Source organism: Physcomitrium patens, chromosome 9 (genome assembly GCF_059467195.1).
Source record: "Physcomitrium patens ecotype Gransden chromosome 9, ASM5946719v1, whole genome shotgun sequence".
Classification (NCBI taxonomy): domain Eukaryota; kingdom Viridiplantae; phylum Streptophyta; class Bryopsida; order Funariales; family Funariaceae; genus Physcomitrium; species Physcomitrium patens.
The window spans coordinates 6,946,011-7,016,226 of NC_143418.1; the positions used below are offsets into that span (position 1 = coordinate 6,946,011).

The 70,216-nt window shown below is 34.2% G+C and overlaps 8 protein-coding genes and 1 long non-coding RNA gene across 22 annotated transcripts in view; 2 read left to right on the top strand and 7 right to left on the bottom strand.

Annotated features, from left to right (window-relative positions):
• Positions 1-7,241: 7,241 nt before the first annotated feature.
• LOC112286555 (uncharacterized) lies at positions 7,242-14,565 on the bottom strand. The gene is made up of 16 exons (XM_024528519.3): positions 14,355-14,565; positions 14,064-14,226; positions 13,802-13,933; positions 13,340-13,564; positions 12,613-13,136; positions 12,099-12,285; positions 11,633-11,763; positions 11,419-11,470; positions 11,095-11,289; positions 10,569-10,820; positions 10,194-10,334; positions 9,811-9,957; positions 9,529-9,660; positions 9,204-9,303; positions 8,173-9,035; positions 7,242-8,007 (listed from the first exon to the last, which is right to left on the bottom strand). Exons 1-16 carry the CDS (start codon positions 14,456-14,458, stop codon positions 7,915-7,917), a joined length of 3,441 nt encoding a protein of 1,146 aa, XP_024384287.1. The 5' UTR covers positions 14,459-14,565; the 3' UTR covers positions 7,242-7,914.
• LOC112286291 (uncharacterized) lies at positions 14,519-16,624 on the bottom strand. Its single transcript, XM_024528045.3, has 2 exons — positions 15,288-16,624; positions 14,519-15,042 (listed from the first exon to the last, which is right to left on the bottom strand). The coding sequence occupies exons 1-2, from the start codon at positions 15,351-15,353 to the stop codon at positions 14,584-14,586; spliced, it is 525 nt and encodes a 174-aa protein (XP_024383813.1). The 5' UTR covers positions 15,354-16,624; the 3' UTR covers positions 14,519-14,583.
• Positions 16,625-17,164: 540 nt separating this feature from the next.
• On the bottom strand, positions 17,165-18,079 carry LOC112287118 (uncharacterized). Its single transcript, XM_024529826.3, has 2 exons — positions 18,022-18,079; positions 17,165-17,889 (listed from the first exon to the last, which is right to left on the bottom strand). The coding sequence occupies exons 1-2, from the start codon at positions 18,060-18,062 to the stop codon at positions 17,421-17,423; spliced, it is 510 nt and encodes a 169-aa protein (XP_024385594.2). The 5' UTR covers positions 18,063-18,079; the 3' UTR covers positions 17,165-17,420.
• A 1,006-nt stretch (positions 18,080-19,085) lies between these two features.
• Positions 19,086-22,116, bottom strand: LOC112287117 (chaperonin-like RbcX protein 2, chloroplastic). 8 transcript variants are annotated; one of them, XM_024529825.3, is made up of 6 exons: positions 22,076-22,116; positions 20,545-20,940; positions 20,140-20,231; positions 19,939-19,996; positions 19,763-19,786; positions 19,086-19,616 (listed from the first exon to the last, which is right to left on the bottom strand). In XM_024529825.3, exons 2-6 carry the CDS (start codon positions 20,863-20,865, stop codon positions 19,479-19,481), a joined length of 633 nt encoding a protein of 210 aa, XP_024385593.1. In that variant the 5' UTR covers positions 20,866-20,940; positions 22,076-22,116; the 3' UTR covers positions 19,086-19,478. The 8 variants fall into 8 exon arrangements, with proteins under 8 accessions (XP_024385593.1, XP_024385589.1, XP_024385591.1 ...); XM_024529821.3 differs by having other exon boundaries at positions 19,721-19,786; XM_024529823.3 differs by having other exon boundaries at positions 19,721-19,786; positions 22,018-22,116.
• Positions 22,117-23,512: 1,396 nt separating this feature from the next.
• LOC149988352 (uncharacterized) lies at positions 23,513-25,469 on the bottom strand. 3 transcript variants are annotated; one of them, XR_016504720.1, is made up of 3 exons: positions 25,050-25,271; positions 24,427-24,683; positions 23,513-24,150 (listed from the first exon to the last, which is right to left on the bottom strand). It is a non-coding gene; the product is annotated as an uncharacterized LOC149988352 (long non-coding RNA). The 3 variants fall into 3 exon arrangements; XR_016504721.1 differs by lacking the exon at positions 23,513-24,150 and having other exon boundaries at positions 24,401-24,683; positions 25,050-25,189; XR_016504719.1 differs by lacking the exon at positions 23,513-24,150 and having other exon boundaries at positions 24,543-24,683; positions 25,050-25,469.
• Positions 25,470-25,642: 173 nt separating this feature from the next.
• Positions 25,643-31,269, bottom strand: LOC112286757 (MLO-like protein 15). 2 transcript variants are annotated; one of them, XM_024528994.3, is made up of 16 exons: positions 30,960-31,269; positions 30,250-30,307; positions 29,824-30,017; positions 29,537-29,653; positions 29,243-29,306; positions 29,026-29,114; positions 28,691-28,765; positions 28,363-28,448; positions 28,130-28,179; positions 27,952-27,992; positions 27,602-27,817; positions 27,429-27,464; positions 27,113-27,180; positions 26,875-26,935; positions 26,231-26,552; positions 25,643-26,034 (listed from the first exon to the last, which is right to left on the bottom strand). In XM_024528994.3, the coding sequence occupies exons 1-16, from the start codon at positions 31,080-31,082 to the stop codon at positions 25,946-25,948; spliced, it is 1,689 nt and encodes a 562-aa protein (XP_024384762.1). In that variant the 5' UTR covers positions 31,083-31,269; the 3' UTR covers positions 25,643-25,945. The 2 variants fall into 2 exon arrangements, with proteins under 2 accessions (XP_024384762.1, XP_024384764.1); XM_024528996.3 differs by lacking the exons at positions 29,824-30,017; positions 30,250-30,307.
• Positions 31,270-44,327: 13,058 nt separating this feature from the next.
• LOC112286399 (uncharacterized) lies at positions 44,328-46,149 on the bottom strand. 2 transcript variants are annotated; one of them, XM_024528258.3, is made up of 4 exons: positions 46,019-46,149; positions 45,598-45,850; positions 45,108-45,229; positions 44,328-44,950 (listed from the first exon to the last, which is right to left on the bottom strand). In XM_024528258.3, the coding sequence occupies exons 2-4, from the start codon at positions 45,752-45,754 to the stop codon at positions 44,543-44,545; spliced, it is 687 nt and encodes a 228-aa protein (XP_024384026.1). In that variant the 5' UTR covers positions 45,755-45,850; positions 46,019-46,149; the 3' UTR covers positions 44,328-44,542. The 2 variants fall into 2 exon arrangements, with proteins under 2 accessions (XP_024384026.1, XP_024384029.1); XM_024528261.2 differs by having other exon boundaries at positions 45,598-45,801; positions 46,019-46,146.
• A 16,774-nt stretch (positions 46,150-62,923) lies between these two features.
• Positions 62,924-64,612, top strand: LOC141045791 (uncharacterized). The gene is made up of 3 exons (XM_073536362.2): positions 62,924-63,125; positions 63,271-63,363; positions 64,401-64,612. Exons 1-3 carry the CDS (start codon positions 63,091-63,093, stop codon positions 64,606-64,608), a joined length of 336 nt encoding a protein of 111 aa, XP_073392463.1. The 5' UTR covers positions 62,924-63,090; the 3' UTR covers positions 64,609-64,612.
• Positions 64,613-64,928: 316 nt separating this feature from the next.
• The window catches only part of LOC112286257 (uncharacterized), a 5,851-nt gene continuing 563 nt past the window's right edge, over positions 64,929-70,216 (top strand). The window contains exons 1-8 of one of the 3 annotated variants that reach the window (XM_024527979.2): positions 64,929-65,420; positions 65,548-65,870; positions 66,194-67,163; positions 67,406-67,747; positions 67,881-68,150; positions 68,327-69,575; positions 69,743-70,010; positions 70,144-70,216. The exon at positions 70,144-70,216 is cut by the window's right edge and continues 563 nt beyond it. In XM_024527979.2, the coding sequence (XP_024383747.1) occupies positions 64,929-65,420; positions 65,548-65,870; positions 66,194-67,163; positions 67,406-67,747; positions 67,881-68,150; positions 68,327-69,295 (3,366 nt within the window). In that variant the 3' untranslated portion in view covers positions 69,296-69,575; positions 69,743-70,010; positions 70,144-70,216. Of the gene's footprint in view, positions 65,421-65,547; positions 65,871-66,193; positions 67,164-67,405; positions 67,748-67,880; positions 68,151-68,326; positions 70,011-70,143 lie in introns of all 3 variants that reach the window. The other 2 variants (XM_024527982.2, XM_024527981.2) reach the window with 2 other exon arrangements.

The following is a 70,216-nucleotide window of genomic DNA, read 5'->3' on the forward strand; positions in this document are numbered from 1 at the left end:
AATCATGGATTCTTCTCAAAAATTACATCATTATTTAGAAGACACTTTTAATCTAATCGCCATATATAGAGATCAAAAGAACCTTCAGTACTTTATGTCAGCATATGTTTTGAATCGTTGCCAAACTTGTTGGAGCATGTCTTTATTAAGATTTGAGTTCAATATCACTTATCCGCCAAGAAAGCAACAAGGTTTATTTGATGTCCTTTCTAGACATTCTTATCTTGCATCAAAAGGAAGAGATGCAGCTTATCATCAACAAAGGATAATTTTGATGAAAAAAAAATAATTTCATCTTTAAGCAATGAAATCAATATTGACTATTGCTTCAATATTTTTCAAGGAAATTAATCAAGTATGTCTTCTAATCTTCTTTTTTATGATATCAAGAATATTTCTTCTAAGTTTCATATTACTTCTAAGTTTGAGTTCAAGAATAATCTACTTTATTTCAAAGATGCCTACATGTGCCAAAAAAAAAAGCATATTTATATGTTTTTCAAGCTTATCACAACTTTCTAGCAGCATGATATTTTGGATATAATAAGACTTTAAAGCTTATATCTAGAGATTATTGGTGGCAATAAATGTGGAAGGCTATAAAAGACTTTGTTCAATCATGTGATATTTATTCAAGATCAAAAATTCTTCATCATTGATCTTATGGACTTCTTAAGCCAATACCTATTCTAGAACAAGCATTGTCTTCTGTTTCTATGGATTTTATTATAGATCTTCCAATCTCATATTTGTGATAATAGATCATTGTCATGTTATAATATGATTATATGGTGAAAGATATTAATATGGATCTTATTATAAAAGAACCAAGTTAAAAGATAGAGTAGAAAAATATAGATAAAAGATAAGAAAGTAATAAAAATTTTAATAGTAATACTCTCTTTTTAAAACAGTGACTTCTACTTACTTTTTAGGGCCATAAATAAGGCAAAATAAGATAAATTAGAAAAATAAAAGATATAGGCATATGTAAATAGGATTTAGAAATTTTTTTTAGTAAAAATTACTTAAAAAAACTAGATATTGATATCTAAAGAAGGCTAGTTATGTACTTGAGTTGAAACAGACCCTAAGGCACAAAATTGAGTCCCAATATTAATTTAGAGGTTCTTTTAATAATTGAAGAGTGAGATTGGAGGGAAGACTTGATAGGATTTTATATGCATTGATTTTGGAGGATTTGAGTGATTAATGACTTTGTAAGAGCTTTACAAAGTCGATGTTATTTTTGGTGACTTTGATTTTTGAAAAATAAAATAAGATTGATATTTTAGACAATTTCAAGAGTTTGGTAATAGATCAATAAAAGAAATTTTTTGGCTTTGTGGATGTAGTTGTGTGAGATGTGTGCTATGAATTTGGATTTGATCGAATAATTAGATTGAAAAGCATGAAGGTTTTTGTTGGTTATAGTCTCAAAATTTAGAATTTTGAGGACTAGTGAGGTTTTCTTAGATATTTGTCAATCCACTAGTTAGATTAAAGCAAAAATTTTCACAAAGGTAATCAGCTTGATTTCTAATAAATGAATAAAATTTGAAAGCAAAGTAACAATTCAATCAGGAATAATTGGCTCTAGAAGATTGGTATCAAGGTCGGAGAAGGAGGCTAGTCAATACCTGAGCACATTTTTGAGATTATTGTCTATTTGATAATTCCGATCCTCTTCAATTTTTTTGTGCTTATTTTAAACTTAATTAGAGAATAATGTAAAAAATTTGAGTTGAAATTAATAGTTCAAATATCAGTTATTGAATTTAAAAATCTATTATAAGATTGTTAGAAATTTATTTGAAATTGAAAATTTGATTAAGATTTGATTAGGATTTGATTTAGGATCAGGATTAGGATTTGGTTTAATTAAGAATTTGATTAGGGCTAGGATTAGGATTTGGTTAGGATTAAGATTTGATTGGAATTTAGGATTTGATCTAAGATTTGATTAAGGTTCTTTAATTTTTTTTTGAATATTTAAAGATATATTTTTTATATTTTTAGAATTAATTTTATATACGTATATTTTTTTAAGATTAATTTATAATTTCTTCATGTTTCTTTTCCAATCTCTTTAAGATTTCTTTTGGATCTGATTAAAGCTTGATTAACATTGTTAAGATTTAATTAGAGTTTATTTAAAATTATATTAGATTTTTTAGAATCTTATTATTGCAATTTCTTTTTATCTTTTATAGCCAGGTTTTTAGTGCATTTTCAAGCAAGACTTCATGTAATATGATATCATTTTACCAAAATAGTATATTTTATATCATATACAAAATTTATCACAAGTGAAGAAACTAATAAGCTTTTCCTTGACAATATCAATTGATATGATGGATTGCCAAAAGATATTATATTGGATTAGGAGACTCAATTTGTATCAAGATTTTAGAAAAAAAAAAAATTAAGTTTTTAAAGATGGATTTAAAGCTTTCTTTGACCTTTCATCGTCAAACTAATTGATAGACACAGTACGTAAATCTAGTTTTGGAGTAATATTTAAGGTGTACTATCAATTATCAATAAGACAATTGGACAATTTTCTTGCCATTAGCAAAGTTTGCTTATAATAATACAATACATTCTTCTACACAACAAACACTTTTTTTTTTTGTCAATTATGGTTATCATCTACAACTTAATATTTTTGACTTTTCAAAAGTTGATAATCTTGTGACAAAAGATTTGGCAAAGTATTTGTTAGAGCTACATGCAATAATAAAGGTACAATTAAAAAAAGCTCAAGAATGATAAAAGATCAATATAGATGCCTATTAAAAGAAATAACCACAATTCAATGTAAGTGATAAATTATGATTACTTCATCATAATATCAAGACTATTCGTCTTTGTGATAAGTTGGACTACCACAAACTTACATCTTTTCCTATTGATGGAAAAATTAATCTTATTTTCTTTTTGATTATATCTACCAGAGTCAATAAAGATCCATCCTATATTCTATTATATCTCTTCTTGAACCATATAAGACTCTGAACATACAAAAAAGAAAGTAAGTCCCACCTCTTTTTATAGAAGTGGATAATAATGAAAAGTTTGAAACAGAAGAAGTTTTAGATTCAAGGTAGTACCGAAATAACTTGGAATGTCTTGTCCATTAGCACAGATATGATATTAGTGAACATTGTCATATGGCACGATTTACAATCTGGGAATATATTGGATACCTAGCTATAGAGATTTTAGCTTTGGCTTATATATGATATTTTATCTCTCAAAAATTCCTTAATCTTGCACAAAAGCTCAAATTATAATAAAATCCTTCAAAACATTTTCTTTCCACAAAAGATGTTTTTATCCTAAATTTTGGAAATTCATATTTCTTGATCCAACTATTCAATTTTTTAAAATTTCTATTTAACATAGATTCTATCCTTAAGCTTTACCACAAAAATAATGAACCATAAATCTATTACCAATCTTTTAGTATCTTCGAAATCCTAGCAAGTGCTCTAAACTCTAATCTACAAGCACTCAAAAAATATTTTCTTTACATATCAAAAATTAAAAATCCAAATGCCAAAAAAATTATACATAAAGTTTACTAACATGAATTCACATATTCTTGGAAATTTTGAACCAAAATTTGAAAGTGCTGATTTCAACCTCCAATGCCTCCTTCATTCCAACTTAGAACCCATCAAATAGTATGCCAAAACTATAGCCAAAAAAGTACCTTATCTAATCCTAGTCGTCGATCCTCCATTGCTTTCCATCTGTGTATGTTATACTCAAAACAGTGACTATAGGTACAAAATCAACACCTCAACTTTGAGCGCCTATATCTCCTTCATAAAAACTCCAATTGACTCAAAATTTGCACCAAAACCATAGTCAAAAATCTGAACTAACTGACCCTTGCCTCCAAAAGCTCGAATGGCTTGAAAGTGTAATCTTAATCCCTAATATGGCCTAAAGCAGCCTTCTTGAAGTCCATTGGTTATGATTTTTGACCAATAGGAATGGAGATTTATATCATCTATCTCCATTCATTCATATGGATGTTCTAACTACTTTTTTTTGCTACCAAAATCCTCTCCAATTCTTTTCTTTATAAGATTTACACAATATATGCCCTATACACTATATAAAAGAAATAAAATAAGACTTTAAGAATCATCAATATCTAACAAAGGTGACTCTAAATATTTTAAAGCTACTACTAATAAGTTCAACTTCAAAGTCACTATTAAAAGAAAATAAAGTTATATAAATTCTAATAGAAGCACTTTTAAATAACTTCTTTTTGAATTAATAATCTATCCACATCTTATAACCAACAAAAATCTACTAACATGGCTTTCACCTTGTTGTCTATTATATTATGTATTAAATATATAAACCCATTATTTTCACATGGTAGCTGAACCACAACATGACAACGTACATGGGAGTTAGCAAAAAATCTTACAAATGCAGTAGAGAAGGTCAAAACTTTTTATCAATGATATCCAACAAAATTAAGATGAATGATAGAAAATCTTTGCTTTAAAAGAAAAAAAATTCTAAAAAGATTGCATTCTACCTTCTATCCTTCTTTGTAATTTCTATATAATTATAGCATTAAGGAGATAGAGAATTAACAGCTAGCAGATTCAACTTAAAAGCCATTATTTGCCGACTTATTAGATAAGATATTATGATTATCATAGCCTTTAAGAAAATGTAATAAAGATGAAGACCTTCAAGAATGACATATTCTTCCTTGAATAGATGGCGAGATACAACAAGTTTGATATCACAACGTAAGAAAAGATTCTCAATATTTGGTGATTTTATTGAAGGTAGGCACAAATTTTGATAGTATTACAAATATTTTATTTGAAAGAAGTTATCAAGGTTTCAACAATGATCAACTCATAGGGTGATCTTTCCACCTTGGAATGGAATATTACTAATGGTTGCGAGGACCTATCAATTACTTTCAAAAGAAACAAAGATCAAAGAACGTGGCAAATACAATTCGTCACATCTTAAACATCCTGAATATATAATCACCACTCCTCGTGGAACTCGTCCCTAGAAGGGAGAATAATGTCATAGATATATATCTACTATAATTATTATCTAGGTAATATAAATAAGTAGAAGTAAATAAAAGTAGATTATTTTCATAATATCTTATAAAAGAGCTTTTTAAAAGCTTCTTAGATGCTATTTTGACTTTATATGTATTTGTAGTTGATTGGTAGATTAGAAAATTGGTCAACAAGCTAACCACATATCATATGTATTGGTAGCTTGAAAAATAAGCTAATTATATGGCACCCATATAGAAAACTTACTTTGCAAGTCAAGATACGTATCATAAAAAGTTAACATGTTTTTGGAGGTCTTATAGAATGTCGCCACATAGATCCTAGGTAGATAACATATATGGAGGCAAAAATGAAGCCTTCTTCACTTTTGTTAACTCCTTTCTTATTTTTAGGCTAGTTTCAAGTGTCTCTAATTTCCTTTTGGCAATAGTTATTCTAGTTTTCTTTTTAATATACATACTTCTTTATTTCCATTTCTTTGAAAGAATTTCACATGTTTATTTGCTTTCATCAAGTTCTTATCTTTGACACTATCTTTTCTTAATTACTTTCTCTAAATGTGGCTAAAAATACTTTTAAGAATGAATTAAGATCATAGAAGAATCATAAATTTTTTTCCAATAAGGATGAAAACTAATATAGAATATTTCTAGATAAAAGTGTTTTTATGAAACCAACTTATGTAAATCAATTAGGATATTGAAAAAGATGCAACTTCAAATAAAACTTGATTTGTTGTAGAAATCCTCAAAATTTTGATTTTGTTCCATCAAACTTCTTTAGCATACTTATTCTTGCAAATTTCATACTTTTAGAAGCAAGACTTTTTGGATTCAATTGTGAGCTTGATTTATTTGTTTCTATTAATTGTACAATTTTTTGATATAGATTTTGAACTCCATTATTAACTTCCTCCATAGATGTAGGAATAACATCTTGATGATTGACATTGGCAATACTTAATATTTCTACTCTAAAATTATTAACAAGTTTGTAAAGATTTTCAATAGTTTCAAATCTATTCTTATTTCCTTTGAGTATAGCATCAATAATTTTTCCTGCTATCTCTATAACAAAAAAAAATAGTAAATCTATAAATTTAATTAGAAGAAGATAATCTATAAAATTTCTATTAAATAATTTTTTTTTACAAAAAATAATAGTCTATTTTCTATAAAAAAAAGATTCAATATTAAAAGATATAAAATATTAGTTTAAAAACGGATATTTCATAATCTTTAAAGTACAACAAAAGAATAATAATAAATTATCATTCTGTCAAAAGACATAAATCATAAAAAACTAGAGAATTAATACATTCTTGAGTCACTTGAAAAAAATAGATAATCTCTCAAAGATGGTATAATATTAAAACTATAATTGTTAGTGTGAAAAATAAGAAGACTAAAGATTCTTCAAACAAGATTAAGAACAAAAAAAACATTGACAAGAGTGAAGAAGGCTTCACTCTTGATTCCATATATATTATCTAACTAAGAGCTATGTGGCAATATTCTATAAGACCTCCAATATGTGTCTTACTTGCAAGACACATGTCTAACTTGTAAGATAAGTTATACATATATACCACATAGCAAACTTCTACTACAAATAGCAAACATGTGCAACACATAGCTAACTTGTTGGTCAAGTTTTCAATTTACCAATCACATACAAATACATATAAAGTCAAAACATATTTGTGAAGTTCTAAGAAGCTTTTTTACAAGATATTATTAAATCTATTTACTTCTATTTACTTCTATCTAACTCCTTCAATTTAGGTGAATAAGTATGTTTATAATACCAATAGAATAAATATTACATAATACACTAAATAGAGACTATATAATTTTGTTAAAGATTTTATTAAAAATTTCACTTTAAATATTATTGTTACTAAAATTAATGTCTAGTCTAAAAAAATCTTTTAATGTACTTTTAATATAAAAAAATCTAAATTTTATCTTAACTATTGTTAAAGACTTTCATTGCTTTTATTTAAACATGGTTAATTATATTGATAGATCAAATTATATATGTATTATCTATAATTATTTTTAATTAAGGCTTATTTCCAACGATCAAAACACAAATGCATAGTTGTGAGCAGAGAGACAATGGCAAGAAAAATGAGAAATCAAGACCAGTCAAGGAAATTTCAACTTCATCAAAACAATATGCATATTCAAAGCCTGTACACACCATCAAATGCAGTATACAGGGACAATGAGTGTGAATATATGGTACATAAATCTGAAATTGAGTAAAGATAAGAAAATGTTCCATGACATAGCCCAGTGGCCCAAGTGGGTTTCACAATCAGTCCACTTGCACCGAAATCCCAAGAGCTGCTTCATTCATCTACTTAGGCGTCGCTGCTTGTCACTGAGAGGGCCAAGGGCTAAAGATCGTCTTGATTGATTTGCTGCAGAGGGGAGCGTCTGGAGAGTTTCCACTCAATTCAGCAATGGCCGCAAGGTGCACTCATGATTCAAGGTTTAAAGTTGGTTTCTGTAGGTCCACGAGCACTGGTAGCCTCCTCTGCGACCCACTTTCGTTTTCACGTTCATCATCATTGGTGAGCAATGTTGTTGAATCAACTTGGTCGTGTTTCTTTGAAGTTGTGATGTTGCTGATCACGATTCTGCATACAAATGCCGTTGTGCAACCTTCAACGTGTTGTCTGCGAAATTGATCCTTCACATTTCAGTGCTCGGGGAGTGGCACAGTGAACATCTAGACGGAGGAAGCCATTCTATATCAAACACGAGGTTGCTGAAGTTGCTGACACCGATCTATATCGAACAATCCATGGAATTGTATCTTAGTTTCATCGACCGTCCCATGTCCTTCCGGAACTTGTACCACATTCTGGCAGGGGCTGTTGAGTTGTTGCTCTGGAGCCACTTCGATTGAAAGAGCCCTGCTCATGACAACCATCACACCATCACTCACCTTAAATCCTTGAAGAGCTACACTCAGTACTTTGGAATCGAGTGCATAAATCGCGACAGTTTGCAGCAATTGATGCCTTTTTAGGTTTTTTAGCATCACACCGAATTGTTAGAGTGGGAAGATGGTGGCTTACTTCAGGATCGCCTGCCGAATCTCGCAATCGGCTCATGATGCGCGATTGCAGGCGCTGGATTTCAAGGTGCAAACTATCGACCGCATTGGGGTCGTCGTCTAAAATCATGCGGTGGTGCCCTTCCCCCGAGCTTTGAATCATTGCCCCACCCCCACCTTCTAGTGGGTGATCCTGGGAGTCTCGTCCATCGGCCAGAACATACGCAGGCTCCGCCATGTACCCTGGCGGTGTAGGCCCTGTTGAGGGTAGGATTGGCGTAGGCCTTGTCGTCGATACAAGCGCAATTGACGTCTCCCAGTCTCGCTGCGACGTGCCCTGGCCTTGATACAATAGCACGGAGCGGCTCTCATGATCAAATGTGTCTTCACCCAGCTGCCTACGGGTGTCGGTTCCCACATCCATTACTGCACGTTCGTCAGGGCGGGATGGCACTGACATGGTCAAATCAGGTTGACAAGATCCCAGTCCAACACTGGCATCAACGGGCGTCTTCATCTCCAGTGAAGGGGTGGAATTCTCTTGAGGGGGAAGTGGTTCAATCTGCGTACAGGTTGGTTCCTGAGCTACGACGTCTAACCCACGGGATGGCACCTCTCCCGGCATGTCTTCAAAATTTGTGGCGGAAGGCTCCGTCACACATGCATAGGATGTGCGAACCCTTCGTAACTTTGGTACGCCTTCGTCCAAGCTCGATAAAACACTGTGTTGAAGAACGCTCTTGGCTTCGTCGTACGTCTGGCGCATGGACTGCTTCGTCGAGCAGCCCCCTTTCAGAGGGGCATTTGCATCAGATTGGAACTGTGACGTTGCTTCCCAGGAATATAAGCTTGAAACAAACGTGTTCGCCTTCAACGCAGTTTGTTCTGTTCATGTTACAATATAGAGGTTGAAGCTCAAATCGTATTCGTACTCTGATTCTGGTCCCCACTGTCATCATGGATTGTTGAATGTACTCACAAGGAGTATTGACAATTAACCCCATTGAGCTCTTAAAGGATTAAATTCAGATGGACAAGATGGCAATGGCGTACCGGACATAAGCTTGATTTCGTATTCTAGTTTGCGTACCCGGCTCTCTTTGGAATCCATGGCCAGCTCTAAACGCTGTAATTGTTGCTGCACCTCTTGCACCTGATTCATGATTCGTTCTTGTTCAGATAATGTCATTTTCTTACTTATACTAGGTTTTACAGGAGAATGATAATGTAGTCGCAAGTGAATGAGGTTTGGAGGACAAAAAGAATCATCTGGATTAAGTATGAGAATGAGACTACCGCAATCCACCACCAACCTGAGGGAAGTTTGCATTATTGTGGAAAAAAGGATGGGATTGAATGATACGATGACCAGACGTACCTCTTGCTGCTTAGTGCTAAGCATAGTCTCTAGCTCTTGGATGCGAGCGTCCCTGTATTCGACTGTTTCACACAACGTGCAGTTTGCCACAGCCAGTTTACGCTGCACCTCACTCAACTCTAGTTCTCGCCTCTGTTGGTTAAGTCATGAGCACGTGAATATGGTATCCATCGTAACAATTCAACATCTATTACAGTGATGGTATTTAAGATCTAATAACCGCCAATACAAGAAGGATCAAAGAGGAAGCTTAGAATGTGATGTCTCATAAGTGATTCCTACCCGGCAATTTCCTTCAAAGGTGGCAAATTGGCTCTCACGATCTTCCAACAATTTGCGTAATGATCCAGCAATTTCAAAAGCACTTGTAAGTTTCTCTTGGGACTCATCCGACGCCCCTTCCAGTCTTTCTCCCGTTTCTTTTAACGCCTGAGCACAGTAATTAGCCCCATACATGTCAAGTTATATAGAGAGTTGCGAACCATCAGAAATTTCTGATACCAAGACGAAATGCATTACTTGCCGGGAAAAATATTCGGAGGTAGTCCACTTTGTTGACCGAGATAAAATGAAACAAGTTCCTGCTGAGATAAGCAGGATTTCAAGACTAGCACAATTGATGAGCACAACAAACATTCTGCACGATGGATGTTTCTGTCACACACCTTCTCGTAGGACTCAATTTGAGAAGTTCTGTCACTTAGTTGGATGCGAAGCTCTTTCAGAGCTTGTTCTAAGTTTTGAATTTCCAAGGTATGGTGGATTTCTCCAGCAGTATCCTCCACGTTCTTCATCTGAAGCTTTTTCTGCGTTATCGTAGTTGTATCAGGTATGTTAATTTGCACGAAGTAACGGAGACAAAAGTTTATGCTAGTTTATCAGCAGCCTTGACATGGATTTTAGCGCGGTACAATAACGAAAGGAAAGCTGGTCATCGACTTCAGCTCATAGATAAGACTTCCTAAGCAACCTGCTCAACAAGGCAGTAGGAAGGCGCGACATGAATGCCGAGATTTTGTTGAGGACTTTGATAGTGTTACCTTGAGAATTTGAATTTCACTTTCGAGCCCCTCACATCGCACGTGCTGCTGCTCAATCTCACTGCGCATGGAACTTTCCAGCATGGTACTGTCTTCTAGAGCACGATGAAGATCCTCCTCTTGTTTCTCCTTTTCACTGATGCTAGTCTTAAAAAATGCTACTTCTGATGACATTGTATGTAGACGGTCAATAAGTTGAAGATTCTCCACGTCCACTGCAGTAACTTGATGCTTCTGTTCCTCAAATTGTGCCTGTACATTGCCCAGCCCAACTTTTTTTGTGCATAAATACAACTTAAAGATGAAGTGGACTTGCAAAAATATTGATTATGCGAAACATATATTGTTAGAACGAACTTTTCTGATGAAATGGCAAAATCGTGCGGACTTTCATGGTTTGACAACTCCAATGGTTTTGCTTCACATATTCGCTTAAAATTTCCGCCACTGTCTAATTACAGACATGCAAGTTGAAGTGGCCTCTTTATATTATCACGACTGGAAACATAGTGAAGAAGTTAGGCACCTGAGCTTCCAAAAGGTCTTCATGAAATTTAGCATTTGCAAGCAAAAGACCATCAATAGTAGCATGCAGCCAGACATGCAAGCTCTGGATGAGCAGTGTCCGGCGTCGGCGTACTGCCAATAAGTTATCCAACTGAACGGCCTTTCGCTTCCAAGCCACTTGCTCCCACCACATAACAAATATCTTTTTTACCAGCTGAGCACAAAATTATATGTATTCAGTAGTCAGTGAGGGCAGAAGAGCTCAACTCAACATGGAGTGCTTCAGTTACTAAAAAAACCTCCAATTTGGACAGTGAAAACATAAGCTTGTCTAAAAATTTACCTTGTTTTGTTTTCGTTTCATATGTATTACAGCCCTGTAATCCTTCTTCTTTCTGCACGAGCACGAAATATGAACTCTGCGAATTAGTACAGTTCTATTTCTTGTGTGGGCAATCAGAGCATCCTTGAGTCAATCATTGAAATGTGTTGTAAATATGCTAGACAGTATAAGAAGCTACTGAGAGAAGGTTAATCACTCATAAACCGAATCTTACTTTATTGATTCGTACACATGATAATCTCGCCAAAAGACCATTGCTGCCCTTGTCAGCGCCTGGTTTACTTCTGCTGTAGCTCTTTGTTGTGCTTTTATGTAGTTGACATTTTCTCTCCAGATTTGCATACTCTTAAAGATTTGAATAAGACAGATTAAGGCAATGTTAATATGAATATGAGAACTTGAGCTGTGGGGTACAATAGCACAAGTCGACACATAAACTGTTTCAACAAGCAAACATAGAAGGCTGCACAAACTAAAACGTAACTCCTCGCATAATTTCATAATTAACTTTTGTCAACCTAAGGTATCTGAATATCTGAGTAAATGGCAAGCACCAAGTAAGAATCGCCAAATTATTTTGATTGAAGCGATTGGGGAATACCGTAAATACTGCTGTTTCGGTTTGTACGGTAGGAATGAGACATTAGTATTGTGGACGGAGAAAGTAGAGTTTTTCTGACCTTGATAGAAAGACTGTGAAGATAATGTCGAAAAGCCATTTTGTTGTAGATTCGCATGTGCAGACTTCGTTGACGAAAATGGCGCAAGCGTCGGAAAACTGATTGTCCTTGTTTGAACAGTCGGAATGCAATGGCTTGGGTAAGGAGTGTCCTGTGGAGCTTCACTGCACGGATTCCTTCCAACCACCTACAAAGTGAAGAAAGTCACATTAAGACAAGTTGTTCGTAAGTGACACAGGATAGCAGATTTTATTTCAGTTCATCCATTTCCCCCAAATTCTATGGAATCCAAGACACGGATCTCCTTGAAAACCTATTATAATCCCAAAGCGGAACATTTGTTGACGCTACATATAACTAAGTCAAATGAAGTACTCTCATACTTGAACTTAAAACATCACAGAGTATGTTACCACCAACTTGATAATCTTGAAGTAATTAATGCGTTTTTTGTAGATCCTTAGCACACTTATTCCCATACGTAAAAGTAAATTAAAGGTGTAAATGAGATTACCTGTAAAAAGTGCTCTTCATGCACCAAACTTGGCTTAGTTTGGTTGCTTCCTCAAGCTTCATGCTGCGAACCCATTTCACATAAATTACGCAACGCCATGCAGACAAATACTGCTTCATCGTCATTCTGTTGATATGAGCTTGCACAGCTGCGAATTTCACCCTCTCAGGTCGTGCATATACTCTGAGCCAGACTTGCCATGCCTCAAAGGTGTGGCGCATCACCGTTTTTGTGAAATGCCTGTTAGCTTTCCCCGTGAGGAGGTTCTCTTCTCTAGCCCCCAATTTCCAGTAACGAAGAGTATTTGACCACCTATCCCAAAAACTTCGAAGACACTTTCGATTCCAATGCGATACTGCTGCTTCATTCCGTTCTGGATTGAGGCGAATGTGGATGACGTAAGCCACCCATGCCTGCAATGCATGGGTTGCTCGTGCCACTGCTTGCTTCTTCAATGATTCAAGACCTTTGTGCTTCACAATCAGATTCAACTTCCAGTATTTCCAAACTCTAATGAAAGCAGCCTGCATTCATCTTGTGAACTAAGTCAAATATATCATAATTAAAGTTTAAACCACACTTTTTAGACAAGCAAATCAGTATCTGGAATTTATTGTTGATCCTTCTCTAACGAATATTACCAGCATTCCTTGATGTTCTGGACGAGGAAAATCTTCCCTTATCTGCAACAAAAATGTCATTTACAGGTAGTCATGGAATCACAAACCTGTTTATGTTTGTCAGCAGCTTTACGAATTGCGGACGCGCGGTAAGCGCCCAACCGCAGTTTCAAAAACAAGCGCTTACAACAATGGAGTCTATACAGGCGGATGGCTTTTTCTGCATTGGCTGTATCGACACACTGATCTCTAACTCCCATTTGAAAATGTATGAATGCCCGACGCACCACTGATTTTCTTCCCATTCTATCCAATTTTTGATCGAATTGCTCCTGTATTTCTGATAGGGTAAGATTGACCCGCTCTCCGAAAAGCACCATCACCCTACGACTTTGTAAAGACTTTTGAGACAGTTAAAGCCTTTAGATTGAACATATTTTTCACATTATTTCTTACTGAGCTTGAAATGATTTAAGAAAAGGAAGGCATCGTATCATCAGTGGTATTAAGACTAGATACATGACAATTGTAGATACAGGAAAACCGAACTACGTATAATATCATTTTACCTTAATAATCAAATTTCGGAGCTCATTGCTGTAGTCATCCGCTTTCTTTTTAAGGAAGGCTGTTTCTTTTGCGAAATTCTCGAGTCGTTCTTCGAGCTTGACCTTCACATCCAGAGTAGATAACAACTCTGCCTGCACGGTTTACAAGAGGAAAGAATTATACTCAATGCCTTCATTAAAATCAATCTTGCCCTCACATGATTCCGAACAAAAAGCTCACAAAACTGGTGAATAGAGCTACTGAAAGCAAGCGCCGGTGCACCTGTAACTGATTGACTTTTTCCTGGGCCTCTGTCTTGGCCCTCAGATCTTCACCCATGCTTTGAATACGAGTCTGCATTGAGATCCTCTCGTTCTCAAAATCTAATACCCTTCGTTGAAGAGCAACCTCTAGGTCCTTCTTTTCTTTCTCCAGGGCCGTTGCCCTAATAAGAGGACATCACTGATTAGCACTGTATCTTGGAAATGGTCACGAGTTAACTTTGTCGTGACAGATTGACGACCAGATATCATGAACCCAATTCTTTAAGCAAATATGACGAGCCAGTTCTACCTTTGAGCCAATCGCCGCTGCAGCTCAAGAGTCTGCTCCATGTCCTCATGGAGAGTGTTGAGCTCACTCTCAGCTCTTTCTACGTTTTCATGATTCTGCTTCATGTACACCTCTAACCTGCCATTTGTGCAGCATTCCTCAAGGGTTAACTCTTCGATTCGCTTACGAATATCTTGGTAACCAATACCAATCTGATTTGTGGACAAGACCCAGGGGCTAATCACCCTTTCTACAATAATGAGGAGCTTTGAAGTACAATTTGCAAGATTCGTAACCAGAGGGAGAAAGAGAAAGTCACAGAAAGGTGCCTTTCACGAAGTTGTTGATTGATATTTTGCAACCGCTGCTCGCCTTCAATGTGAGCCTCTAAATCGATCTGCAACGCAGCTACTTGACGACGCAAAGTGGCTGCATCAGATGCAGGAGGGACCATTAGCCCCTCCGCCCGCAGCCGGGGTCCAGCTCGAAAATTGGAAAGGTGCTGACTCCCTGAGGAGGGTCCCGCATTGTTGCCCACCTCTGCACCCATTCTTGTTCCGCCGGAGCTATCCCCAACATTCGAAGGCTTGCAAAAAGCTACAGCATTGTTACCAGATCCACCCCCTAATGGACTTGTTCGGCTAGACACGGCAGACAAGCTTGAGGTTGCGAAATTGGGTGCTGGAGCTTTACCCCCTCCACCTTGCACCTGCATTGCAAAAGAAAGAGTGGAATCCTAGGTTTCATAGAATCAATTTTAATGACTCACAGCTACAAATCATGCCATAATTTCTGAAGTGTTGATTTAACTATCTGTGAGCTACTTCACAACATTATAATTCGTTTCATTGGCTATTTCTTAGACGTCAAATCTCCAATTCTTGTGCACGACGAGCATTAAATTCGTCGAAACAAACAGTGGCAGCAAAAATTCGTGTACTCGATGGAGCGTACCGAGCGAGGAGATAGGTAAGGACTCCGAGGATTAGAGGGTCCAGATTGACAATGGACATTGTCCATCTGCTCATGTATGTGCCCAGTTCGGCGGTTCAGCAATGAAACCTTAACTGGCTAATGTAGGCCACACTGCCCTCCGATATTCTTCCCGATCCGAATGGTGGATCGAAGCGATTGAAAGAAGGCTCTGCGAGTGTAATTGGTCGTAAACAACGTTTCAAACACAGATGCTCTTGCTCCCAACCCATTTATGAACCACAGGAACGAGAATTTGTGTTCCCCAAATTTGCAAGACAAATGTTACAGTGCAGAAAAGCGAGCCCACGACGAAGAAGCAGCCAGCAATTTATGCGATTGCCTACTTCGCTGCTATCCAAGCATTGGTCTCTATTGCCTGTCTTCATAGTGCACACTCGAAATCAAAACTGTTCCTCTTCATAATTTTTGTGACCCCATTGTGATCTCTTCTGCGTTGGAAACGCTGCATTGAGCTGCTTTAAGCTTATCGAAGCCTTAGCGATGAGCAAAATGTGAAATATTCTACTTCGATTCAGAGTGCACTGTGTTTGAGCCGAGTCCAAATTCTAAAACCTTGGAAAATTGGGAAAGAAACTCCTTAATTGTGTCCACTTCGTCAGCAGCTTTGATGATTGTCAATGTTGAGAGGAATCGATTACGGCAACTGTGACCACTACAGACAAGAAGAGGGCTGGCAGAACACGTCATGGAAATTGTATGCTGGTCAAAAAGTTGGCAACAACCGCTCTTCACGACACAACTTCGTCGTCTGCTTCTTTGCATCCAAAGCTCAAACGTTGAAGTATCAGTCAAATGCTTAGCATATGCTTGACCAGAAGAGATTCTTGAACAGATTCTGCTGCATCACGCTCTTGAACACTCTGGAGCACATGCTGGAGCTCGCAGCTACTCTATACCACAGCAATCCAGCTCCAGGCGAGCACCTCACGGGAGATTGCCATTCCAAAATCAGAACCAATTCACTGCACCAGCAGATTGTCCTCACTTTCTCACTCCGCCGCTCCACTTACTGAAATTCAATACATCAGTGAGGCTACACCTCTGACAAGTCTCCTATCCTCAAAATCGCTTTCACTGCTGCACTAAGCCCTCCACGACAACCGTATAATTTAGCATTCCCCAGTTCCGACTGAACTCGTATAAACTCTCAAAGTGGCCTTGATTTTTGTATGCATGTTACCATCGCGACCTGCCTATGATATTTCCGTTGTTGCGTGCAGGAAAGATGTTTTGGTTCGGAGATACAGCATGAGAAATTCAGCTGTCATGCCTTCGTATGTGAAAAGAAAAGAGCGAGGCGGGGTAGGGATGCGGCGGTTAAGAATGCTTAATTAGTTATCATTTTATGCAACTCATGAAGACTCTCGGTGACAGTTCCCTCTCGTAAACAACGCATGGCTATCGTCCAGACGCCTGTTCCTCCCAATTCTGTGACGGAATACGTCGTCCTCGGGAGTTGGTATTTTCCTCCGCTGTATTGTAGCGGGGGAACACCAATGCGCAAACAAATCCACCTGCAGACATGGATCGAACTCCACCCAACTTGCAATTAAACAAGTTTGACGATTCGTCTCGATCAATCGCTAAGAACCAGAGACGAACCGATCAATTCTAAGTTAACGAATTTTTCCAAAGCTTGAATGTACAACTGTTGATGGTAGTCGGCAACCTCCGCAAGTTTGCCATGGAAATCAATCCATTATTTGCCACCGAGACGTGGAATCAATTGCTCTCGATTGCTTCATTCAACCGCAGACAACGCTCTCGGAACCAACCCGGCAAACACAATAACCATGATTCTAGTGTCGATCCCCAAAAACATTCACTCATAGAAGTAGCTTAATACTCTTTCGAAATAAGCAAATGTTACACTTGATACTGAATCCAATGAATTATGAACAAAATAGGGCGAGGATAATCTACAAATCATCGGTAAAGCTCGTAAACTCTAGCGGGCCCACAGTGAAGCATACCGTCCTGGTCGTAAGCGCTTGTAGAGAACAAAAACTGAGTGAAGTCACCTAAAAGTAATCTGCCTACGAGTACAAGTATCCACGCTTCCGCTGCAGAGAGAGCGGCTCGGCTGGAACGCTATTGATTGTGAAGACTAAAGCGAACATGCTTCACAGGAGCCGTCTTCTTTGACCCAGCATTTGGGTGTACCATAGATGATTTCACAGGCTGTTGGAAAGTCGCCCTCCCCCTCCCCGTCACGGAACCGATCGTTTTCAGCTCTTCCTCCCCGTCTTGCAACATTCCAAGCGCCCTCATCGCTTGAACAAACATCTCCCCTCGCGTCTCCAGCTCCACCTGCTCCCGCTCCTTGACAAACAGCTGTTCCTCGTACCGCTGCCTCTCCGCCAACAGATGCTCCATATCCCCGACCCATCGCTTGTCTGCGGCTCGTTGCAACTTCATCACCTCGTGCCGCAATTCCGCAACCTGATTATCCACCTCCCGCAACCGCCTCCTCAGCTCCATGAAGTGGTCCAGCAGCAAAAGATCCGGATCAACCACGCTGCGAAGATTCCTCAGTGGCTTGCAGCCAGGGTCCTCCTCGCTGAATCGCATGAGCAGCACATCCGCCATGATCAGGACCGGCAACAGCATGCGAAACATGGGGGTAAATTCGAAACGCCAGGGAGAGGAAGAGAAGTGAAGGAGGAGGTGGAGGAGTGGGATCATCACCCACATCGGTTGTTGCTCCCGCGGCCGACTGATTGCTGCTGCCATAACCTTCGGTAACAATCCCCTCGGCTCTCCTGGCATGATCTATTTATAGTGGCGATGCCAACACGATTGTGAGAAAAAACTTAAAGTGCCGCGCGCGAAAGTTAAAGTATCCTAGAGAAAGTAAAAAGTCTCGGCACCCTGGTACTGGTTAATGATCACGCTCACACTGGTGCTGGTTGGTGCTTGTAGAATAAAATTCCATTATATATATACACACATAAAAACTATTTATCGTATGATTGTGATTTCAATCAAGTTTTGGAAGTGCTCAGAATGTTGTGTTTGGATGAGTCGACGTTGAATTTTTATTATTTGTTTCTTTTGTATTATTATTCGAAATTATCATCCAAGATGATAATTTTAGTTTACATGAAATGTGATTCTGATAATTTTCATAATTTATTTTTTTATTTCAGGTGAGTTTTCATACATTTTGATAATCAAGTTGGAAAAAGTTACTAGATTGCAATCAAGGCATTGGTTGCCCATTTTGAAATGACGACTTGACATGAAAATTGTAGTAACTCAAAAATTCAGAATAAAAACTGCTTAATACAACATTTACTTCGTTTTCCATATAAGAAGTATACTCTTTGCGAAAAATAACTTTATCATATTACCAGTAAATTTTGATGCAGAAATCAAATGTTGATCGTAAAAATCATATGTTAACATAATTAGTCTGAATAGCATTAAAATATTAGAGTTTTTAGTGCTAGGTGGCTCACAAATTCTCAGTTTCTTTGGTCGTTAGATGAGTGGAAACGTGGGAAAAATGTGATGTAAGCACTTTCGTAAATACATAAACAAATAAATAACGTGTTACATACATTGTCCAAAACCAGGGTTAGTCCGATTTGAGCACATATTAAACAAACTTTAACAGTTTCCAAGTCTTGAGTAAAAGTGGACTCATAGTGCCATTCCAAACAGGCAAAGCCAGGAACACAGGAACTCAGCATATTACAGGCTGCATGACATTCACAATCTTAATGCAACTGCAGCATGCCTAAGAAAAAGAAATAACAAAGTAATCTTTCAATTCCAATGTGGAGTTTAAGAGTACAGGCTTAGCATAACAACGTCCCCAGGACCAGCAGAATCAAGTGATCTGAAACATCCTCCAACCAATTTGAATAATCATGACTGATATCCCCAGCCTTAGCTGCTCAAACTACAAAGCCAGAAAAGCAATGCCAGCAGCATGACGGAACAAATCTGGGAGATGGGAGAAAACCCCTGAGACGCAATGAGCACTAGACGATTGTCGATGCATAACGTTTTGAATGCAAGATATCATTGCAGATTCCAACCTCGATATTAATCCAATATCAGATCATGCATTCAAGACGTGAATCAGCAACCCCCCCTCTAGCAAAAGTGATATTCAGGAGAAGACGATTTGGAGGAAAAGAGTTAGTCCGATCCTCGCAATGGAGGCCTATCAATATTTTCACCGTCGGAAGGTAGCTTCACTGTTTGCATTAGTCTTTCTCGCAGCAACTCCAAGTTTTGGTTTGATATCGCCTCGTGCATTTGTACATGATTGTATTTCTGGGACATCAATGCCACCGTTACTAGCCGTTTACAATTGGCATAATGAGAAGGCATTCAATACTAAGCACAGTACCGACAGAATCGAGGAGGAACGGACAAACCTTGACCCATTTGTTAAAGAGGTGTAAACGAGTCACCATTACCCTTTCGCCCAGTTCTTGTCTTTCCTGTTGAAAATAATAATCCACCACTTGCTTAGCCCATAGCTGTCTGCAAGTCACCTTGAAAAACCTTGATTCAAATTAGCAAGCCTATATGAGCAATCAGGGAGACGAAAGGCCTGAAGGACACGTTAGAAGGAAGAGCAAGAAACCATTACTTTAACTAGCGATCGAAGGAAGAGCTTGCTGTCTTGGGGTTTGTTGCTAACTACAAAACTGCATGCCCACAGAATCATATCAGAACTGTTTAATTCAAGTCCAACACACGCAACCATGAAAGATCCAAAAGAGAATTGACCTACATATACCGATTGTAATCTATCAAAGGCGCAAAAAATTAGGGATGTGTTATGGCTTACTTGTAAAACCAAGCGTACTCAGTTGGGTTCATCTCCGAAAGCTGTGCCAGGACTGTTTTGACGCCTTTGAAAGTAAAGTAATCGAGCAAGTGCTGCACTACGACGTTCTTGAATAGTTAAGAAACTACACCTTTTGACAATATAGCAAAACCTAATGTAGTGATTAGTGGTCACTGTAACTGTATAATTATATCCACATTTATTATTAATATTAACATTGTTATTATTATTATTATTATTATATCTTGCATACTGATCGCATCATTCTGTCCAATTTATATGTCAATTCTGTATATGTGGTTGACAAGTTCTTGAAATATAATTCTTAAAGTACAAATAATTATGCGTTGCGCCAAGAAGGAATTAACTTAAAACCAGCAGCCAGAGAGGTAATGTCAAACTTACTTTCTCAACGTCATCAAACGTGTCCTCATACTGGCCACCAAGGTCATCGACGACCACGGGTGCGTGATGACCGCTAGCAGAGCACGGAATCAAATGGAACAAAACCCGTGCACTTAGCCGTGAATCCTGCCATGCGTGAGTCATTTCGCTGTACAAATGCGCCTGTTTAATGGTCTTCTTATGGCTTTTACAGCAAGAATGTCCTTGCTTCCTTGCTACTACCACTCCCGCGGCAGCTGTTTCTAAGCTTGAACATCTACAAGGAGGCCCTGTGAGGCTAACAGCTGCCATGCTAGCTCCAACCAGAGCGGCTCCTACCATAGAACTCGTATATTGGCTCTTCAATACTTTATATCAGGTAGCACCACTACTGGATGCTTCCTCTGTTACACCAGCCTGTGTGCAGAATCCATTGACACTTATTTGAGAACCAGGTTGTTAAATTGGATGCCTCTCTCTAAATTGTACCCTAGAACTATCTCCTGTGTTTACCAAAATCTCCATGACACACATCCCAATCAACCACCAGTCGATAAGAATAGCTAATATATGATCCACAAATCACTGTATCTGCATCAAATGTTTTATTCCCTCGAACCCAAAGTTAGACTTCTTCAAGCGATACTTGTTGTCAACACTGTCTAGGATAAGCAAGCACGCTTCCATACAGGGCGCGATAACTTTAATTATCTTCGAATCATTGGGGATATCAATTTCTACCGCATGGATGATATTCTTCTACAGAACAGCATCTTATCTACGTGACTTACTCGCATCTAACTTGAAACAATGTTCCAAGAGGTTGTAAGGCCAACTGGGGTCCAGCTGAGACAAGTTACCATGAAGATCCTTCCACCTAATGGGGTGAGCATAATTTATAAACTTCGGATTTAAATATACTTGATCGATGAGCTAAGTCAAGCTAATCCATTGCCCTAATTTTAAAATACAAATTAAAGGAGGACCAGACATTGTCTAACGCCATTTGCGCATGGGCACCTGAGAGGGAGCACATCAGACAATTCGCTACAGACTTGCGATATTTTTCGTTTTCATAAATTGAATTAGCTATATCAACTCACTTCTAGAACTACAGTCACAGGTCCCTCGAATACGTTCGACGTATTAATACGCAGTAATTTCCAAATCTTGCCATCCATAACGCAAAGAGCTACTGACATGCCCGTAAGACCAATTAGACGAAAACTACAGCTCTACTGGAATTTCATAGTTCCACATAGCGCCAAGAATTATCAGATTCAACCATGAAGATACCAAAAGAAGCGTACTACACACTCAAAAATCAAAGCCAGAAAAACAAATCCTCGATGACAAGATCTGAAACGTGCAAGTCGAAATAAATTACAGAAGTGAGTGCTTCAAATACTCTCAAGGGATCCTCGGGTCTACCACGTTACCAACACCCTCACCTCCACAACATCCCAAGCTGTTTGCAAAAAATTCTCCACTCACAAAAGAACAGGCAAATGGACCGCAAGAAAGAAGCTGTTGGGGCATCAGAAAGCCGAACCTTGGAGCGAAGAGTGAGAGTAGGATCAAGCTCCAGAGAAGGTGATGAGAATGTAGACGGTCGCCAATCCGCCACAAGAAATTGGAATCAGGATGGGGAAGGGGGGGAGGGAGGAGGGGCGTGCATTTCCCGACACACAAGAAGTAAAGTTTCTTGACGGCTCACTACCCTCCACACAACCCCCCCCCCCCCCCCCCGGTTGCTCTTTTACGTTTCATCCGGTTCTTTTAGGAGCACCTCTACAACCCACAAGCAATCACCTCGGAAACACCCAGGAAATTTTCATAATTCAAGGCTGTGGCACTCTAAAAAGATTACTTTTAACAAAAGGAATTAAATACCAGCTTGTGGATGAACGTCGGGAGCAAGGGACTCTCCACCACAGAAAGACGCTCATGTTTCATAACCCTATTTTTCGTGAGGTGTGGTGCAAACAAAACGGAATATGAAAAACATCTCAATCACATGTAAATAATCGGTTAAAAATATATTTGTAACTCAAATGTGTTCTTAGATATTGGACACTATCACCCCCTGAATTGCGTTGTCAACAGTTCTTAAGAGCCCAGAGAACAATATTGGTACCCATTCTGAAAGACCCATGTCCAACATTTCGTTGTACCAAATTTTGCTTCGTGTAATTGAAGATTGCTGCAGATCAGATTGGTTGGCCCAACGGCATTGGATGTTATCAGTCCCTTAAAATGGTGCTACAGGTATGAGAAAGTCGTTCATAACTTCACTTCAAATATTCGAAGATTTCTGCAGTTAAATTTCAGAAATATGCTGCAAGGACGAGAATCAGCTGACTTTTAGATCATGCCCCCCCAGTTTGATTCCTTGCTGATGGTACAGATTCCAGGCACAGGAACTGAGAATCGTTCAGGATTCGCATTTTCTCTCAAACACTTCACCAGGTTTAGTTGAACTCATCCAGTGTCCTCGATTCTGCTCCACTGGCAGCTGTAGAAAGACAGGAAGGGTTGATTCAACGGAACATAACGATAGAAGGAGCTTTGTGGTAGATTGGATGCACCCACCAACACAAGGGCAAAGACGAGTGAATACGGGGTGGCAGCCATTCACATCACTTAAAAAGCGAACTGGCTCTTTATCAACGATCGTTCGAAGTCCCCTTCTGGCGTGATGATCTCAGAAAAAGAAATTCAGGCCAGTGTTAAGCTCCAGTAGAAACTTTACATTTGGCGTAAATGTGCGGTGGCAGCTTCGCCCATGAAGCCACAATATTCCACAACACAAGCCCATTGTACAGAAAAAAAGCTGAAAGGGCTAAATTGTGATCCTCTCATTGGACTCTTGAAACAAGAGAAATCGCTTTTGGAGTTTAGACACAACGCATGAATTTTCGCATACCCAGCGACGTAAATGATACAAAACATCAACAAATCGCCTCCAATATTACGTGATCACCAAATGTTGGTAAAATCAAAATTGCAGACTTCCACTCATGGATTGAACTTGATCCTTTGATTCTCACAGACAATTGGTTATTTGAATTGACCGCAACTTGATATCGCTAGCTAACCAAAACCCTGCGATAAAATTGCTCAATCTGATTCGAGGTTGAGATCCACCGCCAACAATGACTGAAATAGGATCTCCACAGTAGGAGTCTGATCAAAAGCCCATCGACTACTTCCGGAAACTGTTAAACTGCACTTTCTCACTTCAAACTGTTTTGGTCATCACATCATTTTCCGCCAGTCTCACTCTGTAAAACTGAACTTGACTCTTGATTACTTTGGCTGGTGCTACATGCCCCTAATGTCTTCACTCACTTAGAAGTCACTATGGCTCTGCTAACGGTGACCAAGTCATATTATTGTAACAGCTGAATGTGGATCTTGCGATTCCTGTCCTTGTAAAAAAGGTTCTGCCAACTCGGTGACGCTCGGTGTTACAAAGGACGCTTCGATTCGTATCGCAGAGGAATTATCCAGCCAACATAACTCTTATACAGCAGAACCTGCTTTCTTCATTCCCCTCTCTGATTTATTTTCTGTGTACAGACTCTTTCTGCGAACACGAGACGAGGGTACCATACATAGCAGGCTCTGCATTCATCCCAGTGAAAGAATAAACAGGTGAAAAGCTTCGAGAGTTAGTTAGGGACTTTAATGTTGTGAGAGGACGGACAGACTGTTGCTACTTCAGTTCCGAAATCCAACCATCCAACAGAGAAAATTGCATACGGAACAGCCTCACTTGGAATGTGTAACAAACAAAACTCTTGAAACATCCTCTTTCTAAGTCAATGTAAGCTCTTCCAACTCCAGTAATCATCGAAAACTAATAACAAAACCCTGAAACAGTAAAAGTGAAAGCTTTACCAATTTGAAACATATTAAGTCCGATTGCCAAGTGAGGAGATGGTAGCTACGAGGTTCTAACAATGAAGCCAGCAGGGTCTGGAAGGGAGCCACTTGGAGCTGGATTGAATTCGACTTAATATTCAGATTTTAAAAAATTTGTACTGTCCTCAAGTGAAAGATTAAAGACGATGTTGAGTCGGCTGCAACCTCACTTGCAACACAGGCGAGCACTGCCTCAACCTTTCTCTCAAGCATTCTGGAAGTAAAGCTCCAGCCTGCAACAAGAAACTGTGTCAACAGTAGGCATAGTCGCTGCATTCACTTCACATCACCACTCAATAATTTGTAAGCTAGTAGAAAAAAACAGCCCCTAAATGGATAAGCATGCAAAAAAAAAATCATAACATAAATGAACCTTTACATGATGAGCAAGATCAACAATAGTGATCATCCATAACAATGCCAGACGTCAACATGATTTAGAGTGAAGGATGGTTTCTTCTAAAATATGAAGTTTGAACATTTTGACATGAACTTCCTAAGAGTTATAGTTTCATTTTCAATTATGTACAGTAAGTGTTCCAGATAAAAGAAAAACCAAGTCATGAAACCACATGAAACGTAATGTGGCAAACACTCACTGCACTGAGACGTGCCGAGGCCGTCAAAGCTGGATTAACTTCCTCTTCATCTTTTGATGCGTCTGCTACACCATTCATCGATTACTCGCCTTGTTGACCACGAGGTTCCATCCTCTTTCTAGGTCCGATTTCACAGGTTGCACACCGATTCCCTGAGCAATACCGACTCCAGGTTTCTTCATTGCATTCGAAGGTATAAGATGTCCTCTGGAAGATGAGCCCTTCAGGTTAACTAGTGCACTACCCTCAACCGTTAGTGCAGAGGCAGGCACCATCCAAGGCGAAGATTAGATAAATTCGAGGGTGATCTAGATGACGCACCGCATTGTCACGAGATACTTATGACGCACAGCAATGTCAGTCATCGGATGACACCCAGCATTCAGGTGCTTTTAGGATATCTTCATATTACTCTGTTCGTAGCATAAGAGTAGGGAGGGTGTGGTTTTTTCACAGGTTGCACACCAGTAGGAAACTATGTTACAACAGGTTCAGAAAGCTACTGGCATGTCCTGATTTCAAGCAATAAAACGGGTTATATGATTCTAATTCCATCCCATGACGCAAGTATCAGAGTGTAGCAATAACAGAGATTCTGGGCCATGAACAATTTTTAGTTAACTGTAACAGCTGTTGAACATTCCATTTGTTGGTCATTCACGTATATCTGTTACAAAGATCATTACTAAGACTGCACACTGATTCATCTTCCAAGTGAAGAGAAAAATTCTTAGAACACTTCTGCTCCACTTCAGAGCAGGCCTGCAAAATATTTACGTACTCAGGTTTCAAAGTTAAGCTTTCCTCAGTCGTTCTGTAGAATCCGTGCCCTGAACGTCAGATTTAATCCAGCGTAGAAGATCAATACTCTCTTTGGAACGCTATGGTTTACTTTCTTAATGCTCTGCCCCGTCTGTGAAGGGTTCTATTTTGGTGGGTTGGCTGACAACAGAGTGCTCTGATATTTCAACTGTGTGCGATCCATCTGAACAACACCACAGCCAGTCAGACCAAATGCAACTCACTCCAATGTCAGACTCGTACAATGGATGCTGCAACCTTGCTCGGTCACATGTATAAGAGAACAATGAAGAGGTCTTCAAACCTAAAACAACGAAAAAGAACAAAACAACCATCAGTAAAGAGGGATAGGAGAGGAAAAATAAAAATGGATTGAGTACCTTGCTTGTGTAGATGTGCGTGGTGGTGGGGGTGGTGGTGGCGAGCAGCTTCCTTGCTGTGTTTGTGCCCCTCGTGGTGATCAGCATGCCCACGACCATGATGTAATCTCGTCCCTGGAGTAATGTTCACCAGATTGCCATGATCGTTGTAATCCTTGGTGAGACCCAGGATGCCGATATGGTGATGTTCATGAGGTGCGACACGCTCGTGGCTGTGGTCCTGGCTGTGGCTGTGCTTCATCCTTGCAGACTTTGCCCACTGGCTAAGGGCCGCACCAGTAGACTCAGATCTAAACACTGTGAGCTTCATGTTGGAGCCAAGCTATAATTGCACACAAGAACGTGTTATCCAAAAAGCCTTGGATGATTTACCGACCGACGTAGACTACTAGGCTGCTAAAAGTACCTATCGTGCACAAGGTTAAAAGTCACTAAGCATCTCAACAATGAAATTTATTATAAACCTTGTAATACAGCTAGAATCTCTTGACCACGCGAGTGCAAGTTATACGGGACGCAACAGAGAATAGCACGAATCCTAAAGACACTGCATGCATTTCCAACTGAAACATTTGTATAAACGCATTTTTTTCAGGTGCGACTAGGGAATTCACATAATACAATTCAGTTAAAATGAGTAATACCTGGGTGACGAGGGCATAGAGGGGCAAGGTGCTGATGCTGCACAGAACCTGTAGAAAAAACCTGAATTCATCCGCAAGATATCAGTCAGACCAATGCCAAAATCAAATCAAAAATATTTAAACAAAGATGTAAGTTTCCCGTTATTCGATACAAATGATTGCTACTGAAACAATGCTGTTGAGATACTGTAAGTTCAGGTTTACATATTCTGAAGGATACAAGACGTATAAAACTTACCCAACAAGAATGCGCACAACAACCATCCATGTTTTACCCACTAAGCAAGATGAGTACCCATAAGTGACCTGCAAGATTTATGCAAAAGTCAGTCTCAGCACTTCTGAATTTCTACAATTACGCAGTACCCCGGGCTAATTCTCAATATCCTCACTTGCAGGTTGAAAGAATAACTTAAATTCCAGAAAAACTTCAATGCATGTTCTATGGGTTCGTGCTCTAAGATTACTCAGGGCTAACAGATAATTTTAAGTGGTTTTCAAAAGAGAAATCTTGTTCATCATACATTGCCTTCTAGAAACGTGCAAGTACTAACCATTGTCCAGAAGAAGAAGGCCAGTTCGAATGCGTTCTGAAAAATATGCCAACCAAACAGGTGGTGATCAGATGCATTCATACCGAAGTGGATGTAATCAGCCTCAGGCTCGTACTTCGCAATTTGTGGCGAAAAATCTCTAAAAAAACCAAAAATTCAGGTCGAGGAAATACCTGGAAAAGGATGAAGTGAACAAGGAAAAGTAGCAGGCGTGGAGATTTAAACCAGAAAAGATCATCGCGAGGGCTTATCCCTGGGCACGTCTTGACTCCTCTGTCCTCATCTTCTGCGCTCCCGCACAGGTCATCCTTGTCGCTTGCCTCAGTTCGGGCTCTCAAGACCAAGGAGGTAACTATAAGCTGGAGCTTCGTTCCAACAAATAATACCATCTGTCTCATCCAAGAACGTAACCAATAAGATACCAGCAATACTTCACAAATACCAACATGCATGATGCGCTGATTACTTCAGTTTTGGAGAATCAGATACAACGCTTAAAGCGACTGGGTGCATTCAAACTCACAACTAGAGGAACAAACGCCAACCAGAAGTAGCTGTACCATCCTGCAATCAGAAAATGTCAAACTTAAGATAAACTGACTCAATTTAACTGAAATCCGTGAAGATTCACAACACAGGGAGAAATGAGGAGAATGCAGAAGCAGCAATAATTGGAATTAGAGATAAAGTGAAGGATTAACCATCTATATCAACAAGCAGGTAGATGCACACGAACACCCACAAGTAGTAACTGCCAAAGCCCACACGTGCCAACCCCAATAAGTCCAAGGGACAGATAACCAGGAATATTCAAATCAGTAGCCCCAATTCATATACTAGCCACGTACCTCATTAACAATCGTGGAAAAATAAACCATAAGTAAACTCTGCTAGTCCAAACCAAAGGGCTGTAAAGTGGTTACCCCATACATACCTGATTCCAACCACATGCTCAAAGTCTCTTTCCATACTCCGCTTGATGTAGCTATGAAAGTCAAAGTTCGGGTTAAGGTTGTGATGCTACAACAGTCACAGCAAAAAATTATCAAGAGAGAAAAAAGATGCTTGCTATTCAGATTTTCTGAGAATGGTATGTATATTTTTGAACCGGACACTCATCAACGAGTCAAAACGTGCAGTCGACTGCACAAACATAAATCCGACAGTGATCTATAGATGACATCAGTAGTTATCTCCAGCAAAATTCAGTCTTGGCCAACGAATACAATAATTACAGGACTCAGAGGAAGTCCGTGACTTACTGTAATGAAACCGTAACGTAGACACAAGTAATCCTGTTCCGAAATAGGCTTTCCAAACTGCTTGAAGAAGCTGTACTGTGTACATAAAGCGAATGAAGTACTTAATATGTTAGTACACCTACAAGCATTCACGAAGGCAATACTATTAGGTCATTAATTTCTTCATGAAATCCTGCTTAGACTCCAATGTATCCATGAATATTGCTCTGAAGGTAAGATTAAAAAACAAAAACAAAATCCACGCTGAACCCGAGGGGCAAGTCCAATGCGGCTGCGGAGGCGACAGAAAAATTCCATGCACAGAGAAGAGCATTGGGTTTATCACTGGGACTAACAAAGTAGTGGGAGAAATGTAGGCTGGTATCTGACGTCAAGAGCATCCGGTCTTTGGTATTTGCACCATCATAATTTTTTGAGTCTAACGCTGCAGCATCAATGAACCGAAACAAATGTTTTCATCAGGCGCAATCGATCACAGCCTGTATCACTAATACACAGAAAGACGAGAACAATGAAAATGGCTAATGAGAGGGATGGCTGGAGGCTACGAACCTTTCTTCATACTGTTTTCATATTCATTTACGCTATTCGCCTCCCAATTCTTCCACGAATGCACCTGTTCAGCCGTTCACATTAAATTCCAAACCCCACATCACACAAGATATTCCATGCAGATCAATGCCTGCACTGAATTCGGTACTCAATTTCATTTTCAAACGTCAAAGCAGCAAACACTTACTTCCACCGCTTGTCACCAATTTCTCGTAGTGAGGAATTCATTGGCAATGAGCATTTCTAAAAAAAAGGTAGCATCAGGAATGGCATGCAGTAACCTAAAGGCCTTACCTGCCATAATCCCAGGAGCACCGTAACTGCGCTGTATACCACGTGCACAATCGCCATCACGAAAATGAAAATATGGAGTTGGTGGAGACCTTCTATCGATATCACTTGCACTTTACCCTGCAGCCAAATCAGACAGCTCTCTAACCTCAGCGGAGCAGCAGAACGTACTCCAATCAATGGACCCGAAGATACCATCACATTGAACAACTATGACAGTGCGTGCAGAATGGTGATATTGCGTGACCCATGTGATTAAATGCAGAATGATGGAAGTTTAAGGACGTTACAGGTGGACAGGTCACACTTGGTCCTGCATCCCAGAGCACCCTGTGCCCTAGTGCTTCTGAAATACGACCCTCAGAAGCTGGTTTAAAACTGCAAGGAAGCATAAAATGGTTGAACCGCTCGGGCATGCACATCGAGGCTATCTTCTTCTGAAAGACGGTGAGAGAGAGGGATATAAAACCCAGCAGCATCAGCTCTGTAAAACACACAATGGATACTTTTGAAGGTCGTATAAGCAGGCGCTAATCAGCACTATCGCTGCGTTTTGAGAAATCGAAACTAACCAATGTGCACGAGTTACGTCACCGCTGCTTTCGATAATTTACAAATCTTCGAGTTAGAAACAGGCTGTTTTTCAGCAACGAGTTTAAGTCTGAGAGTTAAAAAAGCATTGGACACTTGACAGCGAGGTAGTAGGAATGACTTGCCATCCTTAATTTGCCCCAGGGTGTGCGACAACTCCTTCTTCTTCGTATTCTTCAGGTGCTGCACAGACATAGACAAGGATGGTGCGACTAATTCAGCATTACTGGATCACCTTCCTCGAGTTAGGTTGAGGGGTTGCACATCTCTACAGCGATTGCGATAAAGTCTAGTAATCGGTCAGTATCGGCACAGTGAAGGAGTGAGAGAGAGATGAAATCATGGGATTAGACTGAACATGAGAGATATGTCAGCCGCAAGAACTGTAGTAGGCAACGATCACCACCGTTAGATATAGCAATAGACAGGCATAACATTTGGAACCAGCAGTGCGGAGTCTGATAGTGATGAATCCACTTCAGAATGGAACGTGTGTTTGGGAAATTCAGAATGAAGAGGGTCTTCACACCGAGGCAGTTCACTGCCGCGAACTCAACACTGAGGCATTTTCAAACTTGGAGGACTCTGAAATAAAGGATATTGTCTAAATCTGGAGAGATGAATATCTTTCTCTTGGTGAATTCGGCAACACCGGCAATGAAGTCGTTTGGCCATGTGTGACACACTCTTCGAACTTCTACTCTAAAGTAACAGTCACAGACTTTCTCCTCTTGCTGATGGAAAATCAACCACGAAGAAGGTCCAGAACTAGGGAGGAAGTAAAAAAGAAAAAAGAAAACCGCGATGTGGACTGGTGTCTAGAGGCGATTCTTACTCTGCCCAGATATTTGAGGCCTCGTTCGACCATCAGGGACACCACCACGAACACCGCGCACACCGCTGCGACGGCCCATGTGGGCGTATCCTCAAGAGACTTCTCCTCCTCTTCCGCCATCATCTTCTCCGATGTCTGACTTCCTTCGAACTCCTTCCTATCAGCACTACTACAGTCAGTTGTCACCCTCTCCCTGCTGCTTCACTCTCCATAGTCTGCTTCGTAAATTCACCAGCTTCCCCTCGCGCACATCTCCACACTCGAGTCTTGAATGCTGGCCCATGTACAACACTACGTCCAACTCTCCTCTACTGACCTTTCCGAATGGAATCTGCTCTCGACTACCCTTAAGCCTCCAGAGTCCGACAATGAAGCACAATCCTTGATAAGTGGGACCCATTCTTGAACTCCTAATAAATCGCCAACAGTCCCTAGGCCGCAGATTAAAGTTGCACACCTACTACCCCAATAACGACCTCCCACGGACTATAGTCATTCGTTTAAAGATAGAATGATCTCCTCGAAACAACCCACTTTACGAAAACGTTGTTAACTTGACAGACAGGTGCGACATAGAGCTTGACCTTTCGATGCTGGTTGAACTTGACTTTCACAGTAAAAGCGTGGGACAATTCATGACGCACAGAGTTATGTGTCGAAGCATGGAAGGGGGATCAAGTGCAGGTGGAACGAACACAGCGTGCAGGCCTTTGGAAGTATCTGAGCCTGCCCTTGTCATTCTGCAGTGCACTCCATGCAAATTCTCATGTCGAATTTTGAGGTGGACAGGAATCCTCCGCCACTGAATCCACCCCTCGTCGCTCGTGACCCAATCACCGCCCTTCGCCAGGCTGTGCTTTGGCCCCATTGAGGTGCCCCAATCACAAAACACGTGATGCAAATGCGGCATCTGTGCGCATCATTTGGATGGCTGCTAAATTTCTGAAATTTTCTTGCAGGATCTGGTCTTTTTAATATTGGGCATACATGGGTACAACTATGGCTTCCACGGTGGATCAGGTTGTATTTAATCATTTCTCGCAGGTTTTGAAACATGGATCTGTTTTCAAGGAACCCCATTTTGTGAATATACGAGGATCACCACATGATGCAACCAATGCTGCTCTGCAATAACATGGATCGACTCAAACAAAATTAGTGTTTGACCTTGTTTATTTGATGGTTGACTGTTGAAGTGGCTCTGCTATGTTTCGATTTTGTTTTAGTCTGTGATTGCGTTTTTCTTTTTCTTTTTGCTTTTTATGGTAAAGTAGGCCTGTTGTTTGAATTAGGCGTAGTCGAGAGTGATGCAATACGTGTGGATGAACGCATGAAGGTAACCGAACACGAGATAAACACATTAAGTTTTGTGGAGACATGTTAAACGTCTACATTATTCTGGCGGTGTGTATCAAAAATATCCCGATTCACATTTTAATCGTTTTTTAGGTGTTTGAATCACATTTTCGAAACTGGCAGTTGAACCAGTTAAAGACCCCAACCTTGCTGCTTTTTTACTGATTTGGACCCTTGAAAATATTCAGGTTTAGTATGCGTTTTTTTCAAAGAAAGTGTGTGTGTAGGTCATTTTTCTTTTCTTTTCTTTTTCTTCTTATAAAAATTTGTTTTGAGTTCCATGGAGCTAACACTTACAAGTACAAGTACAGCACATAGTGTTTTTCAATGTCATTAAAGTTGAACCAAAGGGGAAGAGAAAGAACAAAGAAAAATATAAAAGGAAAAAGACAGTAACCTTGAATAGAGGGAGAAAGAGATGACAAAAAGAGATCGTTGTGAGTGAGTTTGCCTGGCAAAGAAACCTCTCCTTCCATCATCTGATCGGCCTGAATCACAAAGATGTTTTGCCCAGTCCAGTACATGCAATACAATTCTGAATTGCTACTGCATGTACTTGTGGGTGTAATTAATCATATATATATATATATATATGTGTGTGTGTGTGTATAAAAATATGAAACCATTTATTTATCTGTATACAGTATCATATAACACTTTATTATTTCTTCATTATATGGTAATGCAATAATATGTATTTTTAATTTATCTATTGTAAGAGCTCAAATTGGGAATTTTAAAATTTTGTGCAAGATTAATATTCATGGCTCATTGAAGGGATCATGATAAAATTTTAAAACCAAGAAAAACAGAGATATCAATTGTACTTATGATTTTGACCAAAACAAATTGGACATCCAAGTTTTGATAATTGCTTGTTCCAAAATTGTATACAATATTGCTAACATTTAAAGAAATATACAAATTTGAGTGCTTATCAACAAAATTACCGAATTTTCTTATTGCTCTTCAAATAGGATGTTTATCATGTTGCATCACTACTATCTCACTCTATTAGCTCCTACCTTGAATTTTGCCCTCCCTCATCTTTTTTGGTTCTTCAATGAAAGTTATTCTGAATTACAAACAATCCTATCATATTGTATTTACATTCAAATAAAGAGAATATAATTAATGATTATCAAAGTGTAGCATACAATCTTCTAGTATCCAAGGACCATGAAAAAATTAGTCAAAGTGGCTAAAGTAGCTCAATTGGATTTTACAATGGAATATTTTGAAACCTTCTAAATATGTTTTTTAAATATAAGAGGCTTATTGGAATCACAAAAGACTAGTCATTTTGGCAAATTAAAGTCGTTTTATAAATTAGTGTCTGAGACTCCTTTTTATTCACAATCTTTTCATTGATAGTCTTCATTGTAACAATTAATTTTATTTATTTTTTACCAACATTTTATCCATATACGTCTGTTTGGTTTTATTATCAATCTTAACAAATTCATTGTAATAATCTTACAGATAGCATGGTAACATCATTTCTAATGCATAGGATCATCAATATTTGATTGAATTAGGCCAAGTCTCTCAATAAAATTACTTCAAATTAGAAATTCAAGAACACATATTTACCATCTCTATTTACCCTGTCTTCTTGAATTCTTTCCAATCAACTAATATTTATTCTAAAGATAAAATATTATATAATTTATATTTTATTATTTATTTATAAAAAAATATAAATTATTATAAGTATTTATAAAAAATATTATATTTGATTCATTCCCATATCAATTTTTTTAAAATTTTAATGATTTATAATCTAACTCTTTCTTCATTATTCTCTTTTTTATTTTATAATTATCTACCATGTTTAATTAATTATCATTGATAGTATTACTTCTTTGCTTATAATTCAAATTACATGTTTTGGTTGCAAATTACTATCCTTTTAAGTATATTTTGTTACCTAAATATATCATAAACATACATATTTACTCTAATAATTATCTAGATAATATGAGTAAGTAGAAGTAAATAAAATTAGATAAATTTGATAACAACTTATAGGCAAGCATCTTAAAAGCTTCATAAACATGTCTTTATCTATATATGTGTCTATAGGTGATTGATAAGTTATAAACTTGGCCAAGAAGTTACTTACATATTAAATATTTTGGCTACTTGTCTTATAAATTAGACACATGTCCTATAAGTTAGACATATGTCGGAGGTCCTATAGAACGTCACCACATATCTTCTAATTAGATAGTATATATAGTAGAAAGAATAAGGCCTTCTTTACTCTAATCAAGTCTCTTTTTTTTTTCAAGTCTAGTTCCAAAAATCTCTAATTTACTTATATTTCAGCAATAGCCATTTTAATTTCTTCTTGAATATACATTTATGTTTTTTTAAGAAACATCTTACTTCTTTATTTTCATTCTTCAAATTCTTGTTATTGATACAATGTTAGCTAAATTAATAAACACTTAGATAGAGTTATGTTAGAAACCTTTATTTTTATAGCCTGTTTTTGATAAATCAATTTCTTATAATTAAATTTTTTATATTTATTTTATACATATCTTTTTAATATTGGCTTTTATGATATGATTATTACAAATCCAAATATTCGACTAAAAATCTCTAGTATTAAACTTAACCAATCAAGTATAGATCATTTTACAAAAATAAAAATAACCATGGATGTATTAATTCAAAATTCAAAATTTCTAATTCAACCTTAAATTTTAATATGATTAGCTAATATATACTTGAGCATTTAGCCAAAAAATTATTTTTGGCAATCTAATCTTATTCCAAAATCGCTCTTTAAAAATAATATTTATTTTAATTAATCACAAAAATATTTTTTTAAAATTTAACCAAATTTTATTTTATCTAAAATTTTAAAATTTTTTTAAAAATTATTAATTAAGTTTTTATTTTTCAAATTTCTATTAAAAAATATTTTAATTAATTTTAAATTTAATCTTTAATTGATGATGCTACTTTTAAAGAATAAATTTTATTAAAATAAATAAAATTAATCATAAAATAAGTTACTATATAGAAGAAATTATTGTAGGTAATTTGCTAGTGGCTAAAGAATTAGCTTTTAGATTATGGAAGGGTCATCCTATAAACTAGCTATAAAGTCAAGGGCCAAAAGACAAATCAAGAGGATGATGGATCTATTTGGAAGTATATAAAGATTAAACAAGAGTATAAAATATATGCCACAGAATATCTTTATGATATGTAAATAATAAAAAATATGACAGATATATCTTTTAATAAATATGAAAGTAAAGAGATCAAAGTTATAAATCATGGCATCAATTACCACCTGTAAGTAACAAGTGTTAGAAGCAAGAATAATCTTACTCCATAATTTTCTTTATTGCAATTTTACTAATGCTAAATGTTAGATTTTCTTTTTTCTTTTTTTTTTTTTTTTTGAAAGGATTCAAGGTGAACTCACATTTTCTTGTGATTTTTGAAGTTCTATAAAGTCTTTGTTATATTAAAAAATAGATTATATTATTGGTACCAATGTTAAAATATGGAATTTTCTTACATTCAAATTTAGATATAAATCTAAATTTAGATTCTCTTTTATTTAATTTTTAATATATTTTAAATTTTGAGTTTATTTTATGCCTTAAAGCAATACTTTAGAATACTTGTGTTAAGTTTTCTTGCTAAATTAGATCTTTAATAGACTAACTTTGTGCTTTTATGTGATAAAGAAGCATAAGGTGCTTAAATAACATGTTATAGTACTAAGATTTGATTTGTTAGCATAGAAATGATTTAGAAGTAGTAAATCTAATTTAAAACATTTCTATAGTTCATAAGACAATAGGTATTTTCAAGATGAAAACTCTAGTTTATTTACAAATAAGACATTATAAGATTTTAAGATTGCAATATCTTCTTATTGATCTAAAAAGTTTTAGTTTTTTTTTACTATTATTATTTTTTTTTTTTAACAAAATCTTTGATAAAGCTTTCTTTTATATTTGGCTTCAAATAAAAGTGAAGGGAGGAGAGTCATTGAAAAGTCAAATTCTCTTAAATCATCTCTTGTAAAGGTTTAATGAAAGAATATAAGACTCTTTGCAATATTTATAAGAGCAAAAATCCTTCCAACATTCTTTGATAAAGAAGAAAGTTCTTTACAATCAAGATGGGAGAAGGTGATGATTTTATGGCTCATGTCAAGAAGATAAAAAGCTCTTGCAAATCAATTAATAATTATTAACAAGCCTTTAGATGATGGTGATATTATTATAACCTTATTCAAAAGTCTTTTTAAGTTTATTAATTAACTAATTATAGTATCAAAATTAATGAAGCTAAAAGAATTAATAATGGACTACATAATGGCAAAACTTGTCTATGAAATTATTAAGAAAAAAAAAATAAGCATCAAAGTGAAGATTGGGCTCTCTTTTTTAAAAAATACAAAAGTAGTTATTTTAATCAATGTAAGTATGTAAAAAATAATATAAGACTTTTCTTTATTTGTAAAAATTAAGACACATTGCACAAAATTGATATAAGTCCAAGAAAGAAGATAGAGAAAATACTAATTGTATACATAAAAAATATAAAGGTGATGATTTTATATTTATGGCAAGTAAATATACATTCACAGTTTATACATCTAAGTAGATTGTTGATTAAGGTTCAACCAAATACATGACTATATATAAGTTTACATTTATTAGCTATAAAAACATTCTACCAACAAGAGTTTTGATAGGAAATAATGGTGTGATACAAGTCATTAAAATTGGCTATATTAAAGAAGAGATTGTTATAGAAGGCCAAACTAAGAGGATCCAATTGAAGGATGTCTTGTATGTATCCAAGATAAATTTAATAAAAAATAAATAAATAAACAAATAAATACTTCTTTTTGTAAATAAATTTATTTTACATAATTATAAAGTTTAATTAAATATGAATAATTTTTTTGTGAAGACTCTGAGTAGAGATGATATTACTAAATACTTTAGAAATAAAAATCCTTACTTCATTAATTGTAAGAAAGTAAATAGAGTTGAATTAACAACATTTGTTGAATTTTCACATGATCAAGTTAAGTTTGATATTTGGCATTGACGCCTTAGTCATTTAAATGCCAAATGCATAAAAGAGCTCTAATCCATAGTAAGTAACTTAGTCAATCATGCAAAAATGCTATGTCACTTGCTTTTAAAGGTTGTATTCTAGGCAAATAACAAAAAGACTTATTTTGAAGTGGAGTTGCAACATGTGCAAGCAAGTTGTTGGAGATTGTGCATTTAGATATTTGTAGACCTATGAAGATACTATCAATAGAAGGAGTAAGGTACTTCATCACATTTATTAATGATATTATAAAGAATGTTTGAATCTTTATTTTTAAAGCTAAGAATGAATATTTGTCAAGGTTTTAAGAATTTAAAGTACTTATAAAAAAGCAATATGAATATGAAATTAAGGTATTGTATGTAAAAAATAAAAGTAAATACTTCTTAAAGTAATTGAATAATTTCTCGAAAATTAGAGGTAATGTAAGACAAACTAAAATTTATTACATTCTATAATAAAATGTAGTTGCTTAAAAAAAAAATTCAAATATTATAAAGATGATAAAAAAATATATTTTATATTCAATATCTTAGATATGAATTTTAAATTGAAGCAATAGTGAATAAAGTATATTCAAGGAATAAGTCTTCTACAAATGCACTTACATCAATGACTCTACAAAAAGCTTGAAATGAGGAAAAAACCTTATATTTTGCATATGAGAATTTTTAAATTTATTATTTATATAAAGATATTAAATTATAGAAGGTTCAAATTTGATGCAAAAGATACAAAATGCATCTCTTGTGAATATTATAAAGGTATCAAGGCATATATTATAATATATTTGAATACAATAAAAATCATTAAAGGTTACAATGTTAAAGTTTTGGAATATAAGAATGCTTGTAAGCATTTTGAAATGATGTAACAGTGTATTTGTAGATAAAACTTTAAATTCAATAAAAAAATAATAAGATGAAACTAATAAAGATGATAGAAGTGTATTTTAAGATAGAAAGCCAATAAAGATGAATAAAAATACCATTAATATTTTTAGAATTAATATTGAAGACAATCAAGGTATTGAAGATAATAATAATAAAGAGTATTAATATATGAGTGATAAAAGTCAATCTTTAAAAAAGAAGATGCATAGAAGAAAAAACAAAATATATTAATAAAAATATTCTTTAAATAAAAATATATATTTTAAATATATATATATTTATTTTTTTAAAATGATAGAAGAATTACATCTTTTCTTAAGTAAGTAAAGAACATATCAATGTTATATTTTTTGCTAATCTACTAAATATTTTTAATACAATGAAGTCTATGGATGCTATGAAATAAAAAAAAGGTAATAGAATAAGGATAAAAATCACTTATAGATAAGGCAACATAGGAATTGACTCAACTTCCATGAAATAAATTTTTAATTTATTATAAATAATTATTTAGAACTTAGAGAGAAGCAATAAAAAAATATTATGACATATTAAATAAGATTGATTATCAAAAGCTAATCACAAGTTGTTGGTGTTGATTTTAATGAGATATATATTCTTGTGGCTAAATTTACCACCAATAAAATCATTGTGACAATTAACGTAGTAATAGACTTAGAGATGTATCAAAGAGATGTAAAGATAGCTCTTCTAAATGGATAGTCTGTAGAAGACATCTACATAAATTAATTTTAAGATTTAATTTAATTTTTTAAAAATCAACACCTTATTTGAAATTTAAAGAAATCTTTGTATGGCCTCAAATAATCACCTATGGCATTGTATCAAAGTTTTGACAAATTATTTTATAAATGAAAGATTTATAAGAAGTAAGATTGATTATTCTATAAATATGATGTAATAAAAAGAATTCTTATTGATTGATATTCTTTATAATGATGATTTGATCATTTTGACTAATATCTTAATAATGATAGATTAGTTGAAGGCAAAATTCAAAAAAGAATTTGAAATGAATGATTTGGAAGAGCTCTACTTTTGCTTAAGAGTGGATTTTGTAAAAGATTGTAGTAAAAAAAACCATTACAATGAGCCAAAGCAAGCATATTGAAGAAGTATTGAAATAATTCAATGTAGAGGATTTTTAATCCATTGAAATATATTTGGAAGCAAATTTGAAGTTAATAAAATTTATAGATGAAGAATTTTCTAAAATTAAAGATTAAATGTATAGTGTTATATGTAAGGTAAGAGTAGAGTCACTTATGTATGCAATTGTTGGTATGATAATAAATCTTATATATGCAAAGAAAGTTGTAAATCAATACATGTCAAAGATTAGATCAATTCATTAGATAGCCATTAAAAAGATCATAATATATTTAAAAGGTACTTTGCACTCAAATTATGTCTTAGAGGTGATAATATTACTTTGCATGGTTATTGTCATTAAAATTGGATTGGTGATGTAAATAATAAAATATCGATAATAAGATATATGTTCTTTATTGCAAGGGAGTAATTTCATGGAATTACAAGAGACACACAATAATTATAAGGTCTATAATAGAAGAAAAGTACATAGTAGCAAGTTTAATATAATGAATGCAATTTGGCTAAGATAAATTTTTGAGGACATTAGACTTGTGCAATTAGAAGTAATTCCAATAGAAAGTAACAATCAAGGATTTCTTGCTTTTGCATAAAATCCAAAACATCATTTGAGAACCAAATTCATTAACATTCAATATCACTTCATAAAAGAGAAGATTGAAATAGAAGTGAATAATATAAAGTATTGTATAACAAAAGATACACTTATTGATTAGCAAACAAAAATAGTAGTAAAAAATAGACATCACATGTTATCAAAGACATTAATTTTGAAAGCCTTTTATCAATAGTAAAGATGAAATATTAAATTTAATAAAAATAAAAATGAGATAAATTACCATATATATGACATTTCGTCAAATAAATTACTAGCAATCAAAGAATTGACTCTTAAGATGTGAAAGGCTGTCTTATAGATCAACCACAAGGTTAAGTGCCAAGAGTCAAAGTCTAAAAGATAATGAATTTATAAGAGATTATTCAAAAGATATGTAGGAGTATGAAGTACATACTAAGATACATTCTTATGATATATAAGCTATCTAAGAACATATTAGATATATTCTTTGATGAATGTAAAAGTAAAGGAATAGAAGTTATTCATTAGGGCATCAACAACCACCTATAAGTAAAAAAAGTTGGAAGTGAGAGTAATCTTATTATATACTTTTATTTTTGTAAAACCTTATCAATGCTTAGTATCGAGACTTATAACTTCTCTTTCTTTAATAAATTTGATATATATTAAGTTGATCTTATTTCTTATAGTTAAAACAATAGATTGATGGAATGACTCAAATTACATGTTCTTTAATAAAAAAATTAAGAAAAATTAATATAATCATTGTTCATCTTTTTAGAATATTATATTCTTATATTTAGATATATTTAAAAGTAAATTAGAAATTTTATTTTTTTTATTGAAGAAATAATTATTAATATTAAAAAATGAGTATTTTTTTAATATTAAAACTTGTTTTATATTTAGCAACTTTGTATAATGGAAGATTTTGCTACAATTTATTTTTTAGAATTTTTAATTTAATATTATCAATTAACTATAATATAATTTTATGATATTATTGATATAATATTAATTTAAAATATTATCAATTGACTATTATTATTATTATACTATCTAAAGATGCTTATTTAGAGGGGTTTTTTTTTATTATACCATAAATTCAAAGAAACACCAAGTCAAAATATTATAATATGGTCCTTCCATTGTATCTATTACTATTGCAAACTTATGTCAGAAATTACATTAAATCACATTATTATCTTATAACAACCCAATCATCTATGTACAAAATTTATTTGAATAGATTGTCAAAAGAAAAAAATACTCTATCATGGTATTTCGATGGTTAGATTACGAATTCTTAGAATATACATAAATTCCTCTTAAACTTGATATAAACTAAAAACATAAGTTAGTAGAATTAACTTTATTGCAACATATATTAAAGCTAAGATAAAACTATATTGTTATCTTTTGTACTTTTACTTGAGTTGGAAGTTAATTCCTGCACAACGTTCTTCTATTGCATTTGGATGCAGTAGCTTTTTTTTTAAGTCAATTTCCTAATCATTTTTAAAACAAATAGATATAATCTTATCATATAAATTGTTGTTGTCTATTACAGATCCATTGCACAATGTATGTTATAATCAAAGAAAATCTAGTTAGAATTATAAAGACCAACTATGAATTTTTTTCTAAAACAAATAAAAGATTAGATTACTACTGTTATAAAATAATAATTATTAATAAAATTTATCATAAAATAAAAATATTTCAAAATTTGCACAAATTTGATTATTTATATGTGTGTGTGTGTATATATATATATATATATAGATGTTTTATAAAAACATGTATGTACACAATGTATTATAGCATAGTTTTAATTTAGAATAATTTACAGATCAACATCCTCAAGCATTTGTGCTTCTAAATTAAAACTTACTTTGATGTTTATGTTACAGTTAATGAATTTCTAGTATTATTGTTTAAACGATTTTCAGAATGTAAAGTTTTAAGAATGAAATCAAAAAAATTATGAAAATGTATTTCTATGTATTTATATATAATTAAAATAAATTAACTTTGATGATTTTAATAATATTTTTGAATCATCAATATTCAAGTTCAATATGTTAACATAAAAATTAAAAAATTACTTAAATTTTTCTGATAATAGTAAAATATTATAATTTATAAAATACATTAAATCACTATGATTGTGCCAAAACACAAGAAAACGTATAAGCCACAACTTAATCAAAATATAAAAAATAGTTTGACATGATTAAATGAGGCTTTAGTATTATTTTCAATTTTACACGTAATTAAAAAATGAAATTAAAAATTACTTAAGCTCCTAGTAATTAGAAATCTAATGTTTCAGATCTTTTAAACAAATAATGTTAAACTATTGTATAATTAATCATAAATTTCATAGAAGGGAAACTTCAATTCTCTACACTGACACATGATGGAATCAGCCACATTTCCATCAAGACAGAGGTAAAGTTTGATGGGCATATCAATACAGGATGGTTCACAAATGGATGAGCAGTTGTATTCTACATGAATGTTGATATATTTCAAAAACTGCTACACACTTTACTCTTTTGTTTTTGGAATATAAACTTCTTGCTTTTGGGCTTTATTAAAATGTATGCTTTTCTGAGGAATGAGTAACAATGACCCTATTTTTAGTTTTGGGATACACTTGAATAGAAAGTAGTTGAAATTCAATAACTTTTACGATGTTTTATATTTTGCATGGTGCATAATCTTAGAGCATTTGTGTAAATCAAATTTTATTTTGATACAAATAGGTTTTTTTACTTATACAAATGTTAGAGTGAGTTTCTTTTCTATTCTTTTCCTATGTTGTCTACTACAAGGAAATAAACAAAGTAAAAGGAATAAAAAAAAATCCTTACAAAATAACATAATAATGTACCAGGTTCATTTTTATTTTTTTGTATTTTTTTTGTATTTTTTTTTTGTTTTTTTGTTTTTGTTTTTGTTTTTGTTTTTTTGTTTTTTTTTTTGTGAAAAGAAGAGCCAGGGGTATTCTCTGATATCCCCTCAAGTAATTCATACTCCTACTTCTCTTGATTTGATTTTAAGTAAATCTATTTACATAGGCATCTACTAGAAATACAAACAGATTATGGAAACCGTTGTGTGAATGCTCAAAATATAATTAAAGTGGGAAGAAAAGAAAACAAAAGAAAACCCTTCTCATACCAAAGAAACTGTCTTATATGTTTGAGATGAATGCAAAGACAATGTCTTATAAATTGTATTCGAATATATTATTATTATTATTATTATTATTTCCTCTCTCTCTCTCTCTCTCTCTTCAAAGATATATTATTACTTGATATTTTATTGAAAAAAAATTATAGAAAAAGAACCCATGTTTCAAATTTTCATCTTTTCTAATTACACAACCGTAATGGGTTTACCTACTTATATACGTATGTGTACTGTTTTCCTCCATCAAGAACAGTATCTTCTTTTTCTTTTTTGTTTCCAAACTAATCATCATAAGTATTTTCTGTTCATGTGCTAATACATAATACATAGGCATAAATTTGAAACAGTTAGAAAAAATAATCGCAGAAGCTAAAGAGTTGTTTATTTGGAATAAAGACTACATATATTAAATCAGGTATTCTTCAATACAATGATTTTTTTATAATCATTTAGTCTTTTTTTAATTTGTGGAGTTTAAGCATTATAATATAGTTTTATTTTTTCCCCCTTTTATTTCCCTTTTTTTTCTCACTGTTTTGAAGTGACCCTGATCTGTTATGATCAATGTCCACAATCTGTTATGATCAATGGCCGCTGAACACTTCAACAAGCTAAGGTCATTAAGTTTGACTTTGCCACTTTGAAAAGTCATAGTAATATCATTTCAAAACATTATTTTAGATAAACACTTTGACAGTCATTGGGTGTTGATGGAGAATTGGAAGGACGAAAGCCATTTCTGCCTCGTATTCGACAGCCCAACACAGGCTAACCTCTAAGAATCAATCAAAAAATACCTTGGGAAGATAATAATAATCTTTCAGATCTTGAGGCGTATGGAAGAGCAATCATAAGTCTAGCTAAACTGATCGATACATAAGTAGTAATCAATCATGCCACAAAAAACAACTATCAACTAGTAGTAGGCTCCCATCTGAAACGAAAAACTAGTTTACTTCATACTCTACAATTAATTTCTTTTTGTAGAAGGAGGATGGCGTGTGAAACCCCCACCACTTCAAAGGGATAAACCAGATACTGAAATTCAATTCACAAAAACCTTCCACATTAAGACATTCAGTCTTCCAGAGAAAGATAGCTCCTCAAAAATAACCTCAACAAAACAAAGCCTTCAGAATTCTAGCTGTACATGCTTCAGTCTACTGAAGTACTAAGTCAGTCCGGTAAAATTGAAATATAAAGTAACTCTAAACAAGCTGGATTGAAGAGTCGACAACCAATGCCAGATGGTGTGCAAACTGGACTACGATACAAATCGGCAGTAGTAATCCTTTCCTACTACTAACAAAGCACTACCTCTTCATGTCTCGCTGAATACTCTCAAGCAAGTGCTCCATACGATGCCTCATGACGGGCTGTCCTTTGCCAGTGAACTTCCTAAATTTGTTCTGCGCCTCTTTACGTTCCTTTTTCGCCTTCTCTCGTGCTGCTTGTTGTTCTTCAAACAGTGCTTGCTTTTCCTTCCTCACTTCCTCTTCCTCTTGCTTCTTTTTCTCGTACTCTGACCTCAACCTTTCGAGCTGGGACGGAGGCTTCGGTCGGCGCCCTTTCCCAGACTTCTTTCCATGGCCGCCGACCTGGTCTTTTTCCTTGATCTCTTCATCTGTTTCAATTGAAGGATGCTCTCGTTCACTAGCTGATGAACTGCGTTTCTCTTTGTGTTCCTTGGTTATTGGCTCTGATACATCTTGGCCGGAAGTCTGTGGGCATACAGAATGAGATATGTAACTCAAGAATCAGCTCCAAAAAGCATCATTGAAATGGCATTACTACTTTGCGGTAGTTAATGGTCTTACTCTGATTGAGAGTAGAGTTCTAGATCTTAATTCATTATATTTGCAACAGTAAGCCAATCACCTCTGCGTCCATGTCGAGGGGGACGCGAGGTTTAAACTCATGTCCCTCTTCTGCCAAGTGCTTTAAAGTCTTCCGATACTTGTTTACTTTCTTAGAGTTCTGATACGCCTCTCTCTGTTTTCCTGCGAACATAGTAATTATACGAATTGTATCAATTAGGCCAGTGAAGTTCACACAAATTCCTTCAATGAAAAATGAGCATGTCAATCTCACGTTACCATACACAACAACTGTACAATAAACCCTCTTCACTAACCCCAACGGCTTACAAAAAGATACAGGAACACAAAAACTCAGAAGTTAAAAATAGGAAATCATCTGAAATGATACGTGATAAATATTCAGGGATGGCCGCGGTATTAAATACATCAAATCAGCAGTAACCAAGGATAGAATTACACAGATTATAGCAATACAAGGCAAGACACCACCCACAATGAAGCACTCGACGAAACCATGCAATGTCCAATCACTTAGGAAACGAGCTTACGAATTTGAGAGGCAGTAACAACGGGCTTCAATTTTTTGGCATCCACAAACGCTTCTAAACTCAAACCCTTTCCTCCGAGCCTCTGCTTCTTCTTGAATTCTGGGGCACGACCTGAGCCCCCTCCAGCGTCTCCCACGCCACCGCCTCTCTTCTTCATGTCTTACAACTCCACTCAACCTCACAGCCCTGAGTAACTCGCAAACCCTGTACCCGGAACCCGTGAAGAGGATCGAACTTGCTGCGAACTCACTCACTATACTAAATGTGAGACACTCAAAAATCACAATCAGTTGATGACAACACCACCGGGTCTTTCAACTGTAAAACCTAATTCGACGAACACTCACTCCAGGGCTTTGAATTGCAGTGGACCATGCGTGAATGAAATAAATTCATGAGCATTTAGGCCATGAACACTCACCCACGATTCCCACCGAAACAAACAAGTATCGTTTACCGCATGATCTCCAATTGAGCTCCGCGGCAAGGAAATCGGATCACAGCCGGTCTGGCTCCCTTCAGCAGACGACCTCGCATGCACATCCCCTAAACCCTAAAACCTGAATAGAGCTGAACTAAATAAACGTTGAAAATTTTGAAACCATGAAACAGTACATGAAAATATTGTGGAAAAAGAAAAAAGAAAAAAGAAAAACAACGTGCCCAGTTTTTAGTTCAATTATATTTTTTAATAGATGTGTTTGCTAGTTTGATGTTTCAGCTTGTGATAAATTTAATAAATAATTAGTGCATGAGATTTGAAACATAATTTGAATATCCACTTAAGCATTTGCATCATGGTTCAAAAATAATATAGCTAATAAGTACTAAATTGGAGTTTATACAGTATGATTATATAATTGATGTATTGGATTAATAATATTATACATATAAATATAAAATTTTAATTTCACTTTGTACTGAATAAAAATTCAAACACAAAACTTCACAATTACAAAGTAAGAATAATGACAAAAATTTTGAAGAATTTGTACAAATGTTCTGTTACTAGAATGCTGCTTCATACAGATTTTCTATCTTCATGAAAAGATTTCTTAAGTTCTTTTTTTGAGCTAATGAAAACAAAAATAAACCAATTGTATTTTGAAGCACAATGCCTTTCTTAATATATAGAGATGTTAGTTTTATATGTCGTGTCTTTAAGTTGTATATATATATATATATATATATATATATATTATTATGACATTGATATATTTTTAAAACTTGAATTGTTTTAAATGAGTACATCATAAAACATTGATTTTAAATGTATAACTTTAAAGCTCATGTATTTGTATTGCAAGTGTGTAAAATTTGTAGAATTATATGATGTGATTTTTGGTTCAAATGAAGACAATTCTTATGTTTATTAATATTAATATCATATATATATATATATATATATATATATTTTAAACTTGCAACAGATGTTCTTAAACTTCAAAATTAATTTTTGGTTCAGAATTTTTTAAACATTATTTTAGTTCTTATCTCTAATTAATTAAAACATAATATGCATTATATATATATATATATATATATATATATATATATTCTTTGAGAAATAATTAAAGACTTAATTTTACGTGACAAATATCAACTTACAAAGATACAAAGGGAACACAATAAAAAATTCATTCTAGTCAAATATGGATTCTTTCATGACAAAATATTTTAAAGTTTCATTTTGGGTGCATGCTTAAGGTAGAACCAAAATTTCACCAATAAAAATGCTGTATAATTTTATCAGAATTTTTTAATCATTAAGTTCCATAAGCTTCTGTTAACCATATTGTTTTAATTATACACACAAGAAGTTAGTTTAATAATATATATATATATATATATATATATACATAAATAATAAAAAAAGGTAGAAGAAGAAGAAGAAGAAGAAGATAATTAGACCTCTCTATTGACCACAAAGTTGTATTCTTGAAGTAAAGTTTATATTAAGTCAAATTTTAAGATTGCAAGTACTTCATTTGGAGTTTGTATCTATATAAATTTTTATGAAGTTCCAAAAGAAAAAAAAAGAAAGAAAGAAAAAAATTCACTTGAAAAAACCTAGAATACCAATGGCATTTCAAATGTAAGTATGTATTAAAAATCTATACACTAATTAAGAATGTGAACAAACTACAAGGAGATAAATCAAGGACAAAAACAAATCACCCATATGCAACTAAGTTGTGCAGAAGGTGTTTAGAATTCCCCTAAAATTTGCCTAGAGATCTTTCCTTAACAAAAGTAGAACTCTCCACACAAAATAAACTCAACAATAGAGTGTTTCAATTTTACTTTCCTTTGCACGACTTAATATATGAACCTATATATATATATATATAGTTATTGAAAGTACCAAGTACATGTATAAATATATAAACCCATCTATTATCTACTAATTTCTTGGGCTACATTGTAAATATTTTAAAAGTTGTATTTTAAACTAAGGAGAGTAGAAGTGAATTGAGTAAGCGTTGGCAGAATTTACAATTAGTTTTTATTGCCGCAAATTTAAGACAACTCCTTCTGATTGTTTTACATGTGATGAAATTATTGATATCTCAACTCTATTTTATATGATTTTATTTTAAGAAATATTGCAAATATTTCTTAAAAATCCATTCCTCAAAATAAGAAATTTTACAAATAACATTTGCATGAAAAAACGATCAACTTGAAACTAGACTTTCATTTATTTTTGTTGAGTATTTGATGGTAAGCATCAGAAGGGAAAACACTTCGGGTAAAACTCCAATCAAATATTTTGCAGTCTAACTTGTATCATGAGAGACAATATATAATCTTTTAACATATGTATGTACACTACCCCACTCACACTCACACACATCTATGTACCCACATCAGTAGGGACAATGAATCAATACAATCCATTGACTTGGTTGCAGATATATATATATATATATATATACATTTCTCTGCGAAGTACCAATGACTTATTTAGAAACACCAAGGCTCCTCCACATTCCCAGCTCACGGCCACAATAATAATGCAGTGACAAGGACATTTCAGTGTAAACATGTACAAGCAAATGAAAGCTTTTGTGAATGATACATATGAAGCCTTTATTTAACTTCATGCACTCTTTGTCATTAGATTTTATAAACTTGTAATTTTCAATAAATTAATATTTATACTTTATTCTTCAATTAAAATCTCAGTTTTTATTTTTTATTTTTTTTTCAAAACTCTGCACAACTCATTTTTGTCAAGCATACATCTAGCGTAATTCTATTCCTTATATTGATATATATATATATATATATACATAAATTTTTTCTGTAGCTATCTAAAAATTAAAAAATCAATTGGAATTTAAGAAAAAAATATAAAATAAAATGGGTTTAATTATAAAAATTATATTGATTATAATCAAAGTGCATAAAGAATAAAAAACAACATTAAAAAATCTACTCTATAGGTAAATTAGAAAAATTATCAAATCTTATAGTAATTTTTTTAATGTCCTAATACTATCTCATGAATAAGAAATATAATATAAAACAAAAAAATATAAAAAATAATAATAAATCAAACCAAAACTTGTTGTTTTTTATCCATTTGAAATGCTATTTTAAATTTTTTCTAATATAAGTTACACATCATGGAATTTTATTCTGTAATATGTATTGAAATAGCAATGTTTTATTTTAGTATAAAAATTGAATATGTAATATCAATTTAAATCTGAAATATTTATTAGCTTCCAAGTAGGTCTTATGAAAACCTCACATGAACTACAAAGCTTTTGGTCCAAGTATCATGTTTCAGGTTGCTTCCAATACAACTTTCTAAAAGTATCAAAACTTATAGGATGAGTTTTAATAGCTATGAAGTACATCTATAAAAATCTAAATATTTAGTTTATATTAGGTGAAGTTCTTAAAATTTATTATCTATCTAGTAGTTCTTCACATATACCCAAATCAAAAATAATATTTTAAAGATAAACAAAGGTTATAGTACATAATCTTATATATTAATTTATATCCTAATTAAAATTTTAAAAATTAATTCTATTGATTATTTTAATTATCAAAATTAAACATATTAATATATCAACTATTAAATAATTAATATTAGATAAAATTTAAAAAATATTCAACCAAAAATAACATAAACTTGTATTAGGTAAATATAAAGCGTACTAAATATTAACATAATTTGAAGCAAATAGAGAATAATTTTGATAATACAACATACTAAAATAATAATCAATAATTATTTAAGAAATAAATATTATAAGAAATGATAAAAATATATAATATTTTTAAGGTTTTGAAATATTTTTTTTTATACAATTGATTTTTAATACATATATATGTGAGTCATTTTTTGAAAAAACCATTAGATAAACCTCCATTTCCAAATACCTTTGTATATAGATAATAAAAATCCTATTTATATTTATAATATTTAAGATGGATTTATAATTAAAGAATTTTTATTAAATTAAATAAGCTTTTTAAAGTACATAAAAGGATGATATGAAATATATTATCAAATTTTGTTAAGTTTAATCAGCAAAAAAAAGGTTTTACATGCCATTGCATGTAAATGGTTTATAGTGAAATTTTCCTAAAATGATTTAGAGTAAATAAAAAATTTATTGTGTATGCATGGATGCATGGTAGCAAGAGGAGTGTCTACACAATAATAAAGAGGTGTAATAAGGTATGGATAAGATATTTGGATTATTGATACATTAAGTTACGTAGTTCGAGCTATTTTTGAAAAGTTTTTAGAATTGGAGCTAGGTTAGTAGTTCATGTGGAATCTACCATAGAACATTCTAGAAGGGCTTAGATCACTTATTTAAGTAGAGCCCTTTTCTAGAACCTTCTAAAAAGAGAGGTTTTCTTGATAAATTCCACCTTTAAGAACATTCTAAAAAGTTTTAAGATGGTTGAATAAAGTATAAATAAGACTAGTTGAGGCCATTTGGATATTTGATTAGATATGATTTTATTTCCTTTCTCTCAATAAAGTTTGATTTGTATTTTTTTGTTCTGTCCTATTATATTTTCTTTTGCTTTGTTTTGCTTTTCATGTTCCATTCTGTTTAACTCTATTTGGTTTTGTTTTGATTTGCTCTGTTCTACCTTGTGTTGTGATTTATATTGCTGAGAGGGTAGATTTTTTCATCCACTCAAATTATAAGATGATTTCAATTAAGAGTTCTTTGTAATTTGTGGTGTGGAATAAAAGTAGCAAGAACAAGAATAAAAAAAGAACAATACAAAACAAACAAGATCAAGTAATTGTATACTACAAAACTAGTTATTAGATTTTTATTAAAAAAAAGTAAAAAGTAAAAAATAAAAAATTAGATAGATAATTTTTTTATATTTTTAATGACATAAAAAATATATAAATCAAAGTTACTATGAGAAAGTTATCATAGATTAAAAATAGAAGGTAAATAATAAAAAAATTAAGTAAATAATTTTTACCTCAATGATAACTTACTTTAAGAGATCAAGAGTTCGAGCCTCACCAAGGCTCACAAGTAGTGTATATGGATTGTTAAGAGAGGCCACAAGGCCTTAATCTTATCTTCCTACCTATATCCAAGGTGCTATAACCCACATAGGACTTGTGCACTTCTCTATCTACAAGGACTAGACTAGCTGCTGGTCCTCCTATTTTCTACTAGTAAAACTTTTTTTTTTGCATTTTTGACTTGACAATGGGATTTAAAAACATCCAATTAGTCTAAGAACATTATAGGTCATGTGTATCTTGCTTCATTTCTTCATAATGGCTCCCAAGTTGATAAAACTCAATTTTAATGAGGTCTTGAAATCTTCTATAAAAATTCCTAAAAAATTCTAAAGAAAATTTAAATAAAATTTAAAAAATCATGTAATATTTTTATAATAATGATATCTATTTAAGGATATATTTTCTTATGTTTTTATTTTTTATAGTCATAAAATCAATTTACGTGTATTAAAAAAACCTATTTTCTATATTATTAACTAAAAAGATATGAAATTCTCTTCATGCTTCTACTACCTACTAACTAATCATTAATAGATTTTTTATAAGTGATAATTATAGATAGGAGGCTAATAAAGACATTGGTCTCGATAATTAATCTTTAATACTTAACAATAAGTTAAAATATAAAATTAACTAATATAATTACCTCTAAGACATATTAAGATTCTATTTTTATGATTTTTCTCCAAATAAGACTTTTGTACTTATAAATACTTCTAAATTCTAATAAATAATTAAATAGTCAAAAAGATTCTCTAACCTTAATATTTGTATAATAAAATGACTATATTTTTAATCAATCCACCAATTAAGATGAATTGGTGGGACTCATAGTTGCTATGAATTGGAAGGATTTTAGAATTTAGAGAGAGTTCAATCTTGTTTCATTGGTATCATAGTGAATGTTTGTTTGTTCTTTAGTAGTTTTTTGATAGCCATTGTCTACTTAAAAGTTAGCTATTGTGGTCACACTAGGTACTATTTTGGAGCTATTATGAGCTATTTTTAAGAATTTAGCTAAAAAAAGAAAAGATATTATGATAATAGAGTCCTACAAAGAAATTGCAACATAGAAGATATGACAAAGCTATTTCAGCTGGAGGCTCAAATACAATACTTTTTAGAATAGATATCTACTCTACAAGAATAAATGAAAGCCTCTAAGACAAGAGAGTTGATATTTGTTAAGCTGAAATTGAGCTAGTCTGATACTTATTTTGAGACTTCAAAGCAAGAAGATGTATGCCAATGGCTCTTCAACATGTGACAATATTTCCAACTATCTTAAGCAAATATCACCAAAAGAATTATATATGCAGCCAACTATTTAAGAGGTGTTGTAGCCATTTGGTGGCAATATTAAGCTCAAAGCTAAAGAGCTCAAGGTAGATTTTGTAAATAGAAGGAATTTTAAATTAAGCTTAAAAGTTAATTTTGGCCTATCAATGCAAAGAAGTTAGTATATGATTAATTAACTAACCTTATACAATCAAGGTCAGTGTAAGATTATGTCTCCTCATTTAAGTCCCTATGTCTCCAAATTGACAATGTTTTAGAGGCAAATATGATGGATTAGTTTGTATAAAGATTGAAGCTTGTGGTCCAACAAGAGGTGGAATTAAAGGATCTACAAACATTTGAAGAGGCAATTAAGATTGTAAAAAAGATTGATGCTATAAATTTTAGAAACCATAGAGCACAACCTATAGTATATAGTCATATACCGCTATTTAATATTATAGTACAACAACCAACACTGATGGAAATTGATGCCCTACAAAGTCTACTGACACGACAAAGATGAAAAATATTGGCACAAAAGGGATTGTGTTTCTACTATTGAGAGCCAAACCATCAGATTGGAGTTTATTTTAAACATCAAAATTTAGGTATCATTAAATCAAGACAAGTTTATAATCTCAAGGCTCACAAAGTCAATAAAGAAGTGGATGAAGAAATGAGACTCTCCAATAAAGGCACCAAGGACCAATATTCGAAATAGCTATTGTCTTTTAAAGGCAAATGATATAGTCTTAGATACCTATCAAAAAGATTAATTAATGTGTCTAATGAGTCAACTAAAAAGATAGCTATCTTAAGTGCTTGTAGATTGTAATTCTATAAAAATTTGTATCTTGACTAGAATTGTTGATCAACTTGGGATTGAAACCAAGGTGATTAAAAGAGGGAGTACATACCTAATAAATAATTGAGAAAATATATTGAGTGAAACATATGAAGAAGAAATCTTAAAGTTGATACCTATGCCTTAAGAAAGAAGTTCAAAATAACAAAGCTCAAATATGATATTATCCTTCGTATGCAATGGCTAAAGGTAAAAAATAACTAAGTTAATTGACTAGCAAGAACAATCTTTTTTCAAAACAATAGATGCAAGATAATTTTTTATGCCTCCACATCAAGTGAGATACCAAAAAAATTTGCAACTAAAGGCTCACTTATAGAAATGACCTTTATAAAAAAACAAATATAGTATAAGTAACCAATATATGTCATAGTTCCAAATCTTGTTTTAGTGATGGAAAAGACAATTAATGGAATAGAACAAGAAGAATAATTTATACGTGAATATTTGAGTATCTTTCTATCCAACTTATCTAGAGGCATGCTACTCGATTGAGGCCAAATTAGTAAATTGACCAATTTATTGACCAAGACTAAATGAACTTGAAGAGCTACAAAAGACAATGGACAAATTCTTATAAAAGGACGTCATTCAAGAAAGCATATTGCCATAGGAAGCACCTATATTCTTTATATCCAAAAATAATGGTGGACTTCAGCTTTGAATCAACTATCAAGGCTTTAATAAATAGAATATTAAAAATGCATATCCACTTCTACTAATGAATGATCTTCTTGACCAATTTGAAGGTGCAATCATCTATAGCAAAACGGGCCTTTGAAGTGGCTATTAGCAAACACCTATTATAATAAAATCTTGAAAAAGAAGGCATTTCATATATTCTATGGATATTTTGAATAGCATGTTTTATCTTTTGGATTCACTAATATTTCAGTCTCTTTCATAAGTCACATAAAGAGATGGTTTTGAGACCATTTTGATATGTATGTAGTTGTAATCATCAAGAATATCTTAATTTATAGTAAAATCCCTACATAGTATGAGCAACATCTATGATGTTATGTTGGAAAGTAACATAATATGTAAAATAGTACAAAATATTATGAAAGTTTGAATTATAACTAAAAATAAAATAAAATAAAATATTTATCTAATTTATTTAAGTTTATAGTTTAAGTTTTGTAATTAAAGATAGAAGATATAGGATTTATTAGTAAGAAGTTTAGAAGGGCTTTAGACTCAAAAGTATAATATTTTGATTCTTAGGCCATCCTATGTACATAGATAAGATGAGCAACAAAGGGCTTTATTTCTATTGGTTGAAAGTCATGCCCAATAGACTTTAAGATGTCATTTGAGATCACATTAGAGTTTAAGACCACTTTAAGGTGATCCATTTGAAGCAAGGCAGACCATTCAAGACAAAATAATGCATTCAAAGTTTAGAGAAAGGATTCAAAAAGTTTGTGTTCTGAACTAGAATTAAGATGAAATAAATGTGTGATTTAGAGTTGTAATGAGAGTTATAATTTTTTGAAGTTAGGATGTGATTTTGGTACCTATTGTTATTTTTTTAAGCATAGAGAGAGTTGTAAGAAAGATTTGAATAATCAAAAAGTGAGATTCAAAAGTAAACATTAAAAATTATATTTTATATGAAAAAAAATGATATATTCTAATCTATAGAAAGAGCTACTGGAAGTTATTATTCAAAATTGGAATTTGTAAAAGAATTGTTTTTAATAGAGGTTTTGGTTTTTGACATATCTTGAGTTTTAGAAAAAAAAATTGATTCAAAATTTCTATAAATTTAAATGACCATATTAAAAAATTTTACATAAAAAATTCATAGTATTTGAACATTGAGTTTTTGAGATGTAAAAGAATGAGTGCATACATGCATTAAAATTGACATATTTAATATTTTCTAGAAATTAGAAAAATCTAAAGACTTCTAATGAATTTATGGTTGAATTTTTTTGTAGTGATAATCAAACATATAAATTAACTTATAGAGAATTTCGAATCCAAATAAATAATTAAATTAAAAGTTATTGAATGATACATATATAGAAAGAACCTCCATAGGAGTAAAAGTGATTTTAGGATATTTAATCACATCTTAAATATTGTGGTGCATCTTGAAATTATTTGATGTATTTATCTTCTTAAAAACAAGCTATAAATAATATTTATATTTTAAAATCTTACAACTTGTTTGAGCAATTAGTGGCAGCCAAAGATTGACTGCTTTATTGAAGCAAATTCTCTCTATTATGAAAATAAGAAGTACTATGCTGACTACAAGAGAGTTGCCTCTATTACAAGCAATTAAAGTATGAACTTTAGAAGTCAAAAGTCATCTTTTTGTGGCATGTAGTATCTTCTAAAGACGTGTGCATAGAACATGATAAGATAAAAGTGATAGAAGATTGGCCAACCTCCAAATATATTTTTAAAGTCATTTCATTCTTATGCTTTATTGGATATTATTGCCATTTCATTTGGCAATTTGTATACATTAATGCCTCACTAATAAGTCTATTGGAAAAAGGTGCCTCATTTGAATGGAAATTGGAGCAAAAAAGGCCTTCAAGAAGTTGAAGGATGTACTCATTATTGCTCTAATACTACAACCATATGATCTCAACTTTCTCTATATACTTAACATTGATACTTTTAACTTTGTTATTTAATGGTCTTTCAATAAGACTTTGATAGAAGCCTTCAATATGTGACGTATGAATCACAAAAGCTAAAAAGGGTGAAGCACAATCACTCTCTACGTGATTGAGAGAAATTAGCAATTGTACATGCTATAAAGGTGTAGCGATACTATTTGTTAGAGAAGCCTATAATTTTTTGGAATAACCATTACATTGGCCACTATTACATAATTTGCATTTAAAAAATATAAAATCATAATATCATTGTTGAAAAGAATAATTATAGCTCTTCAACATTCAACTTGAATATAAGCAAAGGCCATAATATACCTTGTCGGACATCTTATCGTAGAAACTAGACTTAAAGCCCAAATTAGTAGATTAGATAGAAGTTGCTATTATTAATAGTATCATTTTAAATCTAATTAAAAGATCAAAATAGAAAGAAGCTACATATTGGGATGTTAATTTTATGATGGTTATCCATTAATTGAAGGCAGATAATATATAATATCAAGATTATTATATCAATGATTGCTCATTCTATTTTAAGAAGTAATTTTATATATTTGGCAATGCTATACTTTGAATGGGCATATTTCAAAAAGTATATGATATTCCAATATTTAGACATCTGAGGTATGACAAGACTCTAGAATAAATTTCAAAGATATGATTTTGAATAAGTTTGGATCATGATGTTGGAGCTTTTGTGTACTTCTTCAAGTCATGTCAATATAATAAATCATGCAACATAGCATCTCCTAGGCTATTACAGCTTATTCTATTACTTATGGTATATTGAGAGTAGGTGATAATAGATCTTATTACGTATTTGCTGCAAATTCTTTAACAACCATACTATACTTATTGTCTTTGTGGATTGTCTCTCAAAGCAACTTCACTTGGATATAATTTGCTCTAATATTGATGTCCCAACACTTATATGAACCTTCTTTGATACTATTTTTAGTTACCATGGATTACCTCATATTATTATTTCAGATCAAGATCTATGCTTCATAAGAAGTTTCTAGCATGCTTTGTGGAAGCTATTGGGCACACAACTTGCCATGTCCATGGTCTTATATTCTCAAAAAAATGGATAAATAGAGTGTAGAAATCAAACTTTGAAAAATATACTCCTGATATTTATGGTAATTCACCATAATTATAGGGATAAATATTTGACGCCATTTGAATTTACTTACAATTATAGTATTCAAGTAAGTATTGATCATTTACCATTCTTCTTTAATATTAGTAAACATCCAATTATACCAATAACTTTTCATTGTCTCATCAATACCAACAACTTGACAACAAAGGAATTTATACAACGGCTTACAACAAACTTGTAAGAAACATAGCATTGCCTTCTTATTACATAGAATCAACAAAAATACTATAAGAATAACCACCAATAATACAAGACCTTTTGGAAAGGTAGTTAGGTATTACTTTCTAATACCAACTTTCTACTTGCTACATCAATCCAAGTTCATAAGCAAGTACATTGATGGCTTCATCTTTTTTATATTTTTACAATTTTTTTTGATGTTGCATATTACTTCAAGCTTCTACCACATATTTTAATCTATTTGGTGTTGTATAATATGTCGTCATTTTTGGAAATTCTTTGAGCATTTAGCTATAGATGGTAGGATTGTAATTTATAAGTATTTAAGAATCTTAACATGTTTTATCCTTATAAGAAGAAAGCAATTTGAATTTTAATTCAAAAGTATTTAAATTTAATACAAAGTACTCAAAAAAAACTCTTCTTAGTAATCTCAACCATATATAAACTCCAATTGCCTTATTACTTTTATAATTAAGAAATTTTAAATTTTCTTTGCAAACTTTAAACCTAATTAGTAAGCTTTAGCAAGTTGTAGTTTTTAATCTAATCATCTACTTAAAGAAATTTTTTTCATACAAATGCCACTATAAGTCTTCTATGTATTCAAAAATAATTCACTCCAATTCAACTTACAAATTGTAAGAAAACACCCAAAACCACAGTGATGTTACTTGGCCGCCAACTTGAAAGTTGATACAAATGTTTTAGTAATGATTTCTCCTTCTTCAACTATTAAATTCACTTCAAAATTGGTATATAGCTTAAACTTTAAGTCTTCTAATACCAAGCCAAATTTCACCTTGATCCAACTAGTAGATCTTTAGATATCATAGAAACCCTACACAACCTCAAACTGCCAACTTCTGATATCTTCTTATACCCAAATCCAGATATCTTTCAATTGCATTATTGGATTATCACAAAATTTTTACACATAATTACTACACCTAATTAATCAAGCATTGTCAAATTTTGAACTATAGATGTGACACCAATTTCACAAACCAGCTAAGAGAGCTAGTCCTAAATATATTGTATAAATCCCAAATTGCCAATACAAACCTTGATTTTCAACAACAATTCCTAAGTCCAAACAAATCCTACAAAAAAAATTTTATGTGTTTGGAACAAGATTCAAGCTAGTTCTTGAATCTTAATCACTAATCTTCAAATGAAACCCTATTTTGTCCTAGGTCATTGTTTTATTAGTTAGAAGTTTGATTTTGACCCTGTCTCCTAAACGGTTGATCCTTGGATATCAATCTAACCTATCCTAGGGATTTTTTGGCCCAACCTTACCTTCAACTTAATCCTAGTATCAAGCATGCTAATTATTTACCTCTTTTAATCTGATTTTACTAATTTATGGTCTTTCTAAGGCAATAAAAGAGTTTCTATAGCCTAAAAGGTATAATTATTAACCAACATTTAATCTACTAACTATTAAGATAAGAAAATAAACTAAGATGCTTTTATAAAAGCCACATTTAAATATCTTGAATTATTATTAAATCAAGATAATTAAATATTAATTAAAATTTTATTTTTGATAATATTTTCACCATATAGTTATATTACATCATGATATTAGACTTCTATATTTTGCAGCTCAAGAAAATTCATACTAAACTAAGACACTTCTTTAATCAACATCAACCACCACAACCACCATTGGTTGTGTTTGATGATCAACAAGAATATAAAGTGAACAAAATTTTGGAGCATTTCTATCTTTGCCATGGTAATGGAAGGTTGCAACTTCAGTAAAAAGTTCTCTAGAAAGGTTATCCTATCCATGATACATTGTAGGAAACTACACAAAACCTCATCCATTGTCAAGAAATAATTTGTAGATATCATTGACAACAAATCCAGGACATTCTACATTAATAAAAGAGGATTAACTATAACGAAGCATGGATAAGATATTTATATTATTGATTCATAGAAATAGATAATTGAAGCCGTTTCTGAAAGGTTTCTAAAATTGGGGCTAGATTAGTGATCAATGTGGAATCAACCATAGAACATTCTAGAAAAAATTTAGGATAGTTATTTAGGTGGGATCCACCTCTAAAATCATCTAGAAGGAGCAATTATCTTGGTGGGATCCACGATTAGAGACATTCTGAAATTGATTGAACAAAGCATAAATAGGACTGGTTTAAGCCATTTGGATATTCAGTCAAGTATAAATTTGGTTCCTTTCTCTTAGTTAAGTTTTGGTTTGTATTTTTTTTGTTCTATTCTATTTTATTCTCATTTGCTCTATTCTGCCTTTCATTGTTCTATTCTAATCACTTCTATTTAGTTTTATTTTAGTCTAGTCTATCCTATATTATGAAAGAATTTATATTATTGTAGATTGGAAGGATTTTAGATTGTAGAGAGAATTTAGTCCAATTTTAGGAAATATCTATTTGTTCTCTTTTTCAAAATTATATAAAATTTATAATTATTGAATTGAAATAAAATAAAATTATCTATGTTAAAATCTAAATGCCAATTGTGACTACATAGAAGTATAAAAATTTGTTCAAAAATACCTCGCAAGTGAATCATTTCTAAGGTCTAAGATAAGCTAGTAAAAGCCTAATTTAGAAGTATTTTTAAATTTTTAAAAATATATATATAAATAAAAGACCTAAAAAAATAATTTTATTATATAAAATTCTAAAAAGTCAATTTGGACCTTATCAAAATATATTTATAGGACATAAGACCGATTTTTGTTTTAAAGGCCAAACTATTAAAAGTCTTAAATTATGACATCTACATTTTCATAAAAGAAGTCCATATAAGAAATTTGAAAATTTTCAGCTATTTATTTTACAAAAAGTAAAATTTAATCCATCTGCAAAAATAAGTAAAATAAGATTCTAAACTATAATAATATAAATAATATAAATATAAAAATTTAGAATTTTTTTTAATTTTCTATTAAAATAATTATATATATATATATATGTATTAATCAATTCAAATAAAATAAATATTATTAAATTTAGATTTTATTGTAACTCATAACAAAATAAAACATAAATATTTAATTTAAACCTTTATTATAATGTATTTTCTAGATAAAATTAATCATTTTGTTGGGGTTTGATTTTACAATAACATAATTTGTATAAAAACTACTTTTTTTTATCTACAAATTTTAATATTATATTAGACACAAGAAATAATTATCCACAAGCATCAATTCTACTTTTTGTTTATTGCCATATTACTTAATTCTATGATTCTATGAAAAGAAGAACTTAAGAATGTAAAAGATAATTTACTACTAATTTGAAATAATATATTTTATTATATAATATGGTGACAATGTCTCATTTTTAATACTTGATTAAAATAATTGATATAAATTAATATTTTTTAAAAAATCAACTAATTAAGAATATTGAATTAATTGGCTTAACTTAAGTAAGTTGACTCAAATAAGAATAGAATCAAGTTTAGGTTATAATTTTATAAAATTATAACCTATAAACCCTAAATCCTAAACCCTAGTTTTATAAAAATATGAAATTTTTATTTTTATTCATTTATTTATTATAAATTCAGATTTAGTTAAGATTCTAAGTATTTAAAAATTAAAGTTGAAGCTCTAAAAACGCATAAAAAGAGGTGAATAAAAATAAGTTAATAAAGAAATAATTATTAACTTTATAATAATTAATATACTTGATATATTAAAATTTATAATTAAAATTTAGTTGTTAGTAATACAAAAAAAATATTTAAATAATTAGTTTTTGAAAGATTTGAGTTTATAAGTTTTATTCAACTTCCACCAATATAAAGGAAAAAATTGGTCTAATATTTTAAATAAAAAAAATACTATTGTAATATTTTTATAAGACTAGTTTTTCTTTTGTTTAGAAGTAAATATAGCATTTTATTAATGGTTGAAAAAAATGACTTTATGTGTTACTTGTATTCTAATGCTTTTGTATTGACATCCTTAAAATAATATACATGAATGCAAATAAGTTGAATCATTATAATACATCTCTTATAAGGTTTTATATATATCATTATAATACATCTATTATGGGTTTATAGGTTAGAATCTTATTCTAAAACACAAATCGGTCTTTAAGATTCTAACCTATAAACCTATAAACCCAAATATTACAAGGCACAAAATACAAGAATAAAGAATAAGATTTAAAAATTCGTTTAGAAATACATATTAATACTTTGAATTTATTTATTTTATAGAAAGATGTGGTATTTTTGGATAGTGGATGTTGCAAAAATTTAAAATCATGAATAGACTTTGTTTTGTTTTAAAGATACAATTACATAGAATTAATCGATCAAAAGAAATTAAAAAATTAACTAATGGTGGAAAATAATTACTTATTAAGTTGCTATATAAGATTTCATCCAAGATATTTAATTGTAAAAAGCACAATCTAAAACTAGTGTTAAAGAAAAAATATTTTAAAACATAAAAATATTAAATAATAAAATTATAAAATTATAAAATAACATAATTTACAACATACCAAAACTTTTAAGATACATATTGCAAAAGAAGTATTTTTAATAAATAAATTAGCAATTAATACCAATAGAAGCTACTATGTTCTAAATTTCCTTAAAAGAATATTCTTTTAGTCTAGCAATTAAAAAAGATGAGTTTTTTATATAGAAGTTTATCCAACTTTATAACATGGATAAACTCAAATTTTTTTAGGTCAAATAAAAAATATATAGCATGCTTGTACTATTGCAAATGAATAAAGATTGAGATTCAAGGATATGTAGATGGATGGTGGTGGAAGAGACTAAACATTTTCTAAAAAAATAATAACAAAATTTAATTGAATAACTTCAAGGATATTTGAATTTGGATCCTTCAAACTATTGAAGATGGCCTCTACTACATTAAACCTTAGTTACACTTTTAAAATATACTTGTGTAACTAACTTAATTTATAACCTGAATGGATAGAATTTTTGTAAATTATGCAAATTTTTGTAAATATTAGTTAAGGGATATCAAAGAGGGTAAAGTGGATTGAACCCAGTAAATGATATTCCACTAGGTCAAGTTCATTCATAGGGCTCACTTTGGGGTAGTCCCACGGAACCGGTCCTAGACACCCGCTCAAACCTTTCATGCTATTATTTGTTTAGCTATTATATGTAAGTACTAGAGCTAAGTCCTGAATTAGTTTCAGCCTCTGATGGGAATTGGTTAGAGGTTTATACCGCACACCCTCTCTTGCAAAAGCGGTAATGGTAGTTGAAATGGAAGAATCACCTCATTTACGAAGTTGGGTACCGAGTTAGGCTCCAGACTCCAAGTTTCCTGCAAACCCACATGCCTCACGGATTTCCAAAAATGCCCTTTTGAGGAGGATGTAACATGAAGATGAGGTGAATGCACAACCACACCAGCTCTGGCATCTGCACCAGTCCCCAGACAGTTCCAATCCAGTAGAACCGGAAATTTTTAAAGAGTAAATGGACTTATAACCTGCCTTGCAGTCACAAAAATAATGTTTTAAAATTCTCGCAGGGATGGAGGATGGTACATTCTCGCCAGAATGTCGGACTCGTCGAATTGATTGTCGATGTGGGAGCCGTGAGATCTTTACTTGAATGACATGCGATATTCCACACCCAAGCAAGCCCTGACTGCCAGTACCTTGAGATGAATGTGAGGTGAAGAGTGTCATACATTATCGTATCTGATCACCAGCACACAGCCACCGGATCGAGACTGATACAGAGCTGGCGTCCAGATTGCCTCTGTATCTGATTCTGGTTTTGATCGTCCAGTTTTTTTACCACACTGGGTGACATGATGGTTGCAGTGGTGGGGAAGCTCACGCAGCTGTATGTTTTGTATATGATCATGCTCACTCATCATGACCTTGTAGCTCCTCTACCATCTCTGTTTTGCCTGGCCTTGGTCACTTGTGGTCACTCTCTACTGCATTCTTTGTGTTTTTTTTCCTTAAGCGGATTTGTGCTGTCGCAGGTGTACTCTTGCAGCGAGCTTGAAGGGAGGAGGTTGTGGGGGAGAAGTGAAGCTAGTGTATGGACTCCACGATGAGTTCTTCAGTGAATTAAGGTTGATTTTATGTGTTTGTGCAGCTGTGTGGCCTTTACTGTTGACTGGATGTTTATTTTGAAGGTGGAGTGTGTCGGATGTTGAAGCAGTTCCAAGTTATGTGACATTGAAGCTTTGTTACCGTGTCTTAGATGGGTATGTTGCAATTTTCAGAGTTAGTTTGCTGACGTCTGGTTCAGAGGGTGTAACCTTCGTGAGGCTTGATGGCTTGTGTTGTGTCATTTTCTCCGAGGGTTGTATTAGCTTTGTGCTGTGTCATTTGCTGTTGTCTTAGAAACGGTTAACATCAGTCTTACTTGCAAGCTCGTGGCAGAGTAACCCTCAAAGCGAAACTCCCTGTAACATAGTGAGGCAACCTGGGATTGACATTCTAAGGATTAGTGAGTAAAAAGCCTTCCGGTGATAAGAAATATAGTGAACTTTGATGGAAGTAGTAGCGCACCCAATATTTTCATCGCTGGGGGCTTGGAAGCATAGTCTCGCATTGTACTGCCAGTCAGAAATTCTGCCTGAGAATACTTAGTTCACAATATCATAGATGGACAGAGTACCCGGTAGTGGTTGATGTCTTTCAACCCCGTATTTGTTATCTCGGATAAATTTCAGCTGTTGAAAGCAGGTACCCTCGACGTGAACTTTTTGTGTAAAGTCGATGTTTACTTGATCTGGATATAGGTTATGAGCTCGTGTCCGAAATTCTGCTAGCATTCCGGAAAACTATCGTTATACTGAGCATGAACATTTCGCCATCCTGCAGTTAGAGTTTGGTCAATTAACATTTGACAAATGTTCTGTATCGTTTAACTGTTAGTCTGTACTGCATATTTAACATCCAACCGGATGTGATCATGGATGGGGAGTTCAAATGGCCGAGTCCAATTGTAACGAGATTGTGAGGACAATCAAACTGCTTGAAGAGTGTAATTCCTCCAGGAGAGCCGATCCCCTTACAATGTACATGTTTTACACTCGTTCACTGTTCAATGAGTCTCGTCCAAGATGATATGGAAATTCTGACACAGCTGTCCGTCATGCAGGATGCTCATGACTATAAATTTCTGTGAGCGAAGAACCCTGAACTATAAACTATCTACTAGTGTCAACGGAAACACGTTTAGAATCTTGCAGTTCAGGCCAGACTTCACGTTCAATTCACAAACAGAATGCCCAACCGAAGTCGTGAAACAGTATAAGACATTAGATACACGATTGAGAACTGTGCGGAAAGAGATGTCACGAGACTAATAGATATAGGATTAAAAAAATTCACGTTCTATATGATGAGGTATCTGGTGTAGAATTTCCAATAATTTCTATGTAGTGAAAATCTAGCTACACATAGACCGCTCTTGTAACGATGCCCAAGTGGAGTTGCCATTGCCACTTAAGGGTAGCATACGCTTCTTGTCAGGTTGTCCAGGGGTAGCATTTCTAGCCTAGACCGAGAATGCAGACCTTATAAGTCATTTACCTTTATTGAATATGATGTCAGGAGAGGTCTATACGGTCACCTAGCCTTTCGTCATGTACAAGTCCGCCTTACCTTGAAGGAAAAAGCTGACTAGATGGGTAAGCTAACAGAGCTTAGCCTCCCAGAGACAATCAAATCACGGGCCCATCAGAATGCCAGGAGTCCCAAATCAGGTTCTAAAACAATACACAAACTCGACAAATTCGAAAGCCCTGGGGGATCACAGACAAAGTCCAACAACAGCCCACGGCCATCCCCTATCCCCAGCAACAGTAACATTGACAACATTTCTGTTGGTGTTGTACATTCCCGCTGTGTTTCGAAACAGCTGGACTTTGGTTCTCTTGAAAGCGTCTCGTTTAAGAAGGGAGCAAATGCTGCTCCAAATAGTGCAGCAACCATGCTTCTTCTGGACACTAACGTTGGTTTAAGTCGCAACAACAGCAGGAGATTTTCGCAGGAAGGCCTCTGTGATACTGAGTCGGTTACAGATTATGTCTGTGGTTTCATCACTACAGATGAGCTACGACAGATTAAGCAGATTCTCCATGCCTCAAGTAGCAGGCTGGAGGAGCTCTACAGGAAGGTAGCCCCCCAACTAACGGTATCATCTTTTTAAAGGACTAATTTGCACAAATTATAGCATTGAGATGCTTCCCACATCGATCATCAATTGTCTGACGAATTTTATGCTCTTCTGTATCTTTTTTCAGGTTTCAGAGACTCCAGTTAAAGACCACAGTACAGGTTTTGAAAGCCTGCAGTGGGACATTCTCAAAGAAACAGGTTATATCAGCTGGTTTGAGTTGGCTCTTTCACTAGCAGGATTTCTCAGTGCTTACTGCGTTGAGGAAGAGGAGTTGACCGTTAAAAAGAATAAGTGGATTTCGCTGAGGTCTATGTCCAATTGTGTTCTTGAGCAGCTGGATGAACTAAAATCCAACTTGGAGTCAGACAGTGATATATACAAGCTGGCAGCTGGGACACTAGTTTACTGCTGTTCGGTCGTCCGGCATTTGGAGCAGAAATCTCAAAAGTAAGTCTTTGTTGGAACCATGCAGTTGTGAATCAAAATCTAAACTGGCTAGTTCTGGACATTATCATATGGTGGTGATGCATTTTAATAGCAATTTTGAAAATTCGTGTGAGTATACAACTTGAAGTCCCACGGTTTCACAGATTAAAATGCAGGATCACAATGTAATTTTGGAAGATGAAGTCCATTTATCATCTTCATCTCAGAATCAGTATCACATAAACGGGCCCTTAAGGCGTTCAAACAAGTTCTGTCTTTCTAAACTTGACATGTACTGTTAAATATTGTGGTCACCATCTTCCATTTCGTCATGCTTGATTCAGGTGTGGCTGCTTTGGCCCTCGATCAGATGCTTATTTCAAAGAGCAGATAGAAGGGATCACACAGGAACTCAAAAATTTACAGGACAATTTGAACTTCGCAACCCTAGCAGCTGTCGGAAATCGTGTCTCGCCACCAATAGCAAGATCATCCAGAATTGTTATGAGATTACCGGAGCAATTACCTTCTATTGTTGGTTTGGAGTCGCACATTAATCATATAACCGAATACATGAAGAAGAACGGGGTCTCTTTGATTGGAATTTATGGACAGCCAGGGATAGGTAAAACTACATTGCTAAATGAAATTGTGGCAAAAGTAGAAGCATCTGAGAAACGATTGTTTGCTTACATTGAACTTAATGAGGACCTACGGAAGCTGCAATCTTCCTTGTTACTACAGCTTGGAGGTGGGAAGAAAGAGTTCTCAAGTACTGCTCAAGGGCGTAGCGCAATTCTCTACCAGCTTCAGAAACTCAAACAGCAAAACAAAGTCGTCCGGATCGCAATAGATAACCTCTTCGATGTGAGATTGGTGGGAGATCTTTTCCCACACAGTCTAGGGAAGGTACTTTCGAATCAAAGTTCCGTGTTGATCACTTGCTCTTCTATGGCGATTCTCACGAAAGTAGACCAATTGTGTCGAACGGCTAACACTGCTTACAACTATTTGCCATACAAACTTCCGCACATGACAGCTGAAAATGCGAAGGCTCTCTTTATATCCTATGCTACATCGGAGCCTGTTCAGTCTCTGTCATCAACGAATGGGATGTTCTCGAAGTTAAATGACCTGATTGAAAACTTTCTGCCTTTTTGTGAGGGTCTTCCGATGGCTGTGAAAGTGATGGGCTCATATTTTGCTACCCCGGCTAACCGGGCAGAGGAAAATTGGAAGGCAATTGCCAAGCGTCTGAAGCAAGCGGAAGTAGACATGGATACCTCCCAGGATCAGATGTTTGCGAAGCTGATGGTAATTTCATTGATTTCAGATGGTATTTGCTTATTAGCAATCGTTTCAACTTAACTTGCGATCAAAGCTGTCATCACAGATATCATTTGCAGAAAACAGATAAAAACACACATAAGACAATCACTTCTTGTGAGTAAGATTGGGACGTTATTGAGCGATCTTGAAAGCTAAACTGTCAGGTGAATACTGTCGAAATTCTGTCCCGACATAGACGATTGACGAGACAAATCCGCTTGACGCAGGTGATTTATGAGAAGTTGGAACCTCCTCAGAAAGAAGCTTTCTTGGACATAGCAGTATTCTGCCGATACTGGGACTGGAGAATTGTGGAGCGTATAGTGGGGAAACCTCAAATAGATGCATTGGTGGATCTTGGTCTAGTGCATGCAAAATTGAGGGACACAGAGAGCTTCTCAGGAATTGCTCATTTTACTCGTTACTCTGAGCAACCTTGGAGAACACACATGGTGATGATGCATGACTTACTGTATGCTATAGCTTGTCGGCGTGCATGTGGTAACCGCGTGCACTCTGAAGATCAAACTCATTTGCCCGATCGGCTTTTGATGGATAGCCCTGGCACTGTAAGACACCCTCCTAGAATCTGTGTAAAGACCACAATTCATCTATTGACCTCGGTGCAATACTCTATTGATCAATTAGTTGCCATTCTATGTACATTTCATTCAACTTTTGACTCACGCTGGGTTTGTGTAGGAACTAAGCCATATCCAAGGCCTATCCCTCATAAACTGCAAGGAGGCTCTACAGGGTACAATCTTGGAGAAGATGTCGAACGTTCGAATAATCATTCTTCATGACGTAAATATAAAAGGATTCTGCACGAAGAATTTGAATCAACTGCAATTTTTCTACTGGGGAAAGAGTCAGATTGGAAGGGATATACGCATACCTTTTCAGTTGTGCAAACTGCGTAAGCTGGAGATGACGATCCTTCGTGCCACTGAAATCGACCTTGCTATGAAGGTGAGTAGAGCCAACTGTCATTTCACTGCTGACATTTAGTCTTCAAACACCCGTCGTTCAAGGTGTGCATAACTCTGTGCGAGTGGTTTGCTTTATCTAACCCTTGCAAGAATTCGTACCATGATATATCGGGCTGGGATATTTAGAACTGATGACTGAAAACATTGATTCTGCAGTTCTCCTCTCAACTCAAAGATCTCACCATCTCTGGGTGTAACAATATGATTGAGCTACCCCAGACAATTCTCGTCCTTGCTAGCTTATTGGAGTTGCATCTCCTCAGTTGTAACAAACTCCAACACCTGACAAACGGGTTTGGTAGTCTGAAATCTTTGCGCCGCTTCCGTCTCGAGAATTGCGTTGGCGTTCGGCAACTTCCTAAATCGATTGGCCAGCTTGCAAACCTTTGCGAGATGGACCTCTCGGGATGTACAAACATCACTACTTTACCCTCTGAAGTTGGCAACCTTGTTGGGCTTGAGAAACTGAACCTCTCACGATGTAAATGTTTGATCCGTTTGCCACCTGAGCTCGGTTCGTTGCCAAAGCTAACTACGCTGGACCTGAGTAAGTCTGGGATCACCGCATTGCCTCCAGAGGTTGGAAAGCTGGAGACCTTGGAGTCGCTCTCTCTCTCTGGATGTGTCAGACTAGAGAAACTGCCGAAGGACATTGGTAAACTGTCAACGCTTCGTCAACTGAACTTGGGATCATGTACCAGTCTCAAAGATCTTCCTCATGAAATTGGAAAACTGAAATCGCTTCAAAAACTGTCTCTCAATTCCTGTACCTCACTAGTCCGTCTACCCGAAGAGCTGTTTCAAATCGTCACCCTTCAGGCCCTCGACTTAGACTACTGTAAACTTGTGGCTCACCTATCGTCGGAGATTCGAAACCTAAAGTCACTTGAACGGCTCTCCCTTAACTGCTGTACTAAGCTCAACAGGCTACCCCTTGAAATTGCCAGTCTACCAACATTGCAGGTTCTCAACTTGGTCGGATGCACTGGGCTTAAGGCAGAATTTCCCAAGGAGTTGCGGAAAATGACAAATGAAAAGTTGGTGAAGGTGCACAGGGATGACGATTTTGTGATGCTGGAGGGACCAAAAATCCCCAGTTTCAATCACTACAACTCTGCAATGTAAGCAGTGTAAATAGTAAAACGCCTGCGCTACGGGTGTCCTTGATCGAATACTTGTACCCTAAACTGAAGATTGAGATAGACCTGCCAGAATGTAAATTTGGTTTAGCGCTTAAAAGGGAATTGAATATTTGGAGTGACAGCAAAAACAGATCCAAAACGAGCTCCACATCCTTTGGTTACAACTCGGCGAACAGCGGAGGATTCCTACTCGAATCTTTGTAACCGAATCTATCTCAACACGTACGAATGTGCTCAGCCTGAAGAACGCGCAACTTTTACAGGTTCGAAATTTTCAGTTGGAATTGAATTTCAATAATCAACGGATAGACGGCGCCGGAAAACTCTCACAAGAACCTTGATATTTTCAATGAAACTAGAAAATGAGTTCAGTTTAAGGCATTTTAGTTTTCTTGCTTACAAAGGTAATTTGTGCGAGTGGTGATTTTAGGAACTTTACACACTGGAGATTTGTAGTGACTCTCAGCATGGCTGCGCTTTTAAATTAATATGTCGCGCACAAAGTTAGTGATTTGTAAGATTTTGAGATGCAAGATCAGTGAACTACGTGCAAGCTGCAACACAGCGACGGTAACCATGCAATGAGTTCATTAACTTGTAAAACAGGAGTCAATTTGTTGCCAAGCAAGTGCGCACGTTGCCAATCCAAGCTTCTTTCGAAGCAACCTCCCAGATTGCTGTCAACATGCACCATTCAGGTATCATTCCATTCTTTTCAAATAGCAGTTCCCATCTGTAAACTCTACAACAAAGTTTGCTGAGTTGCTGGAAATACCTGGAGATTAATGCATGGATAAATCTCTAATTAAACGACGTATCCAACTGCGACAGATTTCCTCCAAGCTCCAGGAATGGAGATGGAAGAATCCAGTATCCTTCATTGTCAGTTTGGATGAGGGTATTG

Coding starts and splice junctions, on each gene's coding strand:
- LOC112286555 (XM_024528519.3), bottom strand. CDS start 14,458: ATGAAGCAGAATCATGAAAACGTAGAAAGAGCTGAGAGTGAGCTCAAC. Junction 13,137..13,339: donor CTGCTGACAAACATAAACAG/GTTTGTGATTCC, acceptor AGATGAATGCAG/GCTGCTTTCATTAGAGTTTG. Junction 9,661..9,810: donor CCTTTGAAGGAAATTGCCGG/GTAGGAATCACT, acceptor CTTAACCAACAG/AGGCGAGAACTAGAGTTGAG.
- LOC112286291 (XM_024528045.3), bottom strand. CDS start 15,353: ATGGACAATGTCCATTGTCAATCTGGACCCTCTAATCCTCGGAGTCCT. Junction 15,043..15,287: donor CTTACCTATCTCCTCGCTCG/GTACGCTCCATC, acceptor TTTGCAATGCAG/GTGCAAGGTGGAGGGGGTAA.
- LOC112287118 (XM_024529826.3), bottom strand. CDS start 18,062: ATGGCAGCAGCAATCAGTCGGCCGCGGGAGCAACAACCGAT. Junction 17,890..18,021: donor CCGCGGGAGCAACAACCGAT/GTGGGTGATGAT, acceptor CATGCGATTCAG/CGAGGAGGACCCTGGCTGCA.
- LOC112287117 (XM_024529821.3), bottom strand. CDS start 20,865: ATGGTAGGAGCCGCTCTGGTTGGAGCTAGCATGGCAGCTGTTAGCCTC. Junction 19,997..20,139: donor GAGTACGCTTGGTTTTACAA/GTAAGCCATAAC, acceptor GTGGGCATGCAG/TTTTGTAGTTAGCAACAAAC. Junction 19,787..19,938: donor TCCTTCGATCGCTAGTTAAA/GTAATGGTTTCT, acceptor TATTTTCAACAG/GAAAGACAAGAACTGGGCGA.
- LOC112286757 (XM_024528994.3), bottom strand. CDS start 31,082: ATGATGGCGGAAGAGGAGGAGAAGTCTCTTGAGGATACGCCCACATGG. Junction 29,654..29,823: donor CAAGTGTGACCTGTCCACCT/GTAACGTCCTTA, acceptor ATTTGGCTGCAG/GGTAAAGTGCAAGTGATATC. Junction 27,181..27,428: donor CCTTCTTCTTCTGGACAATG/GTTAGTACTTGC, acceptor TAAATCTTGCAG/GTCACTTATGGGTACTCATC.
- LOC112286399 (XM_024528258.3), bottom strand. CDS start 45,754: ATGAAGAAGAGAGGCGGTGGCGTGGGAGACGCTGGAGGGGGCTCAGGT. Junction 45,230..45,597: donor TGTTACTGCCTCTCAAATTC/GTAAGCTCGTTT, acceptor CTATGTTCGCAG/GAAAACAGAGAGAGGCGTAT. Junction 44,951..45,107: donor CCCTCGACATGGACGCAGAG/GTGATTGGCTTA, acceptor GTATGCCCACAG/ACTTCCGGCCAAGATGTATC.
- LOC141045791 (XM_073536362.2), top strand. CDS start 63,091: ATGATGGTTGCAGTGGTGGGGAAGCTCACGCAGCT. Junction 63,126..63,270: donor GTGGGGAAGCTCACGCAGCT/GTATGTTTTGTA, acceptor GTGCTGTCGCAG/GTGTACTCTTGCAGCGAGCT. Junction 63,364..64,400: donor GAGTTCTTCAGTGAATTAAG/GTTGATTTTATG, acceptor TCCGTCATGCAG/GATGCTCATGACTATAAATT.